The sequence below is a fragment of the Lissotriton helveticus genome, chromosome 1_1 (genome assembly GCF_964261635.1).
Source record: "Lissotriton helveticus chromosome 1_1, aLisHel1.1, whole genome shotgun sequence".
In the NCBI taxonomy this organism is placed as follows: domain Eukaryota; kingdom Metazoa; phylum Chordata; class Amphibia; order Caudata; family Salamandridae; genus Lissotriton; species Lissotriton helveticus.
In genome coordinates, this window is record NC_136057.1 from 40,026,845 (window position 1) to 40,098,933 (window position 72,089).

Here is a 72,089-nt window from a genome sequence, read left to right on the forward strand (position 1 = left end):
CGAATCGCTCTTAAGGACTTTCAAAACGGGATTCATGTAGGAATTGCATAAAGAGATGCGATTCCTACACATTCCTTATTTGCGATTAGCTAATTGCTAATCGCAAATAAGGAATAACTCCCCATTCATTCCTATGGGCCAAAAGGCCCATAGGAATGAATGGGGAGTATTCCTTATTTGCGATTAGCAATTAGCTAATCGCAAATAAGATAGCGATTTAAAGGGTGCCAGGGGTGTCCAAAGGACACCCTGTAGCACCCCTTAAATGCAAATTGAAACAGGTGTTGCGCACACACATGTCCAAAGGACATGTGTGTGTGCAACATGCAACATAGAAAAATACTTTTAAAAGCATTTTTCTAAGTTTTCGCTATTTACCACGAGGTTTGACCTCGCGGTAAATAGCGGGCCGAAATTGCGAATTCGCAATTTTTAAATGGATGATGAATTTCATTTAAGGAATCTCAAATAGAGATTCCTTAAATGTAATTTCTCGCAAAATAGCGAAATCGCTATTACCGATTTTTGCATTTGGGATGATGAATCCCAAATGCAAAAATAGCGCTCGCAAAGGGCCAGATTCTCAGAATCTGGCCCTTTGCGAGCCGATTTCGGCTTGATGAATCAGGCTGCTAGTGCCTTCTGTGAATAGCAAAATGAGTAAGTGCCTTCTGTGAACACCAAAATGAGTAAGTGCCTTCTGTGAATACCAGAATGGTAGTAAGTTTAGGGTTTTATCTTAAGTTAGTTCTGTGAATCGGCCCCTATATGCTGAGGCCCAGATTCTTTGTCAGGATTAAGTCACTTTTATGGCACAACCCTGATGGAAAATCTCTTTTGAGATTTGCAATACCACACATTGCCCTGCCTTGCATTACCTTATGGCTGGTAGGCATTATACGGGAGGTGCTAGTGCATTCCTGCAAAAACCATATTTACAAACAATCGTAAATATAGGTTTGCACCAAGCTGGTGAGTCTACCTGAGGCTGACACAGCAAGAAGAAATATGTCCATTTCTCTGCTTTATTTTCTCTTTGCATGTATGCTGCATTCTGCGGCCCGTATACAAAGAGGCAATAGCCTGATAGGATAGGATAGTTTTTGTTTGGTTTTGGGAAGACAAAAATAATAATATGCAAGGCAGCACATTACACTGCCTTGCGATACCATGCGTCAGGTAGGTTTTTACATGAGTGGTGCATTGACGTTCCCGTACCTCCACCGGTGTATTTTGTGCGCAAATAATATACACGGGGGAGATAGAACAAGTCTCCACGCAACGCAGAGCAGCCCCCGGCGAGGCTGCACTGCGTTGCACGACAGGGAAGGAGCAGGAGAGCAAAGAAATGGCTCTCACCTCCCCTTTCCCTTGCGCGGGCGCACCACCTTAGCGCCATAGCGCTAGGGTGTGTGTCTGGGACTACAGTATTGCCTAGATGCATCAAACAGAATTGCATTCGCAAACGGTGCGAATCGCAAAATTCGGCCGTTTGCGAATGCAATTCATACATTTGGGATGCATTAACCTTTTTTGCATTTTTCGCAATTTAAGAAATCACAATTTATTTGCGATTTCTTAAATTGCGATTGCATTTAAGAAATCGCAATTTTGCGATTTCTTAAATGCAATGCATGATTTTTTTTAAGGTAAAAAATCGCAATTTGGAAGTGGTAAATTAACATGAAGTTAAACTTCATGCTAATTTATGAAAACTTTCAAAAATGCACAAAAGTGCATTTTTGAAAGTTTCATTTTAAACACACACGGCGTGTGTGTGAAAAGTGTACTTAAATTGTAATTTTAGGGGTGTAGGGGGGGTCCTTTGGACCCCCCCTGCACCCTTGAAAATGCATTCTCATTTTGCGATTCCTTAATTGCGAATCGCAAAATGAGAATGCCTTCCAATTGATTCCTATGGACCTCTAGGCCCACAGGAATCAATGTAAAGGGATTCCTTATTTGCGATTCGCAAAATTGGGAATCGCAAATAAGGAAAAATAAGGAATCGCAAAATAAATTGCGAATTTTTGATGCATTGCCGTTTGCGATTCCTTAATTGCGATTCCTTAATTTTAGCAATTAAGGAATCGCAAATGGCAACAATGATGCATCTACCTATATATGTTTTTGTACAGGAAGGATACCCTTCCTGAACAAAATACTATGCCTAAACATGAGGGAAAGCTTTTCTCACTTTTTATGCATGCTGCACAGTGCAGAACATATGCAGAACGTATGCAAAGTCAGAAAAGAAAGGAGAAATGAAAGCATTTCTCCTTCCCTGCACCTAGTTGAAAAAGTCACATTTTTCTCATGCTAAACTCAATCTACTGTTTTTAGTAAATTGGGTTTAGCGTGAGAAACCTTGGGTGATTGCATGGGATTGCCCATGCACCGAGCTTGGCATGCCCCCATGGTGCAAAATTATACGAAGCAGCACTATGCCCTACTTCATATTACTTTTGCGTTATTTCCAGCGCTAAACAAGTTTAGTACTGGCAAGAAAATTAGGAAAAAATGATTTCGTGCTGTTTTGCGTCACTTTTGTGACACTAACACAGCACAAAATCTTAGTAAATCTCTACCACAATATTCTGAAGGCAGGCAGGCACACTAGCTTTCCTTGGATCAGCTCTCGAATTCCACTTCCCTGTAAAAGAATCGAGGTTCTTCCCTATTTATGTGAGGTGCCATTTCATCTAGGCCCGCTAGTGAGTTCAAGTCTTAGAAGTTCCATGATGGCTTTGAGAAAGTCAAAGCGCCTCCACGCCGTAGTATGTCAGTCAGAGCAAGCCCATCATTGGCGGCCCAGTATTCAGTCGCACCTGCTCTCGTTGGACTGGAGGGGCGGAGTGCCGTGTCACCTTTCTGCGGGCTGGTGGTGAGCAGAGGACTAGATGCTACGGTAGAGGCGGCAGGTGTCCGTCCACAGGCTCATCCGCCTATGTAGTAAGCCTCTCTGAATCCTGCTTTTTGTGAAAACAAGGGGGACCCAAAGGGTTGCAAAGGACCATGGGTATAGATTATTTAACATGAACAGAGGTCCTGAGCTTACTTAAACATATGAATAATTTTTCAATATAGAACACAATAGGGACTATATAATTGACCTGTCCAGCCGGACCAGGTTTTTTATTTTTTACAATCAAAAGTAATCAGTGAAAATACAAAGAGAGTTACTTGTTATAGGGCACAATCCTGTACCCAAGCGTTAGAAGAAACAGAAAATAGAGATAAGAGTAAGAACAGAAAAATTCACAGGCACGGAGAAGAGCAATCTGGACACTTTGAAATCAGTGTAAACAGTGTTCTCCAGAGTGGAGCATACAAACAGATACACATTGGTTACATGTATGCCCACTAAAAGAAGTCGACGTTTCGATCCTAGTGCTCAATTAAATAAGGATCATCATCAGGACTGTGAAAACAATTGAGTTGCCTGAGAGAATTACAACGCCTGTTTGTGGGAGGAACAGGGGAGAAAAGAAGGAATAAAGTTTTTCAATGTAGTATCAAGATATCAAGAACAGTGAAGTCAGCATTTAGACGAGCATGCACACAGTTACAGTCCTCGGATCCGCAGTGAGCTCTACATGTGCACATATGAATTAAAAACGTTTCAAAACAGCAGTTAGCGACTGCTTTCGCTAACAGGTTGGGTACGCCCACTTTGCATGTCATTAGCGATAAACATTGTTGACATGCACAGTGGGCCCCAAACCGGTCGCTCTCGCCTAAAAGCTGTCGCTAACTGCTGTTAGTGATAGCTTGCTAATAGGGCGATAAAAATATCACTGCTTTAGCGGGAAAAAGTCCTGCTAAAGCGGCGATTGTGCCCTTGCTAATATGCCCCGATGTTTGGCAAAAAACACGCTCAGGTACGAGCGACGTAGAGCAGAAAATAGTATATAGAAGAACATTAGTGACGTGGGCTTTCAGAGGAGATTATATCACAAGGCGAGAGACTCCTAAGAAAGGCGCCCTGCATGGGGAACGCAACAATAAAGTGCACTGTGCGCAAACATAAACGTGTTAAGAAAAAATAATGGGGAATATATATATGAACCACTTGCGCAGCAGACGCGTCACTTTTTGTGACGCTCCTGGAGGGCGAACCAACAAATCATATTTATGAGGCCACACAATGCCACTTTCCCACGCAACACCCATGGATTTTGACACATTCCCAGATAGACTTGTAAACCTGTCTATCTTTACCTCGCCTCATTTTTCCCTCTTTCTGCATTCGGCAGCACACATAGAAAGAGGAAAACGCCTCTTAGGATTGTTTCTGTGCAGGAAGGTGCCCCTTCCTGCACTTAATCCTGCCGGCAAAACAGGGGGGCTGATTCACAGAGCTAATTTAAGACAAAATCCTAAAATTACTACTTTTGGTATTCACATAAGTTAGGATTTTGTCTTAAGACAGACTTAAGACAGAATCCTAACTTAAGTCTGTTTTACGTCTGCCTTAAGACAAAATCTTAACTTCTCTGTATACCAAAAGTGGTCAGTTTAGGATTTTGTCTAAAGTTAGCTCTGTGAATCGGGCCCACACACCCTAGCCCCATGGTGCAAGGGTGCCTGTGTTGGCGCTCGGCTGCAGAATCTGTGCCAGTGGAGGGGGAAGGACAGGAATGCACTGTATTGGATAAATACAGTGCTTACCTGCCCTTTCACGTTAATGTAGCACAGCCAGCAGGGTGTATTCCTGTACTGCCCTACAGCAAAATCCCCATACATTCACCCGGTTGAGTGGAATTCAATATGAGGAATAGGTAGAAACCATCCCTGGGGATGTATTGACAGCAGAATACCTGATTATGTGTGACGTGGACATAGCACATCCCCTCCTTTGCTCCATATGGTATTCCTGATACCACTGTGTGATTCTAGATTTACATCCCAGGGGTTGTTAAACAGATCTGGAACTCCCAACTTGGAAAACATTTTTTGACAAACGCAAACAATGGTATGCACTGCAAATTATCAAGTAATCCCCAAGAAAGTCCCTTTCCAATCCAGCTTCCTGTGTGGCCCAACAGTTATCCATGACATCAAGGGGGCAAGGCCAATCCTGTGTCCAGGTAGGTTAGGTCTATGTCTTCATAGCAAACATTGGATCCAGTGCTTCTCGGGACCCACAGCAACCTGTAGAAACATCTGTTTTTGTGCCTTAAAGAATATCTGCATCACTGCTCCCCATACACCCCAACAGGGGTACACGCGCTCTTTTAGATGTTTACTAATTCTTTGACTGGCTCCTGATGTACTTTTACTGCCAATCCAAACACTGCCTCATTGATTTTACTAAGTTGTTGGTTTCTCAGAGTTAACAGAGGGTTCAAAGTAAGAGAATTAAATAAAATCTCCAAATAATTAAAAGTCATAGTTCTGCCTAACTGGGTCTCCCCAGCCTGTGGGGCTTAAGTTTCATCTTAGCTGGAGCACAGGCACAAACAAATGATGAAGTAAAATCGACCTTTAAGTCCAGACTCTCCATAAAAGATGGACACGAGCCCAGTACAATGTGAAGACCATTGGCTGTTCTTGAATTAAGAACTCACTATCCAATGTGCCCGAAGGTAGCATCCGAGAACGCCCCTACATAAACCTTAGCACTACAATTTCCAAAAAATGCAAAGAAATATTTAAGCTAGCAACCCTTACAAAACACCCAGAGACCCTAATGGCTGATCTTCACATGTGTGTGAAGGCTGGAATCACCAACCCTAACTTTCTGTCCTTCACCTATAACCTCGTTAGCAGCCGTAAGCCATGGCTCTCATAGCTAACCAATAACCGCTCCCTTACCGTGTGTAGAAAACTTTAGCCAATAGCCAAGACAATGGAATTCAATAGGGTTCAGGGTAACAACAAGAGTTTATTACCCTTCAAAGAAATATTCAACAATCTGTCCACTCTTAGAACAACATCTCCTGAAACCTCTCGCTATCCCAGGTCCTGGCTGACCTCTAAAATCATCTATAGCATAAAGCGCTTAGATGCATACCGGAGCACCTTGAGGTCCAAGCATCCAGCCACAGATGACCCTCAAGCTAGCTAGGCAGAGAGGTCCAATGGAATGTACGACGAAACTACGCGATCATGTTGATCGCGGTATCTTACAACGCGGGCTTTACAACGCAAGTCATTTCCACGACTTGCGCTGGAAGGCGCTGGACTTAGGGATAGTACGATTTACTATTCCAACACCAGTCTACGTACAGTATGGAAGGGACCATCTCTCAGGGAAGCCAGGAAGGGTTTCGCAGCGGTCGAAGCGCCTTGGGACCCTACGGGTAAGTAGTGCGCTATATAAATGCCTATACATTTACATTTACATATGGAAGGTGTTGGATAGTAAATTGTACTATTCCTTAGCTTACAGCTTACAGCGCCCTCCAGCGCAAGTTGTTGAAACGACTTGCGTTGTCAAGCCCGCGTTGTAAACCTACTGCGGTGAAACGCCTGCGTAGTAAAGGTCGTCTCCCGGTCCAATGCATACAGAGTTCTGATAAGGAGGAATTGTGGGACCAATGCACGGTCAAGCGCTAATGGGATGCCTCTGATGCTCACTTTTAGGTTTAAAGGTAAGGAGTTATAAAAGCAGCGATAAAAAGCTCCAGTTCACACAACTGAACCTCAGGACTCTCTGCTTGCCCTATAACCCTCTCCCGCCTCCGAGCCAGCCCCCGCACTGCCACACCCTGGAAGGCGCTGCTCACTGCTTTGTTTCTTTCTTTGCTGACCAAGGAGGGGTGGAGGAATCAGCACACATGAGGCTGGCAGGTAATACTACATGGATCACACATGAGACGTGTAATTGTTAGAGCGGGTCATTAACACCTCTCTTTCTGTCAATCCAGCACTGGCCATTGATGCAGTCATCCTGTTTGTCTGGCCTTCTGTTTCCAGAGCTTCCACAATACAAGTGCTGGAGCACACTGTTGTTTCCTGGGCCTGCACTTCTTTCCATTTTATTCTTGTTTCTTGAGCTAGAATTCTTACAGTGCACCCTTGTTTCCTGAACCTGGTCCATTTTGCAATCCAGCCTTGTTTCTTGGGCTAGCACTGTCTTGCAGAGGGCCCTCACCTGAACCTGCTCCGTTTTGCAAAGCATCCTTGTTTCCTAAGCTAACACTGTTAAGCAGTTTCCCTGTTCTGAGAGCTAGCTCTTTCTTGCAGATCAACCGTGTTCCCTCATCTATCAGTTTTGCACTGCATCTTCAGAGCAAATAACTGTCTTGCTGCAGTTTTCTGATCTAGCACTGTTTTGCAATCTATCCATCTTCCCATAGATAGTTCTGTCTTGCAGTGCCCCATTTGATGAGCTAGCACTGTCTTGCAGTGCCCCCCATTCCTGAGCTATCACTGTCTTGCAGTGCCCCCATTTCCTGAGCTATCACTGTCTTGCAGTGCCCCCCATTCCTGAGCTATCACTGTCTTGCAGTGCCCCCATTTCCTGAGCTATCACTGTCTTGCAGTGCCCCCCATTTCCTGAGCTAGCACTGTCTACCAATGCCCCTGTGTCCTGAGCTACACTTTTTAGCAGTCTTGTTTCCTGAGCTAGCACTATCTTATAGTGTACGCTTGTTTCTTGAGCTAGCACTGTCTTGTAGTGTACGCTTGTTTCTTGAGCTAGCGCTGTCTTGTAGTGTACGCTTGTTTCTTGAGCTAGCGCTCTTGTAGTGTACGCTTGTTTCTTGAGCTATCACTGTCTTGTAGTGTACGCTTGTTTCTTGAGCTAGCGCTGTCTTGTAGTGTACACTTGTTTCTTGAGCTAGCACTCTCTTGTAGTGTACACTTGTTTATTGAGCTGGTGCTGCCTTGTAGTGTATGTTTTTTTTTGAGCTAGCACTGTCTTGTAGTGTACACTTGTTTCTTGAGCTAGCACTGCCTTGTAGTGTATGCTTGTTTTTTAAGCTAGGTCTGTCTTGTAGTGTACGCTTGTTTCTTGAGCCAGCACTGTCTTGTAGTGTACGCTTGTTTCTTGAGCTAGCACTGTCTTGTAGAGTACGCTTTTTTCTTGAGCTAGCGCTGTCTTGTAGTGTGCGCTTGTTTCTTGAGCTAGTACTGTCTTGTAGTGTACGCTTGTTTCTTGAGCTAGCACTTTCTTGTAGTCTACGCTTGTTTCTTGAGCTAGCACTGTCTTGTAGTCTACGCTTGTTTCTTGAGCTAGCACTGTCTTGTAGTGTACACTTGTTTCTTGAGCTAGCACTGTCTTGTAGTCTACGCTTGTTTCTTGAGCTAGCACTGTCTTGTAGTGTACACTTGTTTCTTGAGCTAGCACTGTCTTGCAGAGTACCCTTGTTTCCATTGATAGCACTGTTTAGCAGTGTATCCTTGCTTCCCAAGCTAGCACTGTCTTGCAGACTTCCATTGTTTCCAGAGCTAGTGCTGTTTAGCACTGTATCCTTATTTCCTGAGATAACACTATCTTGTAGAGTACCCTTGTTTCCATTGATGGCACTGTTTAGCAGTGTATCTTTGTTTTCTGAGCTAGCTCTGTCTTGCAGTGTACGCTTGTTTCTTGAGCTAGCTCTGTCTTGCAGTGTACGCTTGTTTCTTGAGCTAGCACTGTCTTGCAGTGTACGCTTGTTTCTTGAGCTAGCACTGTCTTGTAGTGTACACTTAAGTAATACAATCTTTATTTGGATATAAAAATAACATCCTTAACCGCATGCGTGCGGTAGGATTTCCGCCCGTACGCTGGGTTTTACGGATTCGCATGTTACGTGACGAGCTGGGCTCGTCATGAGCGTGCCAGGAGGCTACCTCATGACGAGCCCAGCTCGTCATCAGCGTCGAAGGGGTTAAAAGAGACACCAACAACGATACACAATGTAAAAGAGAAACTTAAAAACTAGCAGCACATAAGCAGCGACAGGTAGGTACTGGTCAGAAACATTATACAACTCCCCTTTGTAAGCAATCCAAATAGTATTAAACTAACTTTAGTAGGGAAGAAAGTTGTTGTACCAGAAATTGGCAGTAATGAGCTTGTGAACCAACAACTGCTAACAAATAATTACAAATATTAAAAATAAATACGAATAAAAATAGCAGCAACAGTTCAGTAGCAACAAGTTGTGGGAAAATGCAAAGATAAAAAGGGTTTTTAACGGTTTAAAAATCTTGCAATTTGATTTAGGTTGTTATCGACAGGAGGCGATATACAAGGCGAATGTAGGTTGTGAGGCCTATGTTTAAGGCTGTGTTTTCTTGGCTTAGGGCCGCGATAATTGCTTGCCTGCAAGACCGAATTCCCAGCCTGTTCCACTCCGCTTTCAGTTTGAGTCTGCGCAGTGACGTAAACGCTGGGCAGAGACAGATCACATGCTCCATTGTTTCAACCGTTCTTCCGCACCCTCTGCACCATAGTACGTCGGACATACGGCGCCAGCCTGTCAGATCTTTTAAAAATTGCCAGTCACCGAGTCTGATGGCCAAAAAACTAAGTTTTAGGTGCAGAGAATACGTGCATGACAGATAGTATGCGGGAGCTATACGCCCGTACGAGTTCATAATAGCCCAGGCGTGTTTACGTTTGGCAAGGAGATTTTTATCAGTAATGAGAGAACTCATTCTAACACTTTTCTTGACAGTGCTTTTAAATACTGACACGCTGGGGTTGAGGTCCCATAGGTCGCCCGCAGAGAGTTCTAGAATGGAATCTTTAAAAAGGCGACCATACGAGCCCCCTGGGTTTTTCTCGATGATGTCTAGCCAAACTAGTGACTCCAGTGAGCCTACGTCTGCTTGTCTCAGTTTATGGCAAAAATTTAAAAACGTGCCAGTGCTAGAGACTTCATAGTTTAATAAGCCAAGTTCTAGCCTAATCTGAGCGTCAGAGGCACTTTTGGGCAAGCGGAGGACCTTTTTGTAGATTTTAGTGACATGTTGGTTTAAAATCTTATTTAGTTTACCCTTAAAGGTTTCAATGCCGTATGCCAGTGTCGGGCCAATTTTTGCTCTCATTACCTCAAGTAAAGGTGTTAGGCTTGGGCCGGCCAGTTTTTTTGAGAGCTTTGAGAGGGTCACCTGTAGGGTCACAGCTTTAACTGATATCTCCTTACGTTGTTTAGCAAGGTTGCCCCTTGAGTCGAGGTTAACCCCTAAGTATTTGTAAGTGCTTCCTACTGCAATACTCATGTTGTTGTACATCCATCCTCCCCCTGCTTTTCTTTTTTTACCGAAGGTAACCACTTGTGTTTTCTTTAGGTTAACCTCTAGTTGATTTGCAGTAGTGTAATTGTATAATTTAGCTAGAAGCCTTTGTAACCCCACTCGTGTGAGACTAAAGAGCACTAAATCGTCAGCGTAGAGCAGGTTGCTTATGGGAGCTCCACCCATCTTTGGTGGGTGACTGTTGGTTTCTTCTAAGGCTGTCGGCAAATCAGCTATAAACAGATTAAAGAGAAGTGGGGCCAACACACAACCCTGCTTGACACCCCTGGTTGTCATGATTTTCCGGGAGAGGTGTGTGCCGGACCCCAGCTTCACCTGAACCCATGTATCAGAGTGTAACTGAATAATTGCCTCCAGGAGTTTTTGTGGGATTCCCCATTTCTTTAACTTTTCCCATAATGCTGCCCTGGGGACTCGGTCGAAGGCGGCTTTAAAATCAACGAAACAACAAAAAAACGCCCTAGATGTGGCGCAAACTTTGTCGACGATTATGGCCAATGTTAATACGTTGGTCATGGTCCCGTATTTAGCAGTGAAGCCTGTTGAGTCATTGGGATCAGATTATTCACGTCCACCCATGCTCTCAACTCACTCAGGAGAATGCCGGCGTAATGCTTGGCCTCAATGTCCAAGAGAGCTATTAGTCTGTAGTTATTTGGGGACGAGTGGGAGCCTGATTTATAAATTGGGTGGATTATTGCCCCACGCCAGGAGTCTGGTATAATTGAGGTTCTGAGAGAGTAGTTAAAAAGGTTAGTTAGATGACCCGACCAGAATGGTACATTTGATTTAAATAAATTCTGTAGAAGGCCATTGGGGCCCGGGGCTCCGTCCGATCTTGCTTTCAACAATGCTGTAGTGACTCTTTCTTGGGAGATCTGGAGGACATCGGTGCATGAGTCCCAGCAAACGGTGGACCTGCTCCAGCTGTTGCTAGAACCTGTATGCTTCAGCCTGAGAGCACATGTGTCTGTAAGCGCTGTTCCTTCTGGGGACTTAAAGTGCTCTGCCAGAAAAGTAAACCAACTGGCTTCTTGAATGTTAGCTGACCCAAAGCTGCAGTTGCTGGAGTTTTGACGATTAATTAGGGCCCAGAATTTTCTTGCGTTGCGGTTTTTGCTTTCCCAAAGTAATTTGCACCAAAATTCATTTTCTTGAAGTTGCTTTTCTTTCTTTACCGCCTGCCTGAACATTTTTTGTGCAGATTTATATGCCTTACGGTGCTCGGCGTATCCCGGAGATTTCATTAAAGACCGCAGTGCGCAATTCCTAGCTGTCTTTAGCGCCCTTGTTTCTCGTGAGATTGAATGCTGGCGACTGGCCGAGTCCGTCTGATGGTGGTGTTTGATTGGAAAAAGGGATATCAGTTGTGCGCAAAGCATCGACCATGCCGCGGCTGAAGAAAACCCCGGGTCGGGACAGTCTGAGATAAAAGCCTGGCTTGCCTCCTTGACGAGGGATATTATGTCGTCACTCCATCTTAGGCGCTTCAAATTGTCACAGTGCATTCCTGTGAATGAGTTTGGGGCAGTTTTGTGGAACTCTGGATTTATTTTAAAAGTTACGGACTGAGGTCGGTGATCGCTTTCTGTTCGCGGGTGGATACTAAAGTTGCCCAGGTGTTTAAGCAGAGCCGAGTTGCAGATGGTATAATCTAAATACGAATGCTTGCAGCCGTTCGTCCAAGACCAGTTTGGAGGAGTATCGTTTTTGGATCTACCATTTATTACCAGAAATCCTGCGCTGTGGAGTTGCAGCACGCAGAGTTCTCCCAGACCGCAATAGCCTTGGTTTGGTGGTTTAGACTGTTCTTTAACCTCTGCAAGTGAAAATGGAGTTAGCCCTTCGCAATCTTCTATATTGCCTTGAAATAGGTTGGTGTTGAAGTCCCCTGTGATTATACAGTCTGAGTGAGGTTGATCCGTAGTGTACACTTGTTTCTTGAGTTAACGCTGTCTTGTAGTGTATGCTTGTTTCTCGAGCTAGCGCTGTCTTGTAGTGTACACTTGTTTCTTGAGCTAGCACTTGTTTTCTTAAGCTACCGCTGTCTTGTAGTGTACGCTTGTTTCTTGAGCTAGCACTGTCTTGTGGTGTACGCTTGTTTCTTGAGCTAGCGCTGTCACGAAAGTACACTTGTTTCTTGAGCTAGCACTGTCTTGTAGTGTACGCTTGTTTCTTGAGCTAGCACTGTCTTGCAGAGTACCCTTGTTTCCATTGATAGCACTGTTTAGCAGTGTATCTTTGTTTTCTGAGCTAGCGCTGTCTTGCAGTGTACACTTGTTTCTTGAGCTAGCTCTGTCTTGTAGTGCACACTTGTTTCTTGAGCTAACTCTGTCAGCGCTACACTTGTACACTTGTACACTTGTTTCTTGAGCTAGCACTGTCTTGTAGTGTACGCTTGTTTCTTGAGCTAGCACTGTCTTGCAGAGTACCCTTGTTTCCATTGATAGCACTGTTTAGCAGTGTATCTTTGTTTTCTGAGCTAGCGCTGTCTTGCAGTGTACACTTGTTTCTTGAGCTAGCTCTGTCTTGTAGTGCACACTTGTTTCTTGAGCTAACTCTGTCTTGCAGAGCACCCTTGTTACCAGGGATAGCACTGTTTAGCAGTGTATATTTGTTTTCTGAGCTAGCACTGTCTTGCACTGCCACGTTTCCTGAGCTAGCGCTGTCTTGTAGTGCACAGTTGTTTCTTGAGCTAGCTCTGTCTTTTTTATTTTTTTTGCAGAGTTTTATATAGCGCGAACTAGACCCGAACGGAATCAGGTATCAGAGCGCTTTACATAGCACCAGTTACGGTACATGAGGACACACATTCGTTTTAGGCACGGGGAGATTAAGTGATTTGCCCAGAATCACAGGAGTTTTTTGGCGTTGTTACCGAGACTCGAACCCAGATCCCCAGGTCCGAGGTCGAGCGCCCTCGCCGTTAGGCCAACCCCTCCCCCTCTCCCTGTGTCTTGTAGTGCACACTTGTTTCCTGAGCTAGCTCTGTATTGCAGAGTACCCTTGTTTCCGGAGATAGCACTGTTTAGCACTGTATCCTTGTTTCCTGAGCTCACGCTGTCTTGAAACATGGCTTGATGAGCAAGTTTTGATTAGAAGTGTGTCCTTGTTTTTTAGCAAGAAATGTATTGTGATGTGGGGCATCCTTGTTTCCAGAGATGGCAGGCTCTTGCTGTGTACATTTCTTTCCTGGGCTAGCACAGTTTAGTGGGGTTTGTTTGCGCCCAAAGATGGTACTGTCTTACTGCACACCCTTGTTTCTGAACTAGTGTTATATAGCAGTCTCTCATTGTTAACAGAGCTAGCACTGTCTTCCCTTGCAACCATGCAACCTTGTTCCTTGAACCTGAACTGTATTGCAATGCATCCTTGATCCCAAAAGCTAGCATTGTCTGGCAGAGTACCCTTGTTTCCAGAGACAGCACTCTTTAGCAGTGTGCCATTGTTTCCTGAGCTAGCACTGGTTTGAAATGTATCTCTCTTCCCATAACTAGCTCTGTCTTGCAGTTCTCCTTTTTTTCCTGAACTGGCTCTGTCTTGCAGTACACACTTGTTTCCTGATCTAGCACTATTTTGTTGTATAGCCTTGTTTCTGGGCTGGCACCATCTAGCAGGCTCTCATTGTTAACAGAGCTAGTACTGTCTTTCTTGAACCTGCACTGTATTGCAATACATCCCTGATCGCAAAAGCTAGCACTGTCTTGCAGTGCACTCAAGTCTAAAGAGCTGAAACTGTTTAGCAGGGTTCCCTTTTTCACAGAGCTGGTACTGTCTTTCAGTGCACCATGGTCTCCTGTTCAGCAGTGTGTTCTTTGTTTACAGTTCAGTTCAGAAATCTTTATTCGGCTATATTCCAAGCCATAAAAGAATACATTATAAAAGACAAAGGGCCATATTATCAAAACGGAGCGATAAAATTATTGCCGTTTTATCGGCAGGAAACTGCCACTAGAGTGGCAATAAGGGGCTTGATAGTATGCTCTATAGAATTCCAATAGAAACCCTGGTTAGACATCTCACCTGGGTTTCCATGGGAATGCTCTAGGGCATATTATCAAGCCCCTTATCGCCGCTTTATCGGCAGGAAACTGCCGCTAAAGTGGCGATAATTTTAACGCCGCTCTTGATATTATGCCCCAAAGAATTTCTGATTTAATAAGAGCTAGAGGTAGAACTGCCTTTCAGTTTACCCTGGTCTCCGGTTCAGCAGTGTGTTCTTTGTTTACAGATCTAGCACTCGTTAGCAGTCTGCCGTTGTTAATAGAGCTAGAACTGCCTTTCAGTGCATCCTGGTCTCTTACTCAGTAGAGTATTCTGGGGCTTATTTATGAGCCCTTGCGTCACTTTTACGCCGCCGTCACTTTTTGTGACGCACCAGTGGCGTTAAAAATGCACCTTGTTGCGCCATATTTACAAAGTGACTCATCTAGGTAGATGCGTCACTTTGTAAACCCCAGCGCCACATTATACCTGCGTCAGGTATAATGTATGCAAGAAGGGCGTTCTGACGCAAGAAAGGGTCATAGAAGTGACGCAGTGAAATCTATAAGATTTCACTGCGCCACTTCTAGGACAAAAATGCGTCAATATCTTACGCCTGCCTCACAGCAGGCGTAAGACTGACGCAAGCTCTTTCACATGGGGCTTTACACATTGCTGGAGTTGCGTCACTTTTATGACACACTCCAGCAATGCGTCACTTTAGCACCTACAGATACGTCAGAAATACTGACGTATCTGTAATTCCTTGTGACATGATACGTCATACTGTAAATATGACGCATCATTGGTCTCGCAAGGAGGGTGCAATGAAAAGTGACGCATCGCTGTTTTCTCGCAGCGATGCGTCACTTTTCATAATTGAGGCACTCTTTGTTTACGGATCTAGCACTCGTTAGCCATCTGCCATTGTTTGCAGAGCTAGAACTGCCCTTCAGTTTACCTTGGTCTCCGGTTCAGCAGCGTATTCTTTGTTTACAGATCTAGCACACGTTAGCAGTGTGCGTTGTTTGCAGAGCTAGAACTGCCCTTCAGTTTACCCTGGTCTCCGGTTCAGCAGCGTATTCTTTGTTTACAGATCTAGCACACGTTAGCAGTGTGCGTTGTTTGCAGTGCTAGAACTGCCCTTCAATTTACCCTGGTCTCCGGTTCAGCAGCGTATTCTTTGTTTACAGATCTAGCACACGTTAGCAGTGTGCGTTGTTTGCAGAGCTAGAACTGCCCTTCAGTTTACCCTGGTCTCCGGTTCAGCAGCGTATTCTTTGTTTACAGATCTAGCACACGTTAGCAGTGTGCGTTGTTTGCAGAGCTAGAACTGCCCTTCAGTTTACCCTGGTCTCCGGTTCAGCAGCGTATTCTTTGTTTACAGATCTAGCACACGTTAGCAGTGTGCATTGTTTGCAGAGCTAGAAATGCCCTTCAGTTTACCCTGGTCTCCGGTTCAGCAGCGTATTCTTTGTTTACAGATCTAGCACACGTTAGCAGTGTGCGTTGTTTGCAGAGCTAGAACTGCCCTTCAATTTACCCTGGTCTCCGGTTCAGCAGCGTATTCTTTGTTTACAGATCTAGCACACGTTAGCAGTGTGCGTTGTTTGCAGAACTAGAACTGCCTTCCGTGCACCCTGGTCTCTTGATCAGCAGGGTATTCTCTGTTTACAAATCTAGCACTCGTTATAATAATTGATTTATTGCCACAGCAGCAATGATTCAAGACACCTTTATTATTGATCTTCTACTACTTTCAGTTGATACTGTGTTCTCACTCTTTGCGTTCGTTTCCTCGTGCACCACCTTACAATCCCTGCTCCCATAGGTCCCTGTTTTCTTGTATGATAGGTTTGTTCACTTTCTGCCAATAGTTATCAGATTCCCTTCTTTCCCTTTATGCACTATTCCACTCTAACTCCTTGTCGATCATGGCAGGGTATTAACGCCAACACCCGCGCGGTTACCACCTTACACGCCCTTGCGATCTCCAGGATTCATGTCAAAGCTGGCAGCCTCGCTGGTGCTTCTGTTCCACTGTGAGTGTTGTCTTAAGTTACCTTTTATGCCATCCACCAAGTTATCCGCTCCTTACTCATATGAATGTTTTCATACGTTAAAAATAGTATCTTGGCATGGCTTGTTGGTGAAGACTTTTCTGAGCTTTCGTGTTCCTCTGTGGAGCTCCTGAGTTCTTCACCCACAATCTCACCTGGGTTATGGTTGGTATCTGTGTATGTTGCACACACTGGGTGATGGTTCTCTGAATAATGAATTCCTTTCAGTGCCTTTCCTTTATGAGCTTTGACTTTCTTTGTTACCTTGTGCAGGACTTCCTTAGGGGATCACTGGTGGCCGCCATGCTTTTGCTTTCGTTTCGCTTGTCACTGGTCCTCAACAGGACATTGACAGATCATTTAACCCCTTTTGCGCTCATGACGAGCTAAGCTCGTCATAACCGCCGCGGATGGCCCACGCGGGGATAATTCCCCTGCTGTGCTGGGCGTTCCATCGGAGTGGGCGGAGTCATGACAAGCTCAGCTCGTCATGGGCACAACTCCGCTGTGCAGCATGACGAACTGAGCTCGTCACGAGCACCGCAGTGCCGCCCCCCATCTCCCCAACACCGCGGGGAATTAGCCCTGCTTGGAAGGGGTTAACACTGGCCCAGTGGCATAACAAAACTTCAGGGGGTCCCCTGCAAGGTAAAGTGAGGGGGCACCCATTACCCATGGCCATAAAACTTGGCTTTTTAGGCAAGCCTACCCATAGTTAATTTCTGCCTCTTTCTGTTGTTGTGTTATGTCTCTGCAAATCTTCCAATAGCGCCATGAAGCCTACGGGCGTACGTGCGCTCAATACATTTTATTTAACATAACATAACATTGCATAACTGCCTTGCCGCATCTGTTTTATTTCTTTGCAGCTGGAAGCCCAAGGAGGGCCCCATTTAGGTGAAAGGAATACCCTCTTACCCCCACAGACCCCTGGGGGATTCCGTTACGCCCGTGCACTGTCCTCCATCAAACATCTTGGTGCCTAAGGCCTCTTCCCAACTTCTGGGGCCCTCTGCAGACTGTCCACTCAGTAGGTTTGCAGTAGTATCCGGCTCCTGTGGGACAATGGCCGACAGCAGTACTTGTGTAAGGTTGGCCTCGCTGCCAGTGAGCCCCAGTCCATGAGCAACTGGACCAACCAGTCCTATTGTCTTACAGTAATTATGCAACCACTCAGATCAATTTTGGCAATCTTCAATAAAGTACATAAATATCTTTAAATTAATAATAGAATGTTGGGGAAAAATTGGCATGTTAAAGGGTTCCATTGGGTTCATCAACTTTTTCAAGGTAATACATGTATAACGTTTATCATGTTTTTCGTTACCTACTTCGTATGCATCTAAATATCAGTCTTTAACTCATTGACCCAATCAACTTGTAATCGTTCGGCTCATATTTCTACTCCGTCGTCTTCACCTCCCAATGTTCTTTCAGTTGTATCTCTTTCTCCGTCTGCATCTCAAGAGTACAAACACTTAACTTCTTTTCCAGTCACTCGAAATAAAACAGCGGTGGAACTTTCCAGGGAAACTGATCTCCAGCGTTCCCTTTCCATTCTTACTTGGAATAGGGTCTGGATTGAAATTAGGAAATCTTCTAGAACTGCCAACACTACTCAAACTTTGGGGCATATTAGCAAGAACCTCGTTAAAATTATAGCTGGTTTAGCGGCAGGAAACTGCCGTTGAAACGGCGATAATGGGCTTGCTAATATGCGTTACAGAATTCCATTAGAAGTCCTGGTTAGATGTGCAGGACATGTAACCTGGGCTTCTAATGGAATTCTATAACGCATATTAGCAAGCCCATTATCACCGTTTTAACGGCAGCTTCTTGCCCCTAAAACGGTGAACATTTTAACAAGGTTCCTGCTAATATGCCCCCTTATTTTTTGTTTACAACAGACTTTTACTTACCCCTGCTTTATTACATAAAATAAATCCTACTCTTTCCCCCTCTTGCTGGTCTTGTAATACGACTCCAGCAGACTTAAAGCACATGTTATTTGTGTGAGCTCATATCCACAACTTTTGGAAACAAATTTGGAGACAAATCAATAACATTTTTCATGCACAAATCCCTTTTACTTTCGATAACATCTTTCTAGGTAGTGTATACGATGACTAGGACTCTCACTCAAAAAAGTTTCATATTATAGATTTACTTCTTGCGGTTGCGTTCCAACGGATAACCAGGGCATAGAAAGATGCTTCCACTATTTCTTACAGCGCCTGGTGGAATGGTGTTTGTTATAATCACAGATTAGATAGAGCCTATGTTTATCCCATTTCCCTTGCGATGAAAAGAGATTCCCTGCGGTCACCCATCACTCACTTCCAAGACTCATCTGCAAATACAACACAAGCTCATAACCTCCGAGTTGAAGAAGTACCTAAACCACCATGATTATGTTTATTACTATATTTCATAACTAATATTATTTAACTCTTGTATTGAAATTCTTTCTTTATGCTATTTGTTAGGAATTAGTAAGTATATAAGTGGTTATGTTAAACTAAATATAAACGAATGGCTTTTATTTTTTTCCCCTTTTTTCTCCTCCCCCCTTATTAAGTTAACAGCCTTATATAACTAGATGTTATCTTGTATTTCTGTATTATATTGAGATGTTTTATATTATATCAATAAAATCTCCTTTTCAATTAAAACAAAAAAATATGCAAACACACAATTTTTGTATTTTTTTTTAGTTTTATTTGATATTTTTCTAAAAACATACATTTCAGTGCAACTCTTTCCATTAAGAAAATGGTAAACGAAAGAAAAACAGAAAATGAACAAAACCATCAGAGTAAGGCAGTATTTACAAGGATCTGGGCTGGAGCCTGGGGGAGGAATCCTGCAGCAGTGCTCTTGGAAGGTGTGTGAGGAATGAATCTGGAGAGAGGTGAGTGGAGTGTGAGTGTCCAGCATAAGGCAGTGACAGGCCCAGAAGTACAGGGGGGGGGGAGAAACAGACAGCTACAGACAGCTCAGGGCAGTGACCGAGGGACAGAGATTGTGATAATGGTGGGTGAAATCACACACAAAAATTCACGCAAACTGCAAACTTTTGCATTTGCAAAGTTACATTTGTAGTATTTTTCATCAAAGTTGAAAGTTAGTGCATTCTTTAAATTAAAGTCACTCAAAATACTAGCAGGTGGAGTGCTTAGAGGAGAAAGTGTCTCACGCAAGACAGTTTGCGCTCGTATGTCTCCCATGAGACATTCTCAGCTCTAACGAGTGCCCCATTGAAAAACGTGCAAAATTTCACACCTGCGTATTTTGAGAAATTTCAAAAAATTCTCAAAATTTGAGTATATGTACACATTTTGTGGGGATCCTAAACATTTTACAAGAAGCCTGTCTAGAAGCAGATATGCACTGGTGCTACAGTGACCTCTGCTGGACATTTAGGGTACAGCAATGATTGGAATACTGGGGGTGGATGAACAGAGCTGACAGGCATCAGTACAGCAGGAGAAGGCAGTCCCTCAGGGAGCAGGCAGAAAGATACTAGTGCTGCAGTGACACCTACTGGACAGTCAGGGTACCACACTGATTGGGCTATTGAGGGGTGTGTGCTCTGGGCAGGAGGCAGGCATCAGTACAGCAGGGCAGGAAAAGGCAGTCACTCAGGGAGCAGGCAGAAATATACTGGTGCTGCAGTGTCACCTACTGGACAGTCAGGGTACCACACGGATATGGCCATTAAGGGGTGCAGGCAGGTATTAATGTACAGCAGAGCAAGAGAAGGCAGTGACTGAGGCCCTGAGGGAGACAGCAGGGAGATACTGGTGGTACCGATGACACCCTCTCCAGGTGCAGTGGATACACCCCTCGCCATGGGAGAGTGTCAGAGGTAGTACTGACGCCCGGGAGACCCTCTCAGGTGCAGCTGAGACAAACTAACATGAGTGAGTGAGTGTCAGAGGGACTGCTTGAGCTCATGAGACACTCTCCATGGGAGTGTCAAAAGAACTGGTGGACTCTATGGGCCCGATTTACAGAATGAATTTAAGACTCAATCCTAAACTTACTACTATTTTTGTATTCACAGAATGAATTTACTACTTTTGGTATTCACAGAAATTAGGATTTTGTCTTAAGTCTGTCTTAAGTTTGTCTTAAGTCTGTCTTAAGACAAACTTAAGACAAAATCCTAACTTCTGTGAATACCAAAAGTAGTAAATTCATTCTGTGAATACCAAAATAGTAGTAAGTTTAGGATTGAGTCTTAAATTCATTCTGTGAATCGGGCACGTTGAGACCTCCCCAGAGTGCAGCAGAGACACCCTTCCCCGTTGGAGAGTCAGGGGTTCTGCCGGAACGCATGAGACGTCTGCAGGCACCACCGAGACGCACCCCCCCCCCCCATGCGATACTCCTACCCCAGAGAAGAGACTGCCCCTCATGCTGGGTGGGGGGTATTTCAGACCTGCCCTCAGCCCTCTCTGCGGCCCCCGTTTGCCCCGCGGCCCCCCGGGCGCGGCCGGCTCAGCCCGGGCCCCCGTCATGTTTACGCAGCTCGGCCATAAATTCCTGCCCCGTTTGGGTTCATTGACGGGGAGGTGTGAGAAGCCACTCCGGGGGTCCGGGGGGGGGGGGGGGGGTTACACTCAAGAGTGAGCAAGAAAGAAGGGGGTGGGAAGGGAACTGGGGAGGAGGGGGGGGAATTAATAAAGCGAAAAAGAAAGAAACGTGGAAGGAGAAGAGAACACGGGAGGAATGAAAGCAAGACAGACGGATGGAAGGGGGTGGGGGCTAGGCAGGGGGCGGGGGCCTTGTGCAAACATTTGGCAGGAGAGGTTTCTTGCACCTCCGTGTAAATTCTCGAGTCTGAGGTGTATAAGGGATCGCGTTTCCCTCCTGCTGTGTGCGACTTTAGGGGGTACCCGAAAGCACTGCCTTTTTAATTAACCCCCCCCCCCCACCCATGACTCAGGTTCCTGTATAGTGCCTCCTACTGATTGACGGGCATCTACGCGCTTGAGGGACCGGTGAAACCTGCAGGGTTGAAAGCGCCAGGGCGTCCGCTGACTGGGTCATGGCAATGCAGACTCCGTGCCCATTCAATCATTGGCCTCTCTGCCAGCAGAACTCAGAAGTGCCACATATATGTACATTCTATAAGACTCTGACAGTGTGGACGAGGACATACATTACACGGTAGTGTACGAATCAAAGCCGCGCCGGGAGTGACTGACTCTCCCCCAGCCCTTCAGAGACAGCAGTCGACTAAGGGGTAGATGTCCTTAACAGTTCCATCTTGAAGTGGGTTCCTGGCATCCAGCGCTCAAGAGTCAGTCAGTCTGTGCCCTTCACCCACTGACCCCTATCCCCCCCCCCCCCACCCCTCTTAGTGCAAAATCCAGGCCCCGGGCCCAGGGTGGGCGGCCTCTGCCCCCTGCCACCGCCTCACTTTCTGTGTTTTGAGGGGTGCGGCCGGTGCCCCCGTGCCCAGCAAGACAGAGGTCCTGGTTTCGAGCAGGGGTTCATGGTGAGTCTTTGGGGGGACTGATGGTCAAGGGGGTGGGGCGCCAGGACCACCCTCGTTCCAAGGTCCAGCACGGGAGGTTCTGCTGCTCATTGTGCGGGCTTCTGGGCGCTGCAGTCCTTTGGCGCCCAGCACGGCTGGGTACTGGGATCAGGAGGGTTCATGTCTGGGCTCTGGTGCCCTCCATGCCAGCGTCCAGCTCGGCGGCTGCCCATTGTTCTGCCCGGCAGGGGCCCGGAGCCAGGCTCGTATAGCGTCCAGCAGGACTCCGGGTTTATAGCGCCTGTTGCCGCATCCATAAAGGGTTGGTGGTGGTCTGTGCTGATCCAGCTGGACGGACAGTGGGGGGCCAGCGATCTGCAAAGAGAAACAGAGGTCAGATCTATAGACACAGACACGAGGGGCAAGAAGACAGCAAACACGGGGGTCAACATGGCGGCGGAGGGGGGCCACACACACGGGGGAAGAGTGCTGGGGAGGGGGGAGAGAGGTACCCTGGCACACACTGGGGTCAACATGGCGGCGCTGGGGGGCTCACACACACGTGGGAAGAGCAAAGGCGCAGAGTGATGGGGAGAGAGGTACCCTGGCACACACTAGTATCAACATGGCAACGTGGGCTCTGGCCCAGGGCCCCAGCCTTTGAGAGGGCCCCAGATGGAGCCAGCTCTGTTCTGCAGCGAGTCTTGCCCTGATGACCTTTAATTCTTCTTACATAGATTGTTTTAAATCACATTTTTCTTTCATTTATTTTTGTGTTTGATGTGTCAGTCTTTTACAGACATTTTGCAGAAAAATTGCGTTTATGTTTCATGCAACATCCATAAAAAAAGCTTCTTTTAGATCAAAACAGTGGGCCCGATTCAAAGAATGAACTTAAGACTCAATCCTAAACTTACTACTATTTTGGTATTCACAGAATGCACTTACTACTTTTGGTATTCACAGAAGTTAGGATTTTGTCTTAAGTCTGTCTTAAATTTGTCTTAAGACAGAATCCTAACTTCTGTGCATACCAAAAGTCGTAAGTGCATTCTGTGAATACCAAAATAGTAGTAAGTTTAGGATTGAGTCTTAAGTTCATTCTGTGAATCGGGCCCGAAATCTCACATATGTGAAATGGGCGGGTGTCACAGAGATTATTTGCAGTAATATTAGTGAGCTGCTGCTGTGGTACAATATTTAATCGCCACAGACCCACCCCCCCCTGATCCAGGCCCCCCGAGAGGGTTGGGCTTCAGACCCTCTCTCTGTGGTTGGCTTCCTTACTGCCGGCCTACTATGTAATGTAATGTCCTTCTGCTGTTTACTGTGTGTATGTAAAGCGCACTGATACTTACGGGTCGAGCTAGCGCTATATAAAACTTTTAAAATAAAATAAATAAATACCGCTGTTCTGAACAGGGGCCCATAGTTGCCAACATTTGAAAATACATTCTCAGGGCACTTTTCAGCACAGGGCTGTTGCAGACGTTTGCGCCCCTGTGTGCAATAAAGAGGAACAGTTTCTTCAACAATATTACCTGGGACAGTTTCCAACTTGCCGTGAAAATGGGACAATTAGCAAATATGGGGGTCCCCCAAATACGTTTGGCCCATGGACCCCGAAATCCTTAAAATGTCCCTGACTGGCACACACTGCTGTCATTTACCAACATGGCGGCGCAGAGGGGGGCGGGGGGCTGAAGGCAGGGGCGCTAGGGAGGGGGTAAAGCTGGGGGTGGGGGGGTGAGGGGGCAAACGTTGGCAGAAAGCAGCAAGGCCGCCCAGTTTCTGGGACCTACAGCTCGGGGCCTTGGAGCAGGTCAGTGGAAGCAAAGTTATTGTGAGCCAAAAAGCGGGCGCCTGGTATTCAGAGCAAAGGTGTGGGGGTGCTATAAATGTGAGGGGGTCTTACAGCAGGAATCATCTGTGTGATATCAGTGCTGGGTTATTAAATATTCCCCCCTGCCCGCGTATGGTGGTGGGGTGTGACCGCAGACTTCCACCGCTCCTTGCACAGTTGAAAAGGGATGGCGCCCTTCACGAATGGCGCTGCAATTTAATTGATGGAGGCGTGTATTACAAAATACATACAAAAGAAACATGTGAATAGTTTAAGACGTGCAATCCTTCTTTGCCCCAAACTGTGAATGGATTTAGCAATCCCTAATAACAGGACAAAACACATATAAGGCATTACATACCTAAACTGCACTAGAAGAAAAGGATCGCAATGTTTCAACCCTCACGTCATTAAGCTGACCTTCATCTGGATGTTGCATTCCGCTGTGTTACGTTATTTTATGACGAGGCCTATGGTTTAACAGCCCAAAAGAATGAGTGCAATGCAGCTCTGGAGCTTATGAAGCCAGAACAGAAAATCCCTTTTTTATTTCAGAAGTTAGAGCTTCTATTTACGTCTCTTATGTGCACAGCCTTTGATCTTCATTTACGGGAACATTTAGATGTGAAGAAATGTGATGTAAGCCCGTTTTCTGATAGCAAGGGCCTGTTATGACACACCTCCTATTATAAGACCTTCATCTGACATAAGAACCCTCAATATTATCATATGCACCTTCTCTGACATAAGAACCCCCTCTTATATGAACCTCCTCTGACCTATGAACCCCTTTATCTGACCCTCCTCTAAGATAATAACCCCCATTATTATATGAACCCCCTCTTGTGTAGGACGTCGCCTCTGATATAAGAAACTCCTCTGTTATAGGAACCTTTTCTGGTACAAACTGATCTGTGAGCCTCTTATGGCACGAGACCCCTCACTGTGTTGTTTGTGCCTCCTCTGATATATATATTCCTGCTGTTCTATGAATGTCCTCTGATAGAAACTGGAGTATAATATGAGAACCCCCACTGCTATATGTGCCTCTTCTGATATAAGAACCCCACTTCTATACGTGTCTGCTGTGGCGTGAGACTCCCCTCTGGTGTATGAACCCCCTCTCTGATATAGAAGCCTGGGGTGCTAACAAGGGCTGCTATGAGAAGCACCCCTGTTACAATAATAGCACCCTGATATGACATAGGGGGCGCCTCTGCAATGCCAAGGGGCTGTGAGAGCTGGAGCCTCACATGGGAGATGGATCTAAGACCCCCCCTGCTGGACGAGTCTTCACCGATAACAAAGATCTGGTGTAAGACCCTCCTCTGTTACAGGGGCTTGCTCCAACATAAGACCCTCCTCTGATGTAGGGAGACCCTCTGGTATTGTATTGTATTGTAATTGCATTTGTATAGCGTTTACTACCCCCGACGAGGCGTCAAAGCGCTTTTTCAGCGAGTAGCACGCTACTCCGGGACCCATAGAGAATTAGTGTTGAATTAGTATAGTGTAACATGCAAGTACATTTTTTAAGTGGTGGATAGGTTAGTCAGTTATTTGGATTTGGAATGATAGAAGGATAGAGGAGGACAAAGGTTTGTATTTATAAAGCACTTCTAACCCCTGATGGGGCGCTGAAGCGCTTTTTGTGGCGAGTAGCACGCCACTCCGGAAACCTATAAAGGATTAGTGGTGAATTAGTATGGTGAAATACGAAAGTAATTTGAGTGGTGGATATTAGTCAGTTATTTGGAGTGAGAAGGATAGCAGAGGGATAGAAGGGGGGAAAAGGTTTGTATTCATATAACGCCTGTTACCAATGATGGGGTGTTGAACCTCTGATAATGAAGACATATTCTTAAGAGAGGTCTGTTATCAGAACTCCCTCTGGTATAAGAACCTATTCTTATATTAAAAGTTCCGCTGCCTTGCTAAAGTCCCTCGCCTTCGTCTCGGGCCTTTAACGCTGCAGCGGGCCTTTAATGGCCGGTAAAGCCCGTTCCGGCGGGCTATAAAGCTATAATAGAAACTTCTTTTGAGTACAGGAAGCTCTGATATTGGAACCCTTTCTTATTCTAGCTTCTTTTGCGGGGTGGGCTGTATCTAGCAACGCTGAGCTCGTAAAATGTCGGCTCCGAGGGATAAAAGCTTCACCTCCTCGGGAGGGCGCCTCTCTTTGTCTGGGAGTCTTACCATGAAGTGGAAGCAGACAGCTGCATGTCACTCCCACTGGGCAGAACCAAATGTTTCATGAAGGAAACTAGAACTCAGGCTCAGTCCTGATTTTGTCCAGTAGGTGGTGAAGTCCCATCACTGTTCCTGGCCAGTTTGCCACAGGCTAAAAAACTTCTTGAAAGACACCAACTGATGATGGATGTATTAATTAACATTTAAGGATTTCATGGAGTCGTTTCTCTAAGGGAGATCTGGACAGGGGTGGCAGGGAGGGGGGCGCTGTGTCCCCTCTGAAGGGCCCCTCAAACGTTCACAGACCTCACTAGGTCTGCGGAGGGACTTGAGATTCCCACGACTACAGGCTCAGCCCTTTGCGCCACTTTTCCCATGTTAAAAGTGACGCAAAAGTGGCGCAAGGGGATTGTAAATCTGCCCCTAAACATTCACCAGAAGCAGGCGCCCTGCGCACGAGTTTAGTAACTGGAAAGAGGAGGTTTGATTCGTAGGCGCGATGCAACAAGGCGCTATGCGAGGCAGAGGGGCGGGTGCAGCAGTGTCAGTCAACCTTCGATGGGCTAATGGTTTGTGTGCAGAAAGATGACGCCAGCGCCGAATATTAACGCGCCATGTAGTGCCAACCCCCGAAGCGTTGAGCAAATTAAGGTATGAGGACCCCAAGGGTCACATTTACAAAGCTTTTGCCCTAGGTTTGCATCAACAAAGTGGCACAAACCTGCGCAAAGAGGGGCGTATTTACAAGCCCCTGGCGTCGCCAGTACGTCACTTTCCCATGTTAAAAATGACGCAAAAGTGGCGCAAGAGGCTTGTAGAATTTGCCCCCGAGTTTTTTGTTTTGATTTTCTTTCCAGCGCAAAACAGTAACTCGAAGTAGCGCAAAGTGCTGGTTTGCGTTACTCTGCCACAGGGGGGCATTTCATGGGTTCTAAATGGGCGTTCCCCTGGTAGCAGCCGTGCTCTTTTTGATGCGAAACCCTATCTACGAACAATACTGGACAGGGTTTTGTGCCAGAAATGAACACCGCTCTGAAGCAGGCTTAAAACCGAGAAATTGACCTTTCTTTTCCAAAATTCTCCGTTCTTTTCTGACTTTGCACGTGTGCTGCAGTGTACAGACACATACAAAGGGGAAGGTTGTACAGCTTGCCTAGGTACAGTATTGTGTACCGGAAGGGCATCATTCCAGTACAAACCCATGCTAGACTCACACGGATACGCTTGCACTATGGTGCAAACGTGCGTGGCGCACGGAAGTCTGATTGTGCGCCGTCTCTGTAGATATGGCGCTGTCCTCACTCCTTGTCACGCAACGCAATGCATCTTTGGGTGCTGCGCTGCGCTGTGTGCCAGGGTGGTAAATCTGTCTCGACAAGCCCAAGCCTCTGAGAACCCCAAGTAAAGCCGGGGCTCCCTACACAGCTGATCAACTAGAGTCACGCAAAACGAGTGAAAGTCACGCAAAAGGAGTGAAAGTCACGCAGAGTGATGCGCCGGTAAGTGGAGTGAAACGTAAAAAGGGGTAGGGAATCCGCACGCATGGTCTTTCATTTCTTCAAACATGCCTCGTTGTCTTTCTGTACAGGCGCGCGCGTGTGCTGCTTATGTTACTTTCGAAGAGCCCCGCAGCCTTCTCAAAACCATATTTTTTTCATAGAAACGTTCTAAACAGGCGGAGGGATTCTAGGCGCTTTTAAAACACCAAGGAAGGAACACCGTGAACAGTGTGAAGCCACTATAGGTCTGCCTGTAACACATCCTGGATAGATCTAATGTATCGATACATATATTCATTATTTACATGTCTCTGGCTTCATTTCCTGGGGGAACTTTTAAAGGGCCCGTCGCATTGGGTTTCCTTGGAGGCTTTTCACATGGCAGAAAAACTAGGCAGTTCTTTGAGCTTTCGCCTAAGCGGCCTGAGAGATGTGTGAATGCCTGCCTCCTATCATGCCTGTGTCTGCCACCATCAACAACAGGCCTGCTGCCGAGTGCCTGTGTCTGTCTGCCTGCCTCCCATCAGCAGCAGGCCTGCTGCCCGAGCGCCTGTGTCTGCATGTCCCCTCCCATCAGCAGCAGGCCTGCTGCCCGGGCGCCTGTGTCTGCCTGTCTTCCTCCCATCAGCAGCAGGCCTGCTGCCCGAGCGCCTGTGTCTGCCTGTCTTCCTCCCATCAGCAGCAGGCCTGCTGCCCGAGCGCCTGTGTCTGCCTGTCTTCCTCCCATCAGCAGCAGGCCTGCTGCCCGAGCGCCTGTGTCTGCCTGTCCCCTCCCATCAGCAGCAGGCCTGCTGCCCGAGCGCCTGTGTCTGCCTGTCTTCCTCCCATCAGCAGCAGGCCTGCTGCCCGAGCGCCTGTGTCTGCCTGTCTTCCTCCCATCAGCAGCAGGCCTGCTGCCCGAGCGCCTGTGTCTGCCTGTCCCCTCCCATCAGCAGCAGGCCTGCTGCCCGAGCGCCTGTGTCTGCCTGTCTTCCTCCCATCAGCAGCAGGCCTGCTGCCCGAGCGCCTGTGTCTGCCTGTCTTCCTCCCATCAGCAGCAGGCCTGCTGCCCGAGCGCCTGTGTCTGCCTGTCCCCTCCCATCAGCAGCAGGCCTGCTGCCCGAGCGCCTGTGTCTGCCTGTCTTCCTCCCATCAGCAGCAGGCCTGCTGCCCGAGCGCCTGTGTCTGCCTGTCTTCCTCCCATCAGCAGCAGGCCTGCTGCCCGAGCGCCTGTGTCTGCCTGTCCCCTCCCATCAGCAGCAGGCCTGCTGCCCGAGCGCCTGTGTCTGCCTGTCTTCCTCCCATCAGCAGCAGGCCTGCTGCCCGAGCGCCTGTGTCTGCCTGTCTTCCTCCCATCAGCAGCAGGCCTGCTGCCCGAGCGCCTGTGTCTGCCTGTCCCCTCCCATCAGCAGCAGGCCTGCTGCCCGAGCGCCTGTGTCTGCCTGTCTTCCTCCCATCAGCAGCAGGCCTGCTGCCCGAGCGCCTGTGTCTGCCTGTCCCCTCCCTTCAGCAGCAGGCCTGCTGCCCGAGCGCCTGTGTCTGCCTGTCTTCCTCCCATCAGCAGGCCTGCTGCCCGAGCGCCTGTGTCTGCCTGTCTTCCTCCCATCAGCAGGCCTGCTGCCAGGGCCGGCCTTAGGCATGTGCAAGCTGTGCACCTGCACAGGGCCACCAAACCCCAGGGGCCGCCACCCCAATATATATCCTTAATATATTAATCCTCTGAGGATGGATACATATTTGCGTGGTGGCCCCTGGCAGGGATTTGGCGGCCTCCGGCTCTGTTCCACTTCCAAACACCCTGACCCCCCCCTCTTTACTGGCCTGCGCGCTCCGCCCCGCCCGGACCCCCTCTTCTGGGCCCCCTACCTACGCTCCCTGCCCAGGGCCACCATGAGCCCAGTGCTGCCCGAGTGGCTGTCCCTGCTCTAGGCGCTGCTGTAAGCCAAGCTCAGGAGCGCCTGGCTGGGTGTCTGGTCCTCGGATGTATGTATGCATACTGTATTAATATAGCGCGAACCTAGCCGAAAGGCGTCGTGGCGCTGTACAGGGTGAAGGGCAAGCTTGAAGCCGGCGAGTGATAGCAGGAGGAGGCTGCACAGAGCACATCTAAAACACCCCTGACCCCATGCGCTTAAAATATCCGGGATCTAGCACCAAGAAGTCGCAGAGAGCGCTTCACAGAGCACAGCTGTACATATCCGGGATCTAGCACCAAGAAGCCGCAGAAAGCGCTTCACACAGCACAGCTGTACATATCCGGGATCTAGCACCAAGAAGCAGCAGAGAGCGCTTCACACAGCACAGCTGTACATATCCGGGATGTAGCACCAAGAAGCCGCAGAGAGCGCTTCACAGAGAATACTGTAGCAGGGCGCCGCAAACACAAGTGCTTCTATTGAACGCTCTGGTGTGCGAGGTGCGAAAAACCTCGCCACGGAAGATAGGGCGGAATTGGGACACGTCACTAAAGCCATACTACCTTTTACGTGATTGCACATTCATGATTTACAACGCACATGCATTAGAGTAGAAAGGGTCGTTAGCAAGTGATGAAAACACATTTTCCCCCATACTTTGTACCAAAAATAATTTAAATCGAGTCATCATTTCCGGTGTTAGCCAATTAGCTGCTAGACTGTAGCTGACGACCCTGGAAACCCCACATGTCCTCAAGAAGGGAAGCCCCACCCCCTCGTGAATCCAGCGTGACCAGTTCCAAATGTCACTGGGAAATTCAAACTCATTCTAGATACATCTTGGCCCTGGTCAATGGTGTCTGCTGGTTGCAGAATGGACTATTTTTGACCAGCAGGGCTTCCATTGCTTGACTTACATGGTCCAATGTCCACAAACCCACCTGCTGCAACTGGATCCAGTACAAACCATTAGGAACTGGGGGTAGATGTATCAAGCCTTTTGCGATTCGCAAAGGCCGAAATTCGGCGAATTTCGGCCTTTGCGAATCGCAAAAGGCTTTTTTTGCATTTTTTTGAAATGTATCCCAAAATCGCAAAATAAGGAATCGCAAAAATTTGCTATTCCTTATTTTGCTTAAGCATTTAAGGAATCACAAATTTTGCGATTCCTTAAATGCGATGCATGTAGGTTTTAGAAATTGCGAATTTGTATTAAGAAATCGCAAATTACCACCAACTTGTAGTTGGTGGTAATTTGCGATTTCATTGAAAAATGCCCTATTTGGCATTTGTGAAGGTTGCATGTGATGCACATACATGCCCATAGGGCATATATGTGGCCATATACACACACATGTAAATTTCAGGGGTGCAGCAGGGTGTCTTTGAGACACCCCTGCACCCTTGAAATTATTCTCAATTTGCGAATTCGCAAATTAAGAAATATTTCACAATCATTCCTATGGGCCTCATGGCCCACAGGAATGCATGGGAAATTATTCCTTAATTGCGAATTCGCAAATTGTGAATTCGCAAATAAGGGGGAAAGGAATCGCAAAAAAATAGCGTTTTTTTACATACATTCCATTTTGCGATTTCTTTATAGCGATTCCTTAAAAATCGCTATTTAGAAATCGCAAAATGGAATCTTGATACATCTACCCCTGGTCTCTCGGTTAAGGAGCAACCAAGGGTACAAGGCTCTTTCTTACCTGCCTCTGGGCTCAGACTCTGCAGGGGATCAGCGTCTCCTCCGTCGGGGTCCCCGGGGGCACCTTGGTCTCTCCGGACGGCTTGCCGGCATGGCTGCCGGAAGACAGGCTGCCTGACTTGTCCTCCAGGCGGGAGCCTGGCCGGATCTTCAGCAGCGGCCTCAGCTTGCCGCAGGAGAGCACGGCCAGGCACTGCTCGCGGAAGCGGCTGTCGAAGAAGGCGTACAGGAAGGGGTTCAGGCAGCTGTTGACGTAGGCCACGCAGGTGGTGTAGGGGTGGATGTTGCTGAGGAAGGCGTGGAAGCCGCAGGACCATGGAAGGACCTCCAGGTCCATCAGGAGGTAGATAATCTTCACCAGGTGGAAGGGTAGCCAGCAGGCCGCGAAGCAGGCCACCAGAGTCGAGATGATGCTGAGGAGACGTCGCTTCCGGAGGCCTTCGTGGCGCTGCTTCTGGAAGTGGTTGGAGATGGTTCGGCCGATGAAGAGGTAGCAGGTCAGCATGACGGCGAAGGGGGCCACAAACCCAAGAAGGGTGGATAAGATGCTTAGACTGACCATCCAGTGCAACTCGGTGGCTTTGCCGGCCACGCTGGCATAGTCCATGAGGCAACTGATCTTCTCGGCTTGCTCCTGCACAGGGCCCGTTCCGCGGAACACCAACACTGGTAGGGCAAGTATGGCCGCCAGGACCCAAAGCACGCCCGTGGCCACCAGGCCGCTGATCCGCGAGCGAATTCGCCCATTGGTCAACGAGTGCACAATGGCCAGGTAGCGGTCGAAGCTGAGGCAGGTGAGGCAGAAGACGCTGGCATACATGTTCAGGGAGGTCAGGTAGCTGCTCAGCTTGCAGGCCAAGGAGCCAAAGGGCCAGTGGTAGTTCAGGGCAGTGTAGACGGCCCAGAGGGGCAGCGTGACCACGAAGGCTAGGTCGGCCAGGGCCAGGCTGGCGATGAAGGTGTCGGCCGAGCGCCTCTTCTCGGGGTTGCGGTAGATGGTCCAGAGCACAAGGCCGTTCCCCGAGATGCCCAGGAGGAAGACGAGCGTGTAGATGGTGGGCATGAGTACATGGGTGGGCGTCCAATCGGTGTATTCACAGTCAGTCTCATTGTCGTGAGGGTTGTAGCTCATGCCGTCTGGATAGTTGTAGTCACCCTCATACCCACTGTCCATGCTGAAATTGTGGGGTTCACTCATTGCGTGTAGACCCTGCCCGTGGGTCATAGCGGCGTTTCAACAAAAAGAGGGCGTTGAATGAATCAATGACGCCTTCTCCAAAGTCAAAGCAGCCTCTCCTGGTGGCCTCAAGCAAATCAAAGTAGATCTTTCCTGGTGGTCTTAAAAAAAAACAAGAAGTCCTCTCTTGGAAACTTCTTCCCAAAGAGTGGGGTCTTTAGGAGGGACCTCTCAGGTCCAGGGAGTGTCCCTCTCAGATCCAGGGGGTGTCCCTCTCAGATGCAGGGGGTGTCCCTCTCAGATGCAGGGGGTGTCCCTCTCAGGTCCAGGGAGTGTCCCTCTCAGATGCAGGGGGTGTCCCTCTCAGATCCAGGGAGTGTCCCTCTCAGATGCAGGGAGTGTCCCTCTCAGGTCCAGGGAGTGTCCCTCTCAGATGCAGGGGGTGTCCCTCTCAGATGAAGGGAGTGTCCCTCTCAGATCCAGGGGGTGTCCCTCTCAGATCCAGGGGGTGTCCCTCTCAGATGCAGGGAGTCCTCCTCCCAGATGCAGGGGGTGTCCCTCTCAGGTCCAGGGAGTGTCCCTCTCAGATGCAGGGGGTGTCCCTCTCAGATCCAGGGAGTGTCCCTCTCAGATGCAGGGAGTGTCCCTCTCAGGTCCAGGGAGTGTCCCTCTCAGATGCAGGGGGTGTCCCTCTCAGATGAAGGGAGTGTCCCTCTCAGATCCAGGGGGTGTCCCTCTCAGATGCAGGGGGTGTCCCTCTCAGATGAAGGGAGTGTCCCTCTCAGGTCCAGGGAGTGCCCCTCTCAGATCCAGGGGGTGTCCCTCTCAGATCCAGGGGGTGTCCCTCTCAGATCCAGGGGGTGTCCCTCTCAGATCCAGGGAGTGTCCCTCTCAGACCCAGGGAGTCCTCTTCCCAGATGCAGACAGACCTCTTCTTCTCCAGAGAGCTCGTCTCCGAGCCTGCTGGCCTCCTCGGACCCCAGCCCTCCTGGCCTCGGCCTTTCTTGGTTTGATTCGCTGGTTCAGGGGTCCTGGGTTTCCCTTGAGGGGCCGGCTCGCTTCCGAGAGGCTCTCCTCGTCCCTCGTCTGTCTCGCTCAGATCCGTCTGTCCCTCCTCTGTCTCAAGATGCGCCCTCCGTGCCTTCGCTGGGCTCTCCGGCGCCCCTCGGTCCCAGGCTGGTCACTCGCCCCTCCTCTGCCCCCTGGGCCCTGGGTACCGGTCGGTGGTATCCGATGAGGGTAGCTCGCCTGGCTCTGCCCCTGCTGGGGGTGTCACTCTGAGTCTGCAGTGCTTGGTCACCGCTCCCCTCTCTCCTGCAGGGTCCTGGAGTCTGAGCTGTCCTCTCTGGGGGTCTCTGCGCTAAGGATGCCTCTCCCAGCCCCTCCGTGCCCTAAGATTAGTGGGGTCTGAAGACACACCCCCACAGAGCCGCACAGCTCAACTTCTTCCTCCCCATCACCGCCGCCTCGTCTTCCTCACACCTCCTCAGGGAGCTGTTAACCCCTGCAGAGCTCTGGGCACGCACAGATTTCATCTGTAGGCATGACATACAGGCTGCCCCTGCCTGTCCCGTGTCCGTGCCTCTGTCTGCCCTGCCTGTCCCCTCGGCCTGCACTCTGTCCTTCCCTTCCCTGCTTCTCTCTGCCCTGCCTGTCCCGTATCCGTGCTTCTCTCTGCCCAGCCTGTCCCGCTGGCCTGCACTCTGTCCGTGCTCTCCCTGCTTCTCTCTGCCCTGCCTGTCCCCTCGGCCTGCACTCTGTCCTTCCCTTCCCTGCTTCTCTCTGCCCTGCCTGTCCCGTATCCGTGCTTCTCTCTGCCCAGCCTGTCCCGCTGGCCTGCACTCTGTCCGTGCTCTCCCTGCTTCTCTCTGCCCTGCCTGTCCCCTCGGCCTGCACTCTGTCCTTCCCTTCCCTGCTTCTCTCTGCCCTGCCTGTCCCGTATCCGTGCTTCTCTCTGCCCAGCCTGTCCCGCTGGCCTGCACTCTGTCCGTGCTCTCCCTGCTTCTCTCTGCCCTGCCTGTCCCGTGTCCGTGCTTCTCTCTGCCCTGCCTGTCCCGCTGGCCTGCACTCTGTCCGTGCTTCCCCTGCTTCTCTCTGCCCTGCCTGTCCCGTGTCCGTGCTTTTCTCTGCCCTGCCTGTCCCCTCGGCCTGCACGCTGTCCTACCCTCCCCTGCTTCTCACTGCCCTGCCTGTCCCGCTGGCCTGCACTCTGTCCGTGCTCTCCCTGCCTGTCCCGTGTCCGTGCTTCTCTCTGCCCAGCCTGTCCCCTCGGCCTGCACTCTGTCCGTGCTTCCCCTGCTTCTCACTGCCCTACCTGTCCCGTGTCCGTGCTTCTCACTGCCCTGCCTGCCCCATGTCCGTGCTTCTCACTGCCCTGCCTGTCCCGTGTCCGTGCTTCTCTCTGCCCTGCCTGTCCCGCTGGTGTGCACTCTCTCCTTCCCTACCCTGCTTCTCTCTGCCTTGACAGTTCTCAGACTGTCCCTCACAGTCCGACTTTACCTCTGTCCGTGCTTGTTCAATTCCTGCCCCCTCACTGCCCGTGGTTCTAAATGACGCACCCTGCCTGCCAGAACCCTGCCAACCCCCTCCCCCCCTGCCTGCCAGAACCCTGCCAACCCTCTGCCCCTGCCTGCAAGAACCCTGCCAACCCTCTCCCCTGCATGCCAGAACCCTGCCAACCCTCCCCCTGCATGCCAGAACCCTGCCAACCCTCCCCCTGCCTGCAAGAACCCTGCCACCCCTCTGCCCCCTGCCTGCAAGAACCCTGCCAACCCTCCCCCTGGCTGACAGAACCCTGCCAACCCTCTCCCCTGCCTGCCAGAACCCTGGCAACCCTCCCCCTGCCTGACAGAACCCTGCCAACCCTCTCCCCTGCCTGCCAGAACCCTGCCACCCTCTCCCCCTGCCTGCCAGAACCCTGGCAACCCTCTGCCCCTGCTTGCCACAACCCTGCCACCCTCTCCCCCTGCCTGACAGAACCCTGCGCCCCTCTCTCCCTGCCTGCGAGAACCCTGCCAACCCCCCCTGCCTGCAAGAACCCTGCCAACCCCCCCCGCCTGCGAGAACCCTGCCACCCACTCCCCCTGCCTGCCAGAACCCTGCCAACCCTCTCCTGCTGCCTGCCAGAACCCTGCCAACCCTCTCCTGCTGCCTGCCAGAACCCTGCCAACCCTCTCCCCTGCCTGCCAGAACCCTGCCAACCCTCTACCCTGCCTGCAAGAACCCTGCCACCCCTCTGTTCCCTGCCTGCCAGAACCCTGCCAACCCTGTCCCCTGCCTGCAAGAACCCTGCCACCCCTCTCTCCCTGCCTGCCAGAACCCTGCAAACCCTGCCAACCCTCTCCCCCTGCCTGCCAGAACCCTGCCAACCCTCCCCCGCCTGCCATAACCCTGCCAACCCTTTCCCCTGCCTGCAAGAACCCTGCCAACCCTCTCCCCTGCCTGCCAGAACCCTGCCACCCCCCTGCTCCCTGCCTGCCTGATCCCTGCCACCCCTTTGCTCCCTGCCTGCCAGAACCGTGCCAACCCTGCCAACCATCTTCCCCTCCCTGCCAGCCCTGCCAACCCTCCCCCTGCCTGCCAGAACCCTGCCAACCCTCCCCCCGCCTGCCAGAACCCTGCAAACCCTCTCCCCCTCCCTGCCAACCCAGCCAACCCCCCCTGCCTGCGAGATACCTTGCCAACCCTCCCCCGCCTGCCAGAACCCTGCCAACCCTCCCCCTGGCTGACAGAACCCTGCCAACCCTCTCCCCCTGCCTGCCAGAACCCTGCCAACCCTCTCCCCCTGCCTGCCAGAACCCTGCCAACCCTCTCCCCCTGCCTGCCAGAACCCTGCCAATCCTCTCCCCTGCCTGCCAGAACCCTGCCAACCCTCTTCCCTGCCTGCCAGAACCCTGCCAACCCTCTCCCCCTGCCTGCCAGAACCCTGCCAACCCTCTCCCCCTGCCTGCCAGAACCCTGCCAATCCTCTCCCCTGCCTGCCAGAACCCCGCCAACCCTCTTCCCTGCCTGCCAGAACCCTGCCAACCCTCCCCCCTGCCTGCCAGAACCCTGCCAACCCTCCCCCCTGCCTGCCAGAACCCTGCCAACCCTCTTCCCTGCCTGCCAGAACCCTGCCAATCCTCTCCCCTGCCTGCCAGAACCCTGCCAACCCTCTTCCCTGCCTGCCAGAACCCTGCCAACCCTCTCCCCCTGCCTGCCAGAACCCTGCCAACCTTGCCAACCCTGCCAACCCTCTCCCCCTGCCTGCCACAACCCTACCAACCCTCTCCGCCTGCCTGCCAGACCCCTGCCAACCCTCGCCCCTGCCTGCAAGAACCCTGCCACCCCTCTGCTCCTTGCCTACCAGAACCCTGCCAACCATCTTCCCCTGCCTGCCAGAACCCTGCCAACCCTGCCAATCCCCTCTCCCCTGCCTGCAAGAACCCTGCCACCCCTCTGCTCCTTGCCTGCCAGAACCCTGCCGACTCTCTCCCCTGCCTGCAAGAACCCTGCCACCCCTCTGCTCCTTGCCTACCAGAACCCTGCCAACCATCTTCCCCTGCCTGCCAGAACCTTGCCACCCTCTGCTCCCTGCCAACCCTCATCCCTGCCTGCAAGAACCCTGCCACCCCTCTGCTCCTTGCCTGCCAGGACCCTGCCGACTCTCTCCCCCTGCCTGCCAGAACCCTGCCAACCTTGCCAACCCTGCCAACCCTCTCCCCTGCCTGCCAGAACCCTACCAACCCTCTCCGCCTGCCTGCCAGACCCCTGCCAACCCTCTCCCCTGCCTGCAAGAACCCTGCCACCCCTCTGCTCCTGCCCGCGGATGTCTCCCCTGTCTCTTGTTGTATGTCTTGTGACTGGCCCTGAGCGAGCAGTGCCTGTTCTGCCTATGCCTGCTCCCTTCATGACCTCTAACTGCCCCCTCTACCCATGCCTGTCCCCTTCGTGTCTTAAGACTGCCACTTCTTTCCATGCCTGCTCCCTTCGAGTCCCAGACTGCTTCTTCTGTCCATGCCTACCCCCGCGCCCTCTGACTGCCCCTTCTGTCCATGCCTGATTCTTTTGTGCCCTCAGGCCACCCTTCTGTCCATGCCTGCTCCTTTCATGCCCTGAGACTGCCCCTTCTTTCCATGCCTCTTCTCTTCTTGCCCTCAAACTACCCTTCTGTCCGTGCCTGTTTCTTTTATGCCCTGAGACTGCCCCTTCGGTCCATTCCTGCCCCGTGCCCTCTGACCGCCCCTAAGGCCCATGACTGCTCTCTTTGTGCCCTCTGACTGCCCCCTCTATCCATGCCTGCTCCATACGTGTTCTCAGACCACCTCTTCTTTCCATGCTTGTTTCCTTCGTGCACTCTGTCTGCCCCTTGTGTTCATGCCTGCTTCCTCCGTGACCCCCGACATCCCCTCCTGTCCATGCTATCTCCAGACATGCCTTCTGGCTCCCCCTTCTCTCCTTGCCTGCTCCCTTCGTGCCCTCTAACTATCCATTATCACCATGCCTGTTCTCTTTGTGACCTCCGACTACCCCTCCTGTCCACGCCTGCTCCATATGTGCCTTCAGACTTCCCCTCCTGTCCATGCCTTCTCCCTTTGTGCCCTCTGACTGCCCCCTCTATCCATGCCTGCTCCATACTTATTCCCAGACCACCTCTTCTTTCCATGCTTGTTTCCTTCGTGCACTCTGTCTGCCCCTTGTGTTCATGCCTGCTTCCTCCCTGACCTCCGACTTCCCCTCCTGTCCATGCTATCTCCAGACATGCCTTCTGGCTCCCCCTTCTGGCCATGCCTGCTCCCTTGTGCACTCAGTCTGCTCCTTGTGTCAATGACTGCTCCATTGGTGCCCCCTGATTGACCCATCTGGCAATGCCTGCCCCCTTCATGCTCTCAGACTACTTCTTCTGTCCATGCCTTCTCCGCCATGCCTTCTGACTGCCCCTTCTATTTATGCCTGTTTCCTTTGTGCTCTCAGCCTGCTCCTTGTGTCCATGCCTGCTCCATTCATGCCCCCCAATTGACCATTTTTCCATGTCTGCTCCCTTCGAGCCCTCAGACTGCCCCTTCTGTCCATGCCTGCTCCCTTTGTGCCCTTAAACTGCCTCTTCTGTCCATGCCTGCTCCTGTCTGTTCTCAGACTACCACTTATAACCATGCCTGCTCCTTACGTGCACTCAGACTGCTTGTTCTGTCAATGCCTGCTTCCTTTGTGCCCTCAGACTTCCCCTTCTGTCCATGCCTGCTCTCTTCGAGCCCCAGACTGCTTCTTCCGTCCATGCCTGCTACCTTCGTGTCCTCATACCACCCTTCTGCCTATGCCCTCAGACCACCCTTATGGTCTTATGTCCATGACTGCTCTCTTTGAGCCCACTGACTTCCCATTCTCTTCGCACGATACAGGAAGCACCCAGGCTCCCCTAGCGAATCACGATGCTGCTGTCACCAGCATGACAGCAGCGTTTTGATTGGTCTGAGCGCCGCGGTTGGGCTCTCAGACAGGGGTTGGGAGTCTGTGCGTGTTCTCCACCCAGGCTGTGCAATACAGCCCGGTGGAGAATATGCTAAGTGCGCATGACTGTTTGGCCGGCCCAAGTCGGCTGTCCGAACCATCTTGCACACTTAGAAAGTGCCACCACTCCTCCCCCTGCTCTGTGGTCAGTCCTGCCCGCCCCGCCCGCACCTAGGGAAAAATAAATTCATAATAACATTGTGTTATCATTTTCTTTCCCTGTGGGACGACGCTCCTCTGCCTTAACGGATGAGACACCGCTGGGTCAAAGATAGGAGGGCCATGGAGCAGAGTGGAAAAGAGTAGAGACGAGAGGAGTAGAGTGTCCTAGAGTGGCGTAGAGTGGCATAGATGGCATAGAGTGCAGTCGAGCAGAATGAAGTGTCATAGAGTGGAGTGTCATAGAGTAGATTGTTGTAGTGTTGAGTGTAGTAGAGTGGAGTGGCGTAAAGTGGAGTTGCGTAAAGTGGAGTGGCGTAAAGTGGAGTGGCCTAAAGTGGAGTGCACAGAGTGGAGTGGCACAGAGGGGCATAGGGTAGAGTTTCGTAGAGTGGAGAAGAGTGTTGTCGAGTGGAGTATCGTGGAGTGGAATAGCATAAAGTGGAATGGAGCAGCGTAAAGTGCATCGGAGCAGCGTAGAGTAGAGTGCCCTAGAGTGGTGTAGAGCAGAGTTGTGTAGAGTGGGGCACACATGATGTCGTAGCACACTGCCATTTTTTCAACTGAACGTGACCATTACACTTTCACAGACATACAGTTTCCTGATCAAACTATATTATTATTATTATTATTATTATGCATTCTTATATAGCGCTCGATTACCCGTAGGCATCTCGGCGCTTGCCTTGGGAACCCGTCCTGGCTTTTCCCTGTGAGATACCCGTACTTGGGCATCCCCCAAGGTGAAAGCCAGGCATCCCGCCGCGGGGGGCCGTAGTGGAGATTAAGCAAGCTCTTGCCCAGAGCTGCAGAGTGTGAACCCGTGATTCGAGTAGGCACCGAAACGAGAATTATCGAGTCCGTGGATATTTTGGGCTCAAGACCCTGCCGCGTCGGGAATTGAACCCTGGTCCCGGGTCTGACCTCTGCTTCAGGGTCTACCTCCTCTAACCGGTGAGCCACACTTCTCCACAATATAGTGCACAAAATGTAATGTGTGGAAATGACATCACCTAGTGTATTGATTTGTTTTGGTCGCATTAAAATATTTGTTTCCACCACACTTCAGAATTGCAAAAAATGTGCTTCTTTTGTGATTTTCCTAATGCTCATGTATTCTGAAATATTTGCACTGTTCATGTGTCCCAGTACTCAGCAAGATTGCCACATAAATCCTCTCACTTTGAAGTCAGAGAAAGATAAGTGAACACCAAGCTCCCTGGAAGTCAGAGCCTGACATTTGACCTCTGTCTTTGAATCCACAGCAAATGTGACAAGATAAGAATACATTAAAAGGCCTGTTTACAGAAAGCAAGCTTTCCTGGAACAATATAAGGAGCCTTGTAAACAGGCTGTGCTCCACAGGAGGGGCATAGACACCCTAGACGGAATGAAACAAATAAAGGTAGCAAATGGAAAGCACGCAACTGTGTGTTACAAAACAAAGTTCTCCTGGTTGAAGTGTCGGCCTGCAGAATTATTTAAGGCACTGTGAGTCATGTATACAAAAGGATTTTAAATTCCCAAATGGTGCAAATTGCTATTTAGGTCCATTTCCAAATGCAAAACCCTCTCTGCATATGTAAAAGGCAATTTTGTTAAGTCCAATTTGCGATTCCTTCCATTTGGTGATCTCTATTTTTGTGATTCCAAATAACAAATTGCAAATAGAAATTTCCAATTTGCGAATCGCAACTAGTGTGTATGAAGAATTATCCTAACTGCGACTAGGTGCAAAATGCAGTTTTAAGGCATGCAATTACCACCGATTCAAATCTGCTATTAGTCAGGTGCAACCTATATAATGTGGCCCATAATGCACCAGGCCATTTCAAGATATATAGTAAACTGTCTCAAGGTGATTTTTGCATTGGTTTCCTACTAAGCTGATATAAACTATTTTACATCCATGTTAGCATCCAGTGCAATGATCAAAACTAATGGAGGGTTCCTTAACTCCTTAGGAGACAGTGCCTATACATATAAATACAGGTACAAAAGGGGGTGGTGATGGACGGAGCATCTGAACCAATCAAACACTCACACCCAGTCAAAAGATCTGGGTTTAATCCATCACCGTTCTTTAGCCCACTCTGCCACCCCAGTTCAGACATGGCTATATGCAAATCAGTCTGACCCTATGCTTCATGGGAACAGTCCAGCCCGAACTGGGAAGCCAAGAAGTAGGCTCGAAGGTCGGGGACCACCAGGCCACCATCATAGATACCCCGCTGCTGTTTCGCTGGTGAAATTCGGGCCATCCCCAGTCCCATAATAAACATCTCAGGATACTATTAATTCCGTGGAAATGGGATTCAGGTATCATGGATGGAGTGTTCTGCAGGATGTAGAGCAAACATGGGAGGATCATCATTTTGAAGAGGGCTACCCGTCCCATCAGCGAAAGGGGCAGTGTGCACCAGTGGTTTGTGTCTGTCTGAAAGTGGTCAATCTGGGGAAGAAGGTTACGAAGCACAAATAGTTTCTCGTTTCTGGTGATATAAATCCCCAGGTACGTGAACCCGTCTGTTGCTGTTGGGGCTGGACACCGGAGTGGCAGGGACATTGGTCCCAAAGAGAGTGGAAAGATCAGAGACTTGACCCAATTAATATGGTACCTAGGATAGCTCCCGGAAATGTCAAAGATGTGCTGAATTTTTGTGATCGAGAAGCGGGGTTTGTCACATAAAACAAGGTATCATTTGATTAGAGAGATATCTTCTCCTCCCAATCGTCTTACATTGTAAGTCCCCGGATTAATGGGTCACCATGGACCCAGGCCACTAAGGGCTCAAGGGCTAGAGCGAAAATCATGGGGGACAGCGGACACCCTTGTTGTGTGCCCCTTCTCAGTTTGAAGATGCAGAAGGTGTAGCCATTTGAAGTGTGGCTCAATGGTTAGAGCGGCAGACCCTGATGCAGAGGTCTGGCCCGGGACCAGGGTTCAATTCCCGCCTCGGCGGGTCTTGGGCTCAAAATTCCATGGGCCTGATAATTCTCGCCTCGGTGCCTATTCCAATGAAGGAGCCCCACTCTGCAACTCTGGGCAATAGCATGCTTAGCCTCCACAACGGCCCCAGCAGCGCTAAGGATGCCTGGCTTCACCTTGGGGGTGCCCAGGAGTGGACACCTCACAGGGAAAGCCAGGATGGGTTCCACAGCGGTATTCGTACAAGCGCCTTGAGACCCTTGCGGGTGAGTAGTGTGCTATACAAGTATCAATTTATCAATTTTTAACCCTAGCTTGTGGCGCTTCATAGAGGAGAAAAAACCAGGAACAGAAGTTGGGGCCAAAGCCCAGTCGGGGTCACGCTGCAAAGATTTAGTTCCATTCCAGACTGTTGATAGCCTTTCGGGCATCAAGGTAGAGGACTGCTGCATCATCCACGCTATATGCCGCTGTCAGGTGAAGTACCCCACAGAGCCGTCTCAGTGTCAGGTGGGTGCTACACTTTGGCATGATACAACTGTGAGAAGTTGGCCTGATAGGTGATGTTTCCAATTCTGGAACCACCTGTTATCAGACCAAACAATCCCTTATGGTGTCAGGTTGTAAGTCAACCTTGTTAGACAAGCTATCCTAGGGGTAGCATGGACTAAGCAGCCTAAAGGCTTAACTTAAGAGGTCGTGTTAAGCGAGCTGTTTTACCACATACAATCCTGTAATATCAAATGAAAGGACACCACACAAGTATATATTATAAAAATATATGTATTTATTACTAAAAACAATCCCCAGTATTCTTTATGAATAAAGGGGCACAAGCGTTAAATCAAAAGCACAGTTTAAACATACAAAGTTGCACAATTATGGATGAGGGCGGGTGGCCACTCAAACCATATACTAAACAAGTGGTATAAGAGATACCAATCGAACAGTGGTTAGGCCTATGGCCTAGGGAATCACTGGGAGCAGTCGGGACAAGCAATGCTGAAGTCGGGAGAGGCCCACGGGATTCGGGAGCAGTGCAGAAAGCGCACGCATGCACCAATGTTAACCAATGGTGCATAAAAGTTGCAAAGTTAAAGTTTAAGGACACTTCCGCTGAACCTAGAGGAACAAAACTTAAGACACAGACCCTAGAGATGTGTACCAGTGTGGCAACACCGGCGGAGCAAAGTTACCTCACCCACAGGAAGCGGGTGCACAGGGTCGAAGTTGAGTCGGGTTTCGTCACGCAGGCTCTTGGTGCTTGAAGCTGAAAGGGCTGCAGGCGGGGTGAAAGAGAAGTGTCCGGTGGAGTCCTGTGGAAAAGTAAATTTTGCCATGTTATATGTGCCTACGTGTTCCCCATGTTATGTCATATGTGCATGATCGATATGCATGTATCCCCCTCTGATCGATTAAAGACGCAATTACAGTTGTGTCCATCTCTAGTATGTTAGTTTCCAGTCTTCGTGGAAGCTACGAGTACTAGGCCTATGTAAACCTACGTTGCCACGTTTTACAGTGTGCACGTTAATTCATTGAATTATCCCCGTTTCTAGGCCTCAAAAGGGCCCGGACCCAGATTCAGCTCCTGTTTTCTGAACCCTCTCCGAGGAGCGATACAGCCCCCACCTGTATCCCTGACCCTTAGCTTACTTTCATGCCTCGCAGTGCCCGGCTCGGCCTGGCTCTGCCTCCCAGTCTGCCAAGAGTATGTTATGTTTCTAGTTATCAGTCCAGCCCTCCTTCTCTGCATTCCTAAGCTACTGAATCGCATCAATAGTTTCCGTCATGGTCTAGCCTTTATGTCTCCATGTAAGAGAAATACTGTATTAATATTCATAAGATATTCCTCGCACACGCACTACATGTAGAATAATGCATGCACCAGTCTTAGCGTCTGTTAGCCTTTATCCCGATAACTTTTGGATTCTATCAACATGTACTCTAAACACCAGATACTAGATATGCCTGGGTACATGTCGCTCTGACACTCCAGACTTTAGTCTCCTCTTCTAGCGCAGAAGTCATAGCCCCCAGTTCTCCCTAGTAACACGTCATTGCCAGTTTGCGCGCACCACTAGGTTAGAGGTCCCAGCTGCTCAGGTAGCCCCCTCCATGTTTCCGCCCCGTTTTATGACATATTCTGTTACGTTTACATCACATGTCTATGTATACGCCCTGTACACGCCTTCTTGTTACTTCATCTTGTCCTTATCTTTCGCGACTGCTACAAATCACGCCTACTGCTACACCTACTGTATTGAATGCAATGTATTTTGTTTAACTATATATACTAATGTACTGTTATTAAAAGTTACTGCCTTACTCCCAGATCCTGCCCCCGGCAGCTGCCATCCTATTCCCGTACAGGCTGTCCCGTTCCTGTCCTTTATGCCTGATTAAAGCCTGTATACTTCAGCTACCTCGTATCTTGACTCTTATTTATTGAGCTACCTGTTTATTGATTAATTCCGAAAAATAGTACCGGTAATATTTATTTATTTACCACATAATGGCGCCCGAATAGGGACTTGCCCTTTCCCCACGCGCCGGAGAAGCCACGCAGGCCCCCTGATCCTCTGCAGCCGTGACGGAACCATACCGTGCACGTGCAGATATTTCTGCTTCAAGTATCCCTCAGGCCCACGGAGGAGACGGAGGTTGCGGTCCAGCGTCCAGACGAGGCGGTGAGGAACACGGCGAGTCCCGACCAGAGCCCAAGCCGAGAGTCCAAGGTCCGAGGTATCCGGAGGCCCACCTGTAACTGAAGTCCGAAGTTCGTCCGTCCGTCGTCGTAGCAGTCCAGTCCAGTCCGAGGCCTTCCGTTCTTGCTGCCCGGTGAGTACCGTTGCTGGGGTAGTATCTAGACAGGGTCAATTGATTTGTCTCTGGTCCGTGGGTTTGGGTACGCAAATCCAACACGAAGTGTTCACTTAGGTGGACGCGGGTCCTGACGTGTCTCTTTATGGGACCGGTAAGTTTCGTGCTGTTTTAGCAGTACATCTAGTCATTCTAGTCAGTTCTGTTCTCGAGAAATTCATGTGTTCTGTTTTCAGTATTTCAGGTAATATTCTGTCCGAACTGTTATTTTAAATGTCATTTCATGTGTTTTCAATGTCGTGGTATGAGTGATTTGTTTTCTTACAGTTATTATTGTGTTTATTGTGTATTGTATTGTGTCCAGACTCCAGCCTAGTTATGCCTCTGTTCTCAAAGTTACGTCAGTTAAAAACTAGAAAAGGTCTGCTCGAGGAAGCAGTTCCTGTCCCGCCTAGGGACAGTCCAGGTCATTTTATGTATCAAAAGCATGGCATAAGTGCCATATTATATCTAGACTTATGGGTGGAGTATACCAAAGAATTAGAAGAAAAGTATAGATGGCCCGTATCAGGTACGTGGGATGCCGAGTGCATCATGCGAGTAGAAGAAGCATTATGGAAAAAGAAAGCCAGACAGTCCCAGAGAGATGCCATCGAGTTATGGCGCAAAGAATCTCATAAAAGAACAGAAAAAGAAATCAGAAAGTCAGAATTAAGTAGAGAATCCTCAGAAAGAGCCCAAGAAAGGGAATTAATCGAAGTAGGTGAACGAGTTAAAGCCGAACAGTCAGACAGACAGAGAAATGCCCTTATTAAGGGTATGTATCCTCTTCTTGCCAAGGGCTTGCCAAAAGCAACCCCGGAAGCACCATGTAATTTTCCGCCGCCATTAATTCCGATTAAGCTACGTCACAAACCGACCGCAGCTGATATTTTTCTCTCGTCCTACTTGGACGACACCGTCCCAGAATATGCAAATCCTGTTCCGCCAGCTCCAGTAAATAATGTAATTCCTGTTCCTCCAGCCACCGGGGCACCTGTTACAGCACCTGTTACGGTACCCCCGGTCCAGCCCTTAGTACAGGTACCCGCTACATCGGTCACTCTGCCAGCACGAAGAGTATCAGTCGACGATTCCAGTTTAGGAGCCGCGGGGGGATGTCCTCCCTGTACCCCGCCGCAACACAAACGTCTGTCGTTTCTCGAGTTACATGAACGTGCGTTACAGCGTACACCCAAAACCCAGTCCGTTGCAGATATCAGACGAGCTCTCACCGAATGCCGTTATGATTCAGTCCCAGGCGAAGATAATATGGTCATATATTCATTGCGTGTAAGACGGGTGACCGAGTATTTGGACACCCTACCGAATATGAAAGAAGATCTAGACAGAATATATCGTTTCATCCGTACAGGAGAAGATCCAGAAAGTATTGGCGAAGTCATGACTCAAAGGAAAGCCGAGACTCAGCTCATGCTATTAAAGTTTCTGATTAATTGTTTAATAAGGGAACAAGATTATCCGACTAAAGATCCGATCGAAATGAGAGTTCTGACAAAGTGGAGTGATAATATAGCCGAGGGTAGACACAAGACACTCAGTTGTATAGAGAGTATATATAGGAAAATTCGTAAGGAAATAATAAGGTTACACGAGAAACGTAAAGCAGCACAAGTAAGCGAGAAAGAAGACAACACTGATACCGAAGAGGTAGAAGACGAGAATACCGCCAGAATAGCGTATGTAGGTAAATCTAGATTTCCCGACCGACATTCACGCCTAGAACACAAGAATGTCTTTCCTCCTCCAGCACCAGAACAAGGTTCTCTAGAGCAAGTGTTTCAAGCTACCGATCACATTCTGCAATCACGAATCGGTTATAGTGAACTTAGTACTATGCATGAACAAGAACTAGCCCGATCAGCAGTCCGATGGACTACTGATTCTACCACTTTTCCAGACGAAATAGTGGCACAAATGTTTCTGAAACTGCCCCCAGCCGAGCAGCGACTGGTGGGTATGTACATGATCCAGCACCTCATCACACTGTATGAGGGACAACATTCTGATCCAGGTCCGTTACATGATGTTCTGAACGAGTTACTCCAGTATAAATGGAAAGGTTTAGGTACCGATTTAAATAGTGTCATTCTAGAACAGCGCCACAAATATAGAACGTTTTTGAACCCGCATTTTGTTCATGTCTCACCTCCAGAAAGTAAACCATTTTACATAGAAAGACAGCATCCGTTACGAGAAGTACACCCAGTTAGGACACCGGCTGGTGAAATGCAACGAGTATTTGTTTACACCCCTATCACAAAGATGGAACTCTTAGAGATGAAGAAATTAATTCCCTGTCACGATAAAGATCCAGCAGGGTTCCATCGAGAATTAAAAGACATGCTCCGTATGGGAGAATACACGTATCCAGATGTCATTAAAATGCTAAAGGTCTTGTTGCCCGCAGGGGTATATGAAAAACTCAAGGAAAAAGAATGGGAGGTGGGGGAGAAAAAGATTGATTGGGCAGCTCTAGAAGCTGAAGATAAAATACGAGTACCAGGTACCGGTCTTGGGGACAAATGTAAAGAATTGCCCGAGTTATTGATACAAGTTTTGCCAAGGTTATTATCCACAAAAAAGGAAGATTGGGATGCAATATCAGCCTGTAAACAGAAACAGGATGAAGACACTAGTGATTTTTATTCTAGATTTGAAAAATGTTTTATTATTAACAGTGGTTTGAAGACAAGTAGCGAGTCATACCCTCATCTTTTTGTTACTAAACTAGTCGAGAATTCAAGTCCACAAGTTAAAAATCGAGTTTTGAAAGTCGAAAGTACCTGGCAAGCTAGTACCCCGTCACAGATGTTACAAATGCTCCAGTATCACCAGAACAGAATCAGGGAAGAGCAAGAACATGAAAGAAGACGTATGAAAGACACGAAATTGAAAGTACTAGTTGCACAATCTGTTCCACAAGACAGTCAGAAGAGGGGTCCGAACCAAGCCAGTCATCCTGCAACTCCTGTTAAAGGGACATGCAATTACTGTAAACAGCCAGGTCATTTTATAAACGAGTGTGCAGTTCTGAAACATAACATAGCAACTGGTAAAACTAAAGAAAGACCACGTCCGCCTAGACAAGAACAAGTTTCACAGACTGCTCAGTCACCACAGAATGCACAACAGACAGTTCCAGCACCGCAGCCCATCGCTGCGACACAGCATGTTACACAGCAGATGTACCAGTATGCCCAGACAGAGTACCCAGAGTATCAGCAGTATTCATGAAACAGCCTAGAGAGGGAGGTAGCCTTGCCTCTCATCGAGATACCTGTAGATCAAGAGGGTCCCTATGTACACAGTCAAGTATTAGGGAAAGACAGAAAGTTTCTGATTGATACAGGGGCAAGTAGGACTACCATCAGTCATGACGAGGTTCCAGGGGCTCCGCTCTCAGGCTCTAAAAATGTTTCCCTTGGATTTTCAGGAAAGCCTATTGTGAACGAGATTTCGAAACCAGTTACCCTAGAAGTTGGTCCATTGTCCCGAACTACTGATTTGTTACTTACTAAATCATGTCCAGAAAATTTGTTAGGTATTAAAACTCTGAAAGAATTAGGTGCAGTTATTTGCTGCTCCCCAGAAGGAATCCGATTGTTTTTGCGTGACTTTAAAGGTCACTATGTATTACGTGATTTTGATCCAAGATTGTCAAAGGTACCGCAGCATTTATGGGCGCAAGGTCCAACTGATGTAGGTTTTATGCAAATCACACCCCATTGTGTGACTCTCAAACTAGGTGTAGTCTTGCCACGAATCAGACAGTACAGATTGCCACCTGAGGCTGTAGCAGCCTTATCCAAAATCATTGACGAGCTTATTGTTCAAGGAGTGGTTGTAGAAACTGACTCCAATGTATGTAATTCTCCTATCATTCCAGTTATGAAACGTACTGATCCAAATGCACCTCCAGTATATCGATTAGTGATTGACCTCCGAGAACTTAATAAATGTATCATACCCCAGTATCCAGTAGTCCCAGATATTTCATCCCTATTGACAGCTATTGATTCTGAAGCTACATTTTTCACTGTTATTGATCTCAAGAATGCATTTTTCAGTGTCCCGATTCATCCTGACAGCCAGTACCTTTTCGGTTTTTGTCTAAATGGAAGGAGCTATAAATTCACACGAGCTCCTCAAGGTTTCACAGAAAGTCCTAGCATTTACAGTCAAGCACTTAAAAGACAACTAGACAATATTCACATGCCAACTGACACTGCCCTGCTCCAGTATGTCGATGATCTACTGATCACAGCCCGTTCTGAACGTGATTGCGAGCGTGCGTCACTTACAGTTCTGTATTTCCTTGCCGAGATGGGGCACAAGGTGTCCCCTTCTAAGCTTCAGTTCTGTGTCCAGCAAGTGATCTACTTAGGCCACTTACTGTCCAAGTGGGGTAGGCAGTTGACACCAGACCGTATCCAGTTAATAGCGAGTCTTCCACAGCCCAAGACACAGAAGGAGGTACGTGCTTTTATCGGCCTCACTTCTTACTGCAGACAATGGATTCCTCAGTATGCATTTCTAGCCAAGCCACTGATACAGTTAACGACACAGGAGGCAGCCGTATCGACTGTTCTCCCTTGGACGTCTGAACATACACTTGCTTTTAATGAATTAAAGAAAGCCTTATGCCAAGCACCTGTTCTAGCAACACCGAACTACAGTAAGCCTTTTACACTGTTTGTCACAGAACGTGATGGTTCTGCATTATCTGTTCTCACACAAGATCAAGCAGGACAGTACAAGCCTTGTGCTTATTTTTCTAGCACATTAGATCCAGTAGCCCAGGCTTTGCCTGCGTGCCTCAAGTCAGTTGCAGCCACAGCTCTAGCTATCAGACAAAGTGATTCCATAGTATTAGGACACTCCCTGACAGTACAAGTCCCACACTCCGTGGAAGTTCTTTTAAACCGAACACAGACTCAGCACTTGACCATTGCACGTTTAACAGGTTATGAACTGACACTGTTCCAGCCACACATAGAAATCAGACGCTGCAACGTTCTAAATCCAGCTACACTGTTACCATCAGTTACTTCAAATCCTGCCACACATGACTGTGTGGAAGTTATTAACACTATGACCAAGCCAAGACAAGACCTGACAGACATTGCATTACCTAATCCCGACCTGACACTTTACGTGGACGGTTCATGTATGAGAACTAGTACAGGAGAACTAGTAGCCGCGTATGCAGTGACTACTGACACTGAAGTTATTGAAACACACCGTATTGATACCTTGTCTGCTCAAGCAGCAGAGCTAGTTGCTCTGACCCAAGCCTACATACGTGCCAAGAACCTGAAAGTAAACATATATACAGATTCACGTTACGCATTCGGAGTTGTACACGACTTCGGAGTACTCTGGCAGGAGAGAGGTTTCATGACTTCTCATGGAACCAAGATTCAGCATGGTCTTCTCATTCAAGCTCTGTTAGATGCAATACATTTACCGACAGCTATCGCTATCATGAAGTGCAAGGCACATACGAAAGTTACTGACATCATTTCCCAAGGTAACGATCTAGCAGATCGAACAGCTAAGCTTACAGCTCAGACACCAGACATTCCAGTTAACAAGACACAGACATCCACCGCAGATCCAACTACTTGTATGACAGTTAAAGACCCTACACAAGATGTCATAGACATACAGTTACATGCTACTCCTGAAGAAATCAAGAAATGGTCCGAACAAGGAGGGGTCCAGACAGATCAGGGATGGGTGACGAAGGGAAAAGCCACATGGTTTCTCCCCGACTCTATGGTTCAAGTCATTATCAATACCGCTCATAGTCCAGCACATCTAGGAGAAAAAGCTATGTTAGACAGTATACAGAACCTTTGGTTCAACAAGCACTTACGAGCTGCAGCCAAGCAGAAAGTCCGTACTTGTATGATATGTTGTCAATTCAATCCAGGTAAAAGTGTCCCAGTGGAACAAGGTGGATTCCAACCCCCTGACCACCCTTTTGAAGTCCTCCAGATGGATTATATTCAGATGGAGCGATGTCGAGGTTTCAAGTATGTCCTCGTAGTTGTATGCGCTTTGTCCAGATGGACAGAAGCATATCCAGTCCCAGATTACACAGCCGCGACCACTGCCAGGCAGTTGGTTCGTGAATTCTTTCCCCGTTATGGACTCCCTAGGGTCGTGTATTCTGATAACGGCCAGCCATTCTCATCTGAGTTAATGAAACATGTTTCCCTCTTGTTAGGGTACCAGTGGAAGTTCCATTGTGTGCGCCATCCTGAAGCAGCCGGTCTCGTAGAGAGACATAATCAGACCCTGAAAATCCGTATTGCTAAGACATGTAAAGAGAAAGGTGTAGACTGGTTAGTGTCCCTGCCAGTTGCGTTGTTCTTCATGAGGATGGTTGCACATTCCAGATCAGGTCTGTCCCCTTATGAGGTCGTATTCGGCCGCCCCCCAAACATGTGGGGTACACCTAGACCCCGCAGTATTACAGATGTTTCCAGTAATATGTTGACAGATTACCTAGCTTCCTTGATGTCTGCCCTACACTCTTGTCGTTCACAGGTTGCCGCTGCATTTCCAGACAATACTGAAGTGAAACCGCATGAGGTCGTTCCAGGCAACCTTGTTCTTGTAAGGAACTTTGATCGTTCAAGTCCGCTGGAACCTCGTTGGAAGGAGCCGCGACTTGTCCTCCTGACCACCCGCACGGCCGTGAAGTTGGAAGGCCGCAAGGGGTGGGTCCATCTGTCCCATATAAAGAAGTTCCATGGAGTTCGTGAGAAAACATTTTCAAAGGACATTTCTAAAGACTGCCTAAAAACAGACTCCGAACAGACACTCAATTCTGAACTGAAAGTTCCTCTGTTAGAGAAAACTCCGCAACAGGAGTATAAGTTGAAGCTCCGGTCTAGTAAAATAAGTCAGCCAGTTTAATTGTCTAAGTCCCTCTCGGGTGAAACGGTTAGACAGGTCCCTGACATGTATGAGATAGACCCCCATAGTGAGAGAGTTAGTCAAAACTCTATACGATGTATCGTCGTTCTAAGTTTCTTATTGTTTTTAAGTTTGATGGTTACCTGCACAAGTTATGCATTACATTTATGTTTTCCAATTTCTCATGTAAATAAGTTTTCTAATGCTACGGTAGAGCACACATTTAGTGATCTGCCTCCTCACGAGTTATCTTATCGTCTTGCTATGCGAAACAATACATTTATAAGAATGTTACATTATTCACACCAGACCAGCAATGCTACTAATTGTTGGGTGTGTGGTCGACTCCCCCCTTTCCAGACACCGAAGGGAGTTCTGCCACTCTTTCCTTATCCGTTTTCACACAATGGTTCGCGTGGAGCATGGTCCACGTTAACGTCATCTTCCAATGATATGTCCCTTCTGAATAGAACATGTTTTCCAGACAAGCAAGGTCTTCCCCACAGAACAGGGTTAGATCTAGAAAATTAAGTTTATAATTTAGGTAATTATTCTTCGAATTTTATGGTCCTGAATGTTCAGTCTGATACTACTCCAGACTTACCTGCTATTTCAGTACTACCAGTCAAAGGCGAATTATGTGTCCGAAAGAATGGTTCCGCACATGTAGGACATAGTGATTGTACTACTACTGTCGAGTATAGTGACAGTGGGAAATGTATTTTCAAAGCCTCACGTCATTCTTATTTTGTTTGTGGTCCGACCGCATATGTTCGTCTGCCCCTCGATTGGGATGGAACATGTTACATTGCCTTCCTACTGCCACCAGTTTTTCTAGCCCCATCTGATTATCACAGAAATACACATCTAGTACACGTCAGACATAGAAGGGAATCCCCAATTGTCGATCAAACTGAAACTGCTCTAGAACAGTGTACAGACTTCAATAGAGGTTTCTTCTTCTTTATAGACCCTGTCCAGAATAGTAAGTCAATACGTAGACTAACCAGAACCCTTGAAGCAGTAGTGAATGAGACTACTTCTGCCCTAGGTAACTTAACTGAAGAGCAATCTGCTATGAGATTTGTCGTGCTCCAAAATCGTCTCGTTCTTGACGTCATACTGGCCGATAGAGGAGGAGCATGTAGAGTCATCGGATCTAGTTGCTGCATTTTCATTCCTAATAACGCACCGTCTGTTTATTCAGCTATAACCAGACTTCATAAAATTGCCAATCAGTTACACCAGAATCCAGGCACCTGGACATGGTCCGGTTGGCTCTGGAGTATCATATCTGCCTGGGGATGGAAAGTATTGTCATTCTTAGGTATTGCAGTAATGATCATATTCAGTTGCTGCCTCTGTATACAATGTGGCCCTGCGATTTGCGGCATGTGCGCTACCTCTTGTATTCCTAGTCCTAAGTCCCGTTCCAAATCAATTCGAGACGAGCAAATGATGCTATATGAAATGATAGATGGTATCATGAATATAGATGTTTCCTGATGGAAACGTAGGGCACAAGGAGGGAATGTGGAAAAGTAAATTTTGCCATGTTATATGTGCCTACGTGTTCCCCATGTTATGTCATATGTGCATGATCGATATGCATGTATCCCCCTCTGATCGATTAAAGACGCAATTACAGTTGTGTCCATCTCTAGTATGTTAGTTTCCAGTCTTCGTGGAAGCTACGAGTACTAGGCCTATGTAAACCTACGTTGCCACGTTTTACAGTGTGCACGTTAATTCATTGAATTATCCCCGTTTCTAGGCCTCAAAAGGGCCCGGACTCAGATTCAGCTCCTGTTTTCTGAACCCTCTCCGAGGAGCGATACAGCCCCCACCTGTATCCCCGACCCTTAGCTTACTTTCATGCCTCGCAGTGCCCGGCTCGGCCTGGCTCTGCCTCCCAGTCTGCCAAGAGTATGTTATGTTTCTAGTTATCAGTCCAGCCCTCCTTCTCTGCATTCCTAAGCTACTGAATCGCATCAATAGTTTCCGTCATGGTCTAGCCTTTATGTCTCCATGTAAGAGAAATACTGTATTAATATTCATAAGATATTCCTCGCACACGCACTACATGTAGAATAATGCATGCACCAGTCTTAGCGTCTGTTAGCCTTTATCCCGATAACTTTTGGATTCTATCAACATGTACTCTAAACACCAGATACTAGATATGCCTGGGTACATGTCGCTCTGACACTCCAGACTTTAGTCTCCTCTTCTAGCGCAGAAGTCATAGCCCCCAGTTCTCCCTAGTAACACGTCATTGCCAGTTTGCGCGCACCACTAGGTTAGAGGTCCCAGCTGCTCAGGTAGCCCCCTCCATGTTTCCGCCCCGTTTTATGACATATTCTGTTACGTTTACATCACATGTCTATGTATACGCCCTGTACACGCCTTCTTGTTACTTCATCTTGTCCTTATCTTTCGCGACTGCTACAAATCACGCCTACTGCTACACCTACTGTATTGAATGCAATGTATTTTGTTTAACTATATATACTAATGTACTGTTATTAAAAGTTACTGCCTTACTCCCAGATCCTGCCCCCGGCAGCTGCCATCCTATTCCCGTACAGGCTGTCCCGTTCCTGTCCTTTATGCCTGATTAAAGCCTGTATACTTCAGCTACCTCGTATCTTGACTCTTATTTATTGAGCTACCTGTTTATTGATTAATTCCGAAAAATAGTGCCGGTAATATTTATTTATTTACCACAGTCCAAGGGTGGACTCGAGTCGAAAAGTACCTGAAAGCAGAGGGGACCCAGGACGGAACCAGGCAATGTCGGGCGCAATCAGGTGGTCGTCGAGGAGCTTCTCTCCGCTGTCACGTGGGCTCTGGGGCATCTGCGACATCCAGGAGCGGGTCACGATCTGTCCCACGAGGGCTCTCACCGTCGGCGCAGTCGGCTTCAAGTTTGTAGCAAACAACACTTGGCAAGAGCAATCCACGCGGAACCGGGAGATTGCTTCTCACTCGAACCAGGAGGGTCAGAGTGGGGGCTCCTTTTCAGGGGAGCTGGTGCAGATCTGGAGCAACCAGATTCACAGGTCGAATATCAAAGTTCATCGGTACAGGGGCCACTAGCCAGCTGGCAAGTGACCGGGCCAACGCGTTGAGCCAAATGGAGCAGAAGGGCCCCACGCAGCACTCGTCGAGTGTGGAGGGCTGAACTTCGGTGCAAGATCGGCTCAGGGTTGGGGCTTCTCAAACCCCGGTGTACAGCTTCGAGGGTCACTCGTGGGCTGCACGGTCAGCGTCTCGTGGTCAATTCAAGATGGCGTGCCCCACGCTTCCGGTCGCCTCCACGGGTCTCAGCTCTGCAGGGACTGTGGATCGGGCTGTTGGAAGGCAGGCAAGCTTGATCTCGTCGATCTCTGTCGCTCGAGTTCCGGCGGGAACTGCGACAAAGCAGACGTAGATGGCTGGATGGTGCCTGTTTGCACAGGGTGGTCACTCCTTGACCACAAGGGAGATTCTTCGGGCTTCTACGTCGAGTAGGATGTCGAAGGGTCCAGAATTTCGTTTCTTATGTTTCTTCAGGATAATCTGAAGTGCATTGGCTCTGCTCCCAGTCTTATACTAATTTTGGGGGCTGGATTACCTGCTAGGTCCCCTCCTATGGGTGGGACCCAGGAAGTGGGTGGATACACCCCCTTCCTTTGATCCAGGCCGCCCTGGCACGAGGGCTGGAGTGCCCCAGAACCGGTTTGGCCGGATTATGCAAGGGGCAGCCTTGTGCGCCCCAAGCAGTGTCTGGTTTCTTTCAAACCTCCCTGCTACAATCCACTATCTCCTGTATGGAGGGTGGTAACACCCCCCTGCGACAGGAAACCCTTTGTCCAGGCCCCATTTGGCTGAGTTTCGGTCAGCTTCAGGGGGTCAGACTCTTGTCTGTGGCAGAGGCATCCATTTTGTGGATCTAAGGTCCTTTTAGAAATTAACCGCATTTAAGTAAAGTAACATGTCTTACCCCTCTAGAGGGGTGGAATGCTATCCCCGTCGCCAGAACTGGCGAGGGGATAGTATTCCAAATCGTATGACACCTTACACGACATGTTTTGATAAAGCCAAACCAGAGTTGCTATATAACCGCGAGGATTATAAGGCACTTAAGAGTATATGGTATGGCATTATCCTGAAACAGCTTAGGGAGTTGTTCCCGACGGCTGCAGACAGGCTCAGCTCATGCTAGAGCTCCATCTCACATTAAACCACGCACTCTGCCTCCAGGATTGATGAGGCCTTCCATAGGAGTGGCTCACAGGTTAATATGTGTCCAGATATAGGTTTAGATATAGGTATACTATATCTAAGTAAGGGGTGATTACACCACCTTACCCCAGTTGAGTGATCAGCCAGTTGTGTCAATTTAAGAACCAGCCAGGGGTGGCAAAAGATATGCTGCAGCCCCTGGTAGGCCTTGGTGGCTCCTATGCCCTGGGCACCTATAGTGCATTATACAGGGGCTGACAAGGAGTCCATTTCCAATTGTGGTATGTACCTAGGGTACATGGAATCCATTTTACAGAGAGAGCAGATGGCCTGGGGCCCTGATTAGCAGGGAACCAGGTCAACTAAGTCAAAAAACCAGCTAAACACAGGCAAAAAATCTGGGGTAACCATAGTCAGGTAGCCACCTTCCTACACATCCCCCCCCCCCCCCCAAACGAAAGGAGATAAGGCTATCCTTGGCCAGGTAAGCCTATATTGCCTGAGTGGCCATATAAGGAAGTACCTGCACTAGCATGGGTACCCCCTGTCTCATGGTCCACTAAGCAGTCCCTCACCCTTGGGGTATTAGAGGGTCTCCACCATAGGGAATCACTACCTTGGGTGTGTTTATGCAAAGTTAAAGGCTGGTTTGGATATGGAGTATTGAAGTGAGGCTCCACTAATTTAGGGCTCAGCTTCCTCCAATTATCTTCCACCATGGGTGCCTTTCTTTCTTTAACTGAGTTGCACTGTGCTCTCAGGGTCAACCTCTGGCTACCTAAAGCTGGAGGCTGGGTCCCTCTGTTTGCCTTGCTGGAGGGACAGTTCAGGTTTGGGCCCTTTGGGTCCCAGGTTTGGCTGTGCCCAACAGAATCCATCTGTGGGAGGTCCCTAACTGTTTGCAAGGGGGCTCCCTCAGGAGTTTTTAAAGTTTTCACCTCACTAGGGCTACTAGTTTTGGTGCCCCTAATCTGTTGATGGGGGTGCTTTATTTGACAGGGGGCCCTCTGGGTCTCACTGTCCTTCTTGTCCTCTGCAGCCCTGGGCTGACTAAGGCAAGGTAGAGAGGGGCAGGTTACCTGCTCCAGACTGGGTCCCACCTGAGAAGGGTCCACTGACATCAGAGGCTCCGTCAGGCTAGGCCTAACCACCTCTGGGGCAGTTCCTTCATCAGGGGTAAGATCAGTTCCCTGAGGAGGCTGATCCTTTCCTAAAGTCTGGTGAGGGGGAGATTTTTCGTCCTCCTCTGTGCTCTCAGTTTGTGTGGAGTTATCCATCATTTCAGGCTTCACAACACACATATCAGTTTGAGTTTGGGCTGTGGCCATCACAGCCCCACCAACCTTTTCAGGAGGAGACTCAGTTTGGGTTTCTGCTGTTATCATAACAGCTTTGCTATTCTGTTCAGGAAGAGCTTTTGCTAAAGATGGGGCAGAGAGTTTCTCAGCCCTACCAACCTTTTCAGGAAGGACATCTTGGATTGGGGCTGTAGCCATTACAACCCCACTAACCTTTCCATTGGAATTTACCATTCTAGAATGGGTTTCCTGTTCAACCTCAGCCCAGGCTGAGATTTCCAAATCATTACCAAGTAGGCAGTCTACAGGCAAGTTTGATGACACTGCCACTCTCTTTGGGCCAATGACACCTCCCCAGCTGAGACTTACTACTGCCATGGGATGATTTGTTTTGATGCCATCAATGTTTGTAATCTGGTATGTGGCACCAGGTAAAAGTTGCTTAGAGGGGACTATACCATCAGCCACCATGGTGATGCTAGCCCCTGTGTCTCTAAAAGCTTCAACTTTCAAACCATTGATGATGGGTTCTTGTCTATATTTGCTCAAAGTATTTGGGCAATCAGAGAAGTTGGCAAACCCCATGCCAGTCTCATAAACAAGATCATTGGGTGATGGGGACCTGGATAGGCCAGGGTCCACCTGAGCTCCAAAAGTAAACCCACCCAGATTCCTGGGTGTGCTCCCACTTCCTGGGGGATTACTGCTGACAGTAACAGGAGGTGTTGGAGCTGGCTTTGGAGGTATATTTTCTTTATTGCCATTCTTGGGACAACAGTTGTCTGTTTTGTAATGCCCAACCTGTTTACAGACATGACAATAAGGCTTTTTCTCTGTTGAAGAAGTGTCTTGGGACCCACCCCCATTCTTGGAGTTTTGGGGCCCTGGGGAAGTCTTTTCTTTATTTTTATCCCCACCCTTATCTTGAGGCTTGGTAGACTCCTTCTTCTGGTTACTGTCCTGATTCTTAGGCCTAATCCTGGTTCTGACCCACTTGTCTGCCTTCTTTCCCAATTCTTGGGGAGAGGTCAGATCAGAGTCCACCAGGTGCTGGTGTAAGAGCTGGTTCTGACAATTACTTAGGATCTGCTCCCTCATAATCAAATTATACAATCCTGTAAAGTCATGTACTTTGCTGCCATGTAGCCAACCCTCCAGAGCCTTAGTTGCACAATCAACAAAATCAGTCCAGTCCTGAGTCTGTGTCTTCTGGGTGTCTCTGAACTTCAACCTGTACTGTTCAGTGGTTAAGCCAAACCCATCTATTAGGACACTCTTCAGGACTTTGTAATTGTTTGCATCCTCATGTCTGACAGTGAGGAGCTTATCTCGCCCATTCTCTGAAAAGGAGTACCATAAGATTGCTGCCCACTGTTCCTCAGGAACCTGCTGTACCATGCAGGCTCTCTCAAGAGCAGTTATCCACTTGTGGATGTCATCCCCTTCCTTGTAGGGGGGCACAATCTTTGTCAGGTTTCTACTATCATAGGACCTGGGTTTCTCTTTAGGAATATTGCTGCCACCAGTGGCATCTAAGCCACACAATTTTTGCTCTCTTGCCAAGGCAAGTCTAGCTTGAGCCAAGGCTACCTCCTCCCTCTCTATTTGGAGTTTGACAACCCTCATTCTGGCCCTATGCTCTATCTTCTGAGAGGCAGTCATACCTCTCTGAGATTCTCTTGAGGCACTAGAAATATGAGAGTCCCCTGAGGGGAATCTCACTCTTCTGTTGCCTGGGAGAATGATATGGTGGGATCTGGGGAGGTGCTGGCCCTCTCCATTTCCCAGTAGGTCTAAGTTGGCCTGGTTAAGCCTGGCAACTAGGACCTGGCTACCCCTCTGATCCTGATTCTCTGGGTCCTCTACATCTGAGTCCTCCTCCTCCTCTTCTTCCTCCTCTTCTCCTTCCTCTGGAGGGGTATCAGTTACAGGGGGGTTCACTCCATCTCCTGATTCTAAGGGAGCTTCATTTCCCTTCTCTAAGTCATCCTGCTCTAGAATGGCTATCAGGATAGGACAGGTGGGACTTCTGCCCCTTTTTAACCCTCTTGATATGCACAAGGCAATCAAGTCCTTTCGGGTTAACTTGTCATAGCTGGAAGTTGCCTTGGTAAGGTCAACTGTCACAGGAGCAGACCCTGAGGCTTTTCCTGTGTCAGACATGACTGCTAGTGAGGTGTAAGTGGTGCACTTACCTACACTAAGTGTTTTCCTACTGTACCTTGCTAGTGAGTTGTAGTCAGGGTGTGCTAATCCCTTTAATCTACAACTACTAAGTTCAGTAGAACTTAATATGCTAAGCTTTTGATTTATATGTACCTAGAGGTACTTGATGTGATCTTTCAATTTGATAAAAGATTGCAATGGTAAAACAACAGCAAGCTCAAATCCGCACCGCTGCTCACCAATGTGAGAAGTTGGCCTGATAGGTGATGTTTCCAATTCTGGAACCACCTGTTATCAGACCAAACAATCCCTTATGGTGTCAGGTTGTAAGTCAACCTTGTTAGACAAGCTATCCTAGGGGTAGCATGGACTAAGCAGCCTAAAGGCTTAACTTAAGAGGTCGTGTTAAGCGAGCTGTTTTACCACATACAATCCTGTAATATCAAATGAAAGGACACCACACAAGTATATATTATAAAAATATATGTATTTATTACTAAAAACAATCCCCAGTATTCTTTATGAATAAAGGGGCACAAGCGTTAAATCAAAAGCACAGTTTAAACATACAAAGTTGCACAATTATGGATGAGGGCGGGTGGCCACTCAAACCATATACTAAACAAGTGGTATAAGAGATACCAATCCAACAGTGGTTAGGCCTATGGCCTAGGGAATCGCTGGGAGCAGTCGGGACAAGCAATGCTGAAGTCGGGAGAGGCCCACGGGATTCGGGAGCAGTGCGGAAAGCGCACGCATGCACCAATGTTAACCAATGGTGCGTAAAAGTTGCAAAGTTAAAGTTTAAGGACACTTCCGCTGAACCTAGAGGAACAAAACTTAAGACACAGACCCTAGAGATGTGTACCAGTGTGGGAACACCGGCGGAGCAAAGTTACCTCACCCACAGGAAGCGGGTGCACAGGGTCGAAGTTGAGTCGGGTTTCGTCACGCAGGCTCTTGGTGCTTGAAGCTGAAAGGGCTGCAGGCGGGGTGAAAGAGAAGTGTCCGGTGGAGTCCAAGGGTGGACTCGAGTCGAAAAGTACCTGAAAGCAGAGGGGACAGAGTCTGGGTCACTCAGCAGTGACCAGGGTGGAACCAGGACGGAACCAGGCAATGTCGGGCGCAATCAGGTGGTCGTCGAGGAGCTTCTCTCCGCTGTCACGTGGGCTCTGGGGCATCTGCGACGTCCAGGAGCGGGTCACGATCTGTCCCACGAGGGCTCTCACCGTCGGCGCAGTCGGCTTCAAGTTTGGAGCAAACAATACTTGGCAAGAGCAATCCACGCGGAACCGGGATATTGCTTCTCACTCGAACCAGGAGGGTCAGAGTGGGGGCTCCTTTTCAGGGGAGCTGGTGCAGATCTGGAGCAACCAGATTCACAGGTCGAATTTCAAAGTTCATCGGTACAGGGGCCACTAGCCGGCTGGCAAGTGACCAAGCCAATGCGTTGAGCCAAATGGAGCAGAAGGGCCCCACGCAGCACTCGTCGAGTGTGGAGGGCTGAACTTCGGTGCAAGAGTGGCTCAGGGTTGGGGCTTCTTAAACCCCGGTGTACAGCTTCGAGGGTCACTCGTGGGCTGCACGGTCAGCGTCTCGTGGACAATTCAAGATGGCGTGCCCCACGCTTCCGGTCGCCTCCACGGGTCTCAGCTCTGCAGGGACTGTGGATCGGGCTGTTGGAAGGCAGGCAAGCTTAATCTCGTCGATCTCTGTCGCTCTAGTTCCGGCGGGAACTGCGACAAAGCAGACGTCGATGGCTGGATGGTGCCTGTTTGCACAGGGTGGTCACTCCTTGACCACAAGGGAGATTCTTCGGGCTTCTACGTCGAGTAGGATGTCGAAGGGTCCAGAATTTCGTTTCTTATGTTTCTTCAGGATAATCTGAAGTGCATTGGCACTGCTCCCAGTCTTATACTAATTTTGGGGGCTGGATTACCTGCTAGGTCCCCTCCTATGGGTGGGACCCAGGAAGTGGGTGGATACACCCCCTTCCTTTGATCCAGGCCGCCCTGGCACGAGGGCTGGAGTGCCCCAGAACCGGTTTGGCCGGATTATGCAAGGGGCAGCCTTGTGCGCCCCAAGCAGTGTCTGGTTTCTTTCAAACCTCCCTGCTACAATCCACTATCTCCTGTCTGGAGGGTGGTAACACCCCCCTGCGACAGGAAACCCTTTGTCCAGGCCCCATTTGGCTGAGTTTCGGTCAGCTTCAGGGGGTCAGACTCTTGTCTGTGGCAGAGGCATCCATTTTGTGGATCTAAGGTCCTTTTAGAAATTAACCGCATTTAAGTAAAGTAACATGTCTTACCCCTCTAGAGGGGTGGAATGCTATCCCCGTCGCCAGAACTGGCGAGGGGATAGTATTCCAAATCGTATGACACCTCACACGACATGTTTTGATAAAGCCAAACCAGAGTTGCTATATAACCGCGAGGATTATAAGGCACTTAAGAGTATATGGTATGGCATTATCCTGAAACAGCTTAGGGAGTTGTTCCCGACGGCTGCAGACAGGCTCAGCTCATGCTAGAGCTCCATCTCACATTAAACCACGCACTCTGCCTCCAGGATTGATGAGGCCTTCCATAGGAGTGGCTCACAGGTTAATATGTGTCCAGATATAGGTTTAGATATAGGTATACTATATCTAAGTAAGGGGTGATTACACCACCTTACCCCAGTTGAGTGATCAGCCAGTTGTGTCAATTTAAGAACCAGCCAGGGGTGGCAAAAGATATGCTGCAGCCCCTGGTAGGCCTTGGTGGCCCCTATGCCCTGGGCACCTATAGTGCATTATACAGGGGCTGACAAGGAGTCCATTTCCAATTGTGGTATGTACCTAGGGTACATGGAATCCATTTTACAGAGAGAGCAGATGGCCTGGGGCCCTGATTAGCAGGGAACCAGGTCAACTAAGTCAAAAAAACAGCTAAACACAGGCAAAAAATCTGGGGTAACCATAGTCAGGTAGCCACCTTCCTACAACAACAAAGAATTGGTCACAGTGGCATTCAATTACACTTGGACATAACAAAAAGCAGACTTAAGCATGCATAAGAAAACAATTCAGACATCACCATAAGAAATCAATAAATGAATGTGATTTAATTTCATCACAAAAATAGGAAAAGTAGTAAGAATGAATCAAACAAATATGATAATAAATGTATGAATCTAAACCATAAATTACTGCTCAGAGGAGGGGAAAAGGGATGAGTGTTCAGGAGGGGTTGAGTGATGGTGTCAAGGAAGGGGAAGGTAATGTGTTTTACATACATCCAAAGATTGTTAAACCTATCCCACCAAATTCTTGGCAAAAGCATATAAAGCAAAACATAACACAGTAAGGACAGATACAGAATCTCTGTTGCCTATGTTTGAAACAAAATAGCACAATCTGTCGACGAAAGTACCAATGGAAAACAGCACGATGAATCCGGCTGTATAGTGAATGGAGGGCCCGTAAGCTCTGTGAGAGAAATAAATTGACCCCGGTCCGCAATTGGCTGTTGACCAGTGCTGTGGTCAGGCTAATAACCTACCTTGTCGGATACTACAGTTTATTTTTGACACCAACCACCTCCAATTGCAGACCGTGGTCAATTCATTTCTCTCACAGATCTTACAGGTTCACTATACAGCCGGATTCATCGTGCTGTTTTCCATTGGTGCTTGCATCCCACCCTTCACGAGTCCCCTACGGTCTTGATGAAGACCCCCGAATAAGGCTGAAATCACCTTTATGCTTTCAGGGGTCGAAACGTCGACAGATTGTGCTATTTTGTTTCAAACATAGGCAACTGAGATTCTGTATCTGTACCTACTGTTTTATGTTTTGCTTTATATGCTTTTGCCAAGAATTTGGCGGGAGGGGTTTAACAATCTTTGGATGTATGTAAAACACATTACCTTCCCCTTCCTTGACACCATCACTCAACCCCTCCTGAACACTCACCCCTTTTCCCCCTTCTCTGAGCACCAATTCATGGTTTAGATTCATACATTTATTATCATATTTGTTTGATTCATTCTTACTACTTTTCCTATTTTTGTGATGAAATTAAATCACATTCATTTATTGATTTCTTATAGTGATGTCTGTATTGTTTTCTTATGCATGCTTAAGTCTGCTTTTTGTTATGTCGAAGTGTATTTGAATGCCACTGTGACCAATTCTTTGTTGTACCATATAGTACCCGGGTCCAGTGGTCTCACCCCATTGCTTTATAACACTTTGGCATGCAGCAGGATTGATCAGGGTGTATCACAGATGTTATCACCCCTGAAAGCCTGTTTGCAAGGACTTTAGTAAGGAGTTTGGGTTCCACGTTGAGCAGCGATATAGGATGGTATGAGGCACATTCTTTTAATGATTTGCCTTTTTTAGGTCTCGTCCTATTCCATTCCGCAAGGAATGAATAGGAAGAGACTATTGGGGCTAAACTAAGAGCTGAACTAAGCTCTCAAAAATGCGGATTTGCAGAAGTGCATGTGTCCCGTGCACTCGCTTCTATCCGCCTGCCTGCCTGCCTCGCATCACCACATCAAAGCCAGCCATCTGTTGCTTCGCCAGCGTGGTGCCGCCAGCAGCTTCACTTCAAAGGGATAAGCTCCACCCCCTGCTGCATCAAAGACTTACATTTTGCAGCCGCGTTTATTTACTTTCATTTCGCGGCCGCGTTTTTTCTGCCCCTGTTAGGCTCGTTTTTTGTGCCTTTCTGCCCCTATTAGATTCGTTTTCCCGTTTTTCTGCCCTTCTGCCCTCTGTTAGATTCGCTTTTTTGTGCATTTCTGCCCCTGTTAGACCCGTTTTTTGTGCCCTTCTGCCCCTGTTAGGCTCGTTTTTTGTGCCTTTCTGCCCCTTTTAGACTCGTTTTTTCCCGTTTTTCTGCCCCTTTGCCCTCTGTTAGACTCACTTTTTTGTGCCCTTCTGCCCCTGTTAGGCTCGTTTTTTAGGGCTCGCCTGCTGGGCGCATGCGCCTAGCTGGCGAAGCTCTATAGGGGCCTAAACAGACTTTACCCAACTTGGCGATTTGGTGCTGTGCCCGTGGCTTTTAGGTCAATGCGCTTGCGCATTGACCTAAAATGCGCGTGCACATCACCAAATCGCCGTCTGTTCCCTCTGCCGCACTCCTCCCACACCTTTGAAGTGAAGTTTAGCTTCACTTCAAAGGCCCCTGCTGCTTAACACCCTCTCCCCGCTCCGCCCCTGCTAACTGCGTGTGTTTGAGTAAATGTCACCGAAGGCTTATTGCAATCCGTTTGGCGTTTAGGACTGAGGGAGTGAAACCGTGATTATGCAAGTCTGAATGGAATGCATTATCGCCGTCAGGTTTTGTATGGTGATGCTTCACAAACGGTGCTTGTTTCCCACGCTGTAGCCTGTGTCTGTAACAAGAGACTTTCGTGGACTCTGGCTAGTTTTCTCTTATCTTTACTTTCACAATGTCTTGCTCGGCTTGTTTACGCTTCATTAGCGTGTGCTGGAATCCTTTCTGAAGTGTAGAATTTTACACCGAAACTTACACTACAGCAGACTTTGAGCCTGCTCTCTTCCCCATAACATATGTTTATGTATTTTATGTAATTAACACAGTTACAAACCTCGTGAAAGCAATTTTGTAAACAAAAAAAACCGAAGTTTTAAGTTTAATTTAACAAATTGATTCTGTTTCAATTTAAAGCTACAAACATTGTTGGTGTGTAGCTGCAAACATGTAGGTATAGCCGTTTTGGTACTGGTTAATTTGTAACTTGCGTTACACAGAGTTGATCATCTGAATTTTAATAGGGCCTCCGCTACTGCCGCTTTAACACTTTAATTTCTAAGAGAAGAGATGCATGCGTTTTAATTATGCGGTAGCTTCACACAGGGTGTTTTCTGTTTAGCTTGCACAACAGAAAGCATATAAACTGTAGAAATAAGGGTGGGATGTTGTTAAAGGGTCAAAGTGGCACCGTACGAGTTTGGCAAATATTTTTTATTGTTTAGTTGTAGTTATTCATCTTTTATTGTGGACGAAGTACTGTTAATTTTGATACATGTAATAAATACATTTGAACGCAAGTGGTGCTATGCTATGAAATTATTTTGTATGTAGATGGGAATAATTAGCTATTGCCGCCCTGTTAGTGCTTGTGAATGGTTTATGCACAACTTATACTTTGAAAACGATATGTGTTTACGGGTTTTGCATTGCGATCTTTAGCATACAGACAAGGCACCGTAAATTTGTCATTTTTAATGTGCATAATTTAGTCAACCCGACCATATATTTGGGTGGTCGTCAGCCATATAATTTCAGTGGCTTTACAGATATATTGATGTTTGGAATATACACAAATGGACATCAGGATTTATGTTGCAAAGCTACTGTTACAGGTAAGTAATGTGCTTTTGAAGACAGGCATGTGGAGTAGTTAATGAAGGAGGAGTGCAATGGTGCTAGTGACCCGGTCCCCCCACCGCATTAACCGTGTACAGAGTTTTCTCCAGCAACCTTTTGGTCAGATGCTAGTCGTGCTGTATGTACACACCCTGCCTAAAGCTCGCCATCCCAGAAACAGACCACAGTCCATGTATTTGCTTTCTATTCAGCGGCTGTACTTTGTGCTTCCTTCTGGTGCCCACAGGGCTTATGCTGTGGAGATATAAGGGTAATAGGGCTTGCCATGTACACCTAACAGCCTACTGCATCCTAAAGTGGGGAGGCCAAACATGTACTTTTCTTTGCTATATGTGAGTTTTTTTTGTCTTATATGTGCTTTATGCTCACCATTTGTGCTTTTAAAGTGCTTCTTGTGCATTCTTTGGAATCCGAATGTGTCCTTTTCAGGCCACACAAACCTTCTTTACCTATATACGAGTCTTTTGGACGTAACGTTTGGCTTTTACACTTCACTGTGTATTGTGCCTTTGTTCACGATATCTGCTTTTAATGTTTTAGGCGTGCCCTTTAAACTTGATATGTGGCTTTTAGTTTCGTAAACCTTTTAGTTACATTGCTCAGTAAACACGTAGCTACTGCTGCCTTCGTAATGCTTAATTTGCAAATAATGAAGTGGCGGTGTTTCATGAGGCAGCAGCTTCACAATATGATTTTTTTTGGGGGGGGGGGGGAAATGTACCTGAAAGAAGAGTATATGGACTAAACTTTAATAGGATTTTAGCGGCAGCTGTTTTCAGTAAATTTGACTTTTTGGGGCACATAATTTCGTCAACCCAGCAACATTTTTGGGTGCTCTCCGGACACACAATGCCACATAGATTTACATGTGAATGTAAATATAGATTTATGGGGCAGGTTACAGGTAAGTAATATGTTTATGAAGACAGGCATGTGTAGTAGTTAATAAAGGACTGCAGTGGTGCTAGTGACCCAGTTCCCCCACCAAATTATCAATTTCTGTTTTTAAAACTATATCCTTTTGGGCAAGCGTTACTCTCGCTGTATGAACACACCCGTTTTAACGCTCACCATGCCACTAACAGAACACAGTTGTATCCGCGGTTTGCGGTGCTTCTCTGTGGTGCCCACACAGGCTTATGCTGTGGAAATATAAGGCAATAGTGCTGCCATCTACATATAACCGCCTACAGCATCCTTCCTAAGGTGGTGTTGGGGAGGCGGGGGGGAAACAGGTACATTTGTTCGCTCAATGTGACTTTTATTTTCTTAGTCCTGCCTTTTGCTCACGGTTTGTGTCTTTACAGAATTTCTTGTGTGGCCTTTGGAATTGGTGCTGCTTTCCTAGTGCTTAATTTGTGACAAACAGATTCACTCTATCTATCTACCGCCCTCACTCCATCTATCTATCTACCTCCCTCACTCCATCTATCCATCTACCTCCCTCACTCCATCTATCCATCTACCGCCCTCACTCCATCTATCCATCTACCGCCCTGACTCCATCTATCCATCTACCGCCCTGACTCCATCTATCCATCTACCGCCCTGACTCCATTTATCCATCTACCGCCCTCACTCCATCTATCCATCTACCGCCCTCACTCCATCTATCCATCTACCGCCCTCACTCCATCTATCCATCTACCGTCCTCACTCCATCTACCGTCCTCACTCCATCTACCGTCCTCACTCCATCTACCGTCCTCACTCCATCTACCGTCCTCACTCCATCTACCGTCCTCACTCCATCTACCGTCCTCACTCCATCTACCGTCCTCGCTCCATCTACCGTCCTCGCTCCATCTACCGTCCTCGCTCCATCTACCGTCCTCGCTCCATCTACCGTCCTCGCTCCAGCTATCGCCCTCGCTCCAGCTATCGCCCTCGCTCTAGCTATCGCCTTCGCTCTAGCTATCGCCCTCGCTCTAGCTATCGCCCTCGCTCTAGCTATCGCCCTCGCTCTAGCTATCGCCCTCGCTCTAGCTATCACCCTCGCCCTATCTATCGTCCTCGCCCTATCTATCGTCCTCGCCCTATCTATCGTCCTCGCCCTATCTATCGTCCTCGCCCTATCTATCGTCCTCGCCCTATCTATCGTCCTCACTCTAGCTATCGCCCTATCTATCGCCCTCACCCTATCTATCGCCCTCGCCCTATCTATCGCCCTCGCCCTATTTATCGCCCTTGCCCTAATTATCGCCCTCGCCCTAATTATCGCCCTCGCTCTATCAATCGCCCTATCTATCGTCCTCGCCCTATCTATCGTCCTCTCCCTATCTATCGTCCTCACCCTATCTATCGCCCTATCTATCGTCCTCGCCCTATCTATCGCCCTATCTATCGTCCTCGCCCTATCTATCGTCCTCGCCCTATCTATCGTCCTCGCCCTATCTATCGTCCTCGCCCTATCTATCGTCCTCACTCTAGCTATCGCCCTATCTATCGCCCTCGCCCTATCTATCGCCCTCGCCCTATCTATCGCCCTCGCCCTATCTATCGCCCTCGCCCTATCTATCGCCCTCGCCCTATCTATCGCCCTCGCCCTATCTATCGCCCTCGCTCTATCGCCCTCGCCCTATCTATCGCCCTCGCCCTATCTATCGCCCTCGCTCTATCTATCGCCCTCGCTCTATCTATCGCCCTCGCCCTCGCCCTATCTATCGCCCTCGCTCTATCTATCGCCCTCGCTCTATCGCCCTCACTCTATCGCCCTCACTTCACAAAACTTATTTACAAAAGTTTAAGCTCTTGCCATTATAAATTACAATAACTTTCATTTAAGTATTAATTATTTAAAAAAAATAAAAGCCATTGTTATTTGTAAGATCAATACACCTAAGTCACGTAAATACAACACATATTGCATTACAAATGCTATAGGTGTCACATTTGAGAAAGTTGAACATATTGGCATTGTAAATGACAAAGCTATTAATTTCGCTATTTTCAAAACCAACACATAAATTAAAAATTTGTCATTTACAATACCAATAGCTCAAACTTTCCTAATGCGAGACCTATTGCATTGCAAATGCTTGTTGTGCCTTTCTGCCCTCTGTTAGACCCGTTTTTTGTGCCCTTCTGACCCTGTCAGACTAGTTTTTTGTGCCTTTTTGCCCCTATTAGACTTGTTTTTCCTATTTTACTGCCCTTCTGCCCTCTGTTAGGCTCGCTTTTTTGTGCCCTTCTGCCCTCCGTTAGACTAGTTTTTTCCCCCTTTGCAACCCCAGCATCACTCAGCGCAACCCCAGCATCAGTCAGCGCAACCCCAGCATCACTCAGCGTAACCCCAGCATCACTCAGCGCAACCCCTGCATCACTCAGCGCAACCCCTGCATCACTCAGCGCAACCCCTGCATCACTCAGCGCAACCCCTGCATCACTCGGCGCAACCCCAGCATCACTCAGCGCAACTCCAGCATCACTCAGCGCAATCCCTGCATCACTCAGCGCAACCCCAGCATCACTCAGTGCAACCCCAGCATCACTCAGCGCAATCCCTGCATCACTCAGCGCAACCCCTGCATCACTCAGCGCAACCCCTGCATCACTCAGCGCAACCCCAGCATCACTCAGCGTAACCCCAGCATCACTCAGCGCAACCCCTGCATCACTCAGCGCAACCCCTGCATCACTCAGCGCAACCCCTGCATCACTCAGCGCAACCCCTGCATCACTCAGCGCAACCCCAGCATCACTCGGCGCAACCCCAGCATCACTCGGCGCAACCCCAGCATCACTCAGCGCAACTCCAGCATCACTCAGCGCAATCCCTGCATCACTCAGCGCAACCCCAGCATCACTCAGTGCAACCCCAGCATCACTCAGCGCAATCCCTGCATCACTCAGCGCAACCCCTGCATCACTCAGCGCAACCCCTGCATCACTCAGCGCAACCCCAGCATCAATCAGCACCACCACATTATCAATCAGCACCACCACATTATCACTCAGCACCACCACAGCACCACTCAGCACCACCACAGCACCACTCAGTATCACCACATCATCACTCAGCGCTACCCAAGCATCACTCAGCACCACCACATTATCAATCAGCACCACCACATTATCAATCATCACCACCACAGCACCATTCTGTACCACCACAGCACCACTTTGCACCACCACATCATCTCTCATCACCACCACAGCGCCACTAAGCACCACCACATAAATCACACTGCAACACCACAGCACCACTCAGCACAAGCCCAGCACCACTCAACACCACCACTGCATCACTCATAACCACCACAGCTTCACTCTAAACCACCACAGCACCACTCAGCACCACCACAGCATCACTCAGGACCACCACAGCACCACTCAAAATCACCACAGCTTCACTCAAAACCACCACAGCACCACTCAGCACCACCACAGCATCACTCAGGACCACCACAGCACCACGCACAACCACCACAAATTCTATCAACACCACCCAGCACCACCACAGCACCACTCACCACCACCACATTATCACTCAGAACCACCACAGTATCACTCAGCACTACCACAGCACCACTAAGCACCACGCAGCATCAGTCAGCACCACCACAGCACAACTCAGAACCCCCACAAAACTATTCAGCACCACCACAGCAACACTCAGCACACCACCCTCCAACTCCACCCTCCAAATTCACCCTCCAACACCAACTACACCCTCCACCCTCCAAATCCACCATCAAACAACAGACTCAAAAAACAAAACCACAATCAAACTCCACCCTCCAAATACAAGTCCACCAAGTTATTTGCAAAAGTTTTACCAGTTACCATTATACATTCAATAACTTTTATTTAACAATTAATTCATACATTTCATTAGAAGACATCGTTATTTGTAATATCAATACATATAAGTCACATACAAACAACACATATTGTATTACAATTGCAAAAGGTGTCACATTTAAAACATTTAAACTATTGGCATTGTAAAATACAAAACTATTAATTCCTATATTTTCACTGTTAAAAGATATAAATAAAAACAAATATCATTTACAATACCAAAACATCAAACGTTCCTAATGCGAGACCTATTGCATGCAAATGCTTGTTGGGGCTTATCACTATGTTGGCAGTCTTTTGGTCTCCCGGGAGAATCCCAGCTGCCCTAGTTTCTAGGAACATGTTCAGGAGATGGACCGCTATTTTCTGAGCTGTCTTCTTGAATAATTCAAGGGGCAAACCATTCGGTCTGGGTGCTTTACCGGATTGTAGTCTCTGAAGAGCCCTCAATTTTATTTCTACCGTCAAGTCGCTGTCTAGTGCCTCTCTGTCGTCGGTCGTCAGAGTGGTCAGGATCATGGTTTCTAGGAGTCCCTTGCAGTCTGAACTGGATCTGTCGAATTGGGCGGCATAGATGTCCTCGTAGAAGGCTGCAAATGCCTCAGCAATTTCTCTGTCACTCGTGTGCACCTCCCCTTTTAGGTCCAGAATTTCCGTCACCCAACCTCTTTCCTTGTCCCTTTTGTCGCGCCAGGCGGTACGTTTTGTGGCTTTGTCCTCTACCTCGTAGAGCCTCCTCTGGACTGATAACGCTTGGGCCCTTGCTAGTATTCTACGTTTTCTGCTATATCTCGCAGTTCCTGCTGTGCTATATGTAATTTGTGTTCCATGTTCCTCCTCTGTTCCCCCCCTTGCTATCTTAGCCTCCAGGACCACTATTTTTTGTTCAAGCGCTTGATATCTTAGTCTGTCTTCTTTCTTTTTAACTCCAACTTGGGCTTGGTATTGTCTACGTATCACTGGTTTGTAGGCTTTCCAGAGGGTGCAGCAGGAGTCCACCGACCCCTCGTTCTGCTGAAAGTAGCTCTTGGAGCCTTCTACCAATTGTCCCACAAATGTCCTGTTTGTCAAGTGCCAGGCCGCCAGCCGGGGCAGCAAGACGTTACCCTACTGTCACTCCCTTAAACCAATTGGCCACCTGGGAATGGTCTGAGATACCCCTTGCCAAGTGGTGTGTGTCTCAGAAGCTTCCCACATCCATCCTAAGGGTAAACAGGTAGTCTAGTCGGGACAGGCTACCATGTTGTGCTGACAGATGGGTTTATTGGCGTTCTGTCGTGTTCTGGGCTCTCTATAAGTCGACGCACCCTGGCTCTTCCACAAAGCTACACAGGGGAGTCCCCATTTTGGTGTCTGCTTTCGCTGGCCATCTGTATTCCGACTGGGAAATGACATAGTTCATGTCCACTCCCAGGATAAGAGAACCCAGTGGCAGCACGACGATTTGTGCGCCAAGGGCATATAAAGTACCCCATTAAAGCCCTGGTGGAGCGTATACGGGACCCAGATTCAGAGTTAGACCATTCCATTTCCCTGTCTGGAGTACGAATCTGCCTAGTGGGTCTCCCCACGTTTTCCCTGGAACATACTTAGCAGCGAATCTGAGAAGGACTCCTACTCCCCGGGACTCTGACGTGTATCCTGCATGCGCTATCAATGTGTACCTCATCTTTCCGGTGCTATATATTTGTGGCCCTGTAGATGAGTCTCTTGCAGGAAGACCAAGTCTGGCTTATGTCGCTTAATAAATCGGCGTACCAGCG

The 72,089-nt window shown here is 48.4% G+C and overlaps 1 protein-coding gene across 1 annotated transcript; it reads right to left on the bottom strand.

The window, feature by feature from the left end:
• Positions 1-21,686: 21,686 nt before the first annotated feature.
• On the bottom strand, positions 21,687-32,159 carry LOC144767180 (apelin receptor-like). The gene is made up of 2 exons (XM_078650746.1): positions 30,863-32,159; positions 21,687-22,098 (listed from the first exon to the last, which is right to left on the bottom strand). The coding sequence occupies exon 1, from the start codon at positions 32,084-32,086 to the stop codon at positions 30,875-30,877; it is 1,212 nt and encodes a 403-aa protein (XP_078506872.1). The 5' UTR covers positions 32,087-32,159; the 3' UTR covers positions 21,687-22,098; positions 30,863-30,874.
• Between the last annotated feature and the right edge of the window lie 39,930 nt (positions 32,160-72,089).

Excerpts from the sequence above, each read along its gene's own strand:
- LOC144767180 (XM_078650746.1), bottom strand. The coding sequence starts at position 32,086 with ATGACCCACGGGCAGGGTCTACACGCAATGAGTGAACCCCACAATTTC.